Genomic DNA, 72,089 nt, shown 5'->3' with positions numbered 1-72,089 from the left:
ATTTAGACAAGAAAAGAAATAGTTGGACTAAAAGTAAAGACTAAAATGTGAGGACTTTTTATAGGCTAAAACTTGACTCAAATGTTTTTGAGTTTTTGTCAACTTAAACTAGACTAAAACTAAAAAGAGCAGAAATGCCTAAAAGACATTTCATCTTAAGACTAAGACAAAGACTAAAATTTAAAATAGCTGCCAAAATTAACACTGCTTGTTACCCAAGCACACCCCTGCTCTCCTTTAATGTATGGGTTGTTGTTTGCATCTGGCAAAAGAGTACAGAGCTGTACCAAACTGATCAGGATCGCTCGATGGAAACGACCCATATGTTCAAATATCAGAGGAAGTATTATTAATTCACAGGGTGGATCTACTGTATGTGCTTTAGTGCAGTCATTAAGAAGGGTTACAATGTCTCTCACAGTCACACAACTGTTTCTTCTATGGTTGAGAAATAGGTTACAAGGTTAATTTATTTTACAGACTAAATATAGAAAATTTCATTTAACAATAAAAGCAGATAAGATTAAGTCAAATGTATGTGAATGTTTAGCTACCTCCTGTGGTCGACCCACTTGTAATCACTTCATCAGCCATCAAAATCAGGAAAACACCTGCAATGGAAGAGACAATGGCTAGGTTTACATGCAGTCAATAACCTTTTCGTAACCGGAATATTAGCAATGAAAAACCGGAATATGCTCATATTCCGGTTTTTAAAAACCCGAATATGACCCCTGGGTTACTCCTTTTCTAACCCAAATTTTTGGTCATATATACACCTATCAGGATATCCCCATCGAAAGGAACATTAATTTGTGTTCTGCACATTTTCTATTCGCAAGAAATCTTGGTCTTTTGAGTACAGGAACGAGTGTTTCTGCTAGACTCTTTTGTCCCTGGTCAAAATGACGTGCAGTCCTCAAGAATTCCGGCCATTCAGAACAACTACCGGACATTTGCTTTACCTTATTTTGCTGCATTAACAGCAGTAAAATGCATAAATCTCTCTTATTTTTTTGTGTGTAAGTGGTTTAAAGTGCTTTTCCTTACACACACAGTCAGTTACACAATATACACCCACGTTGAACTCATAAAAAACAACAGTTAGCTTCACATCACTACATAAGCCTGTTAACATTGGCCACTATCATAACTTTGCAGCTTGCAACAGCCAAATACCATCCTCCACCGACAACAACAAAGCATCTAAACACATAACAGTGCTCTGTTAACTGGACACTGCGTTAGAACTCTACATTTCAAATGAAAAATGAGTCTTACTGTCAGCTGCTAATATCAGTCCTCATGATGACAGCTGTAACCTCTCTGACGATAGACAGAGCCTTCATTATCAGCTCCAAGCGGTCCATGCCATTCTGCACGATGTAATTCTGTGTTGACTACAATCCTACTTTATCTGAGGATTGTTAATAGGTAGATTATAAAAGTCCACTACTACCCTGCCCGGTGTAGGCCTCTCCTTCTGCTGCTGCATCTGTGTTTGCAACGCTCAGCTATATAGTTCCCTTTGTTTCAGCCTCTTAATTACTCGCAGCGATGACATAAAATCCCTCCATGATATTGATATGATATCCATGATATTAAGCCTTTGGTTAACCAGGAAAACCTCACTTAGATTAAAATTCTGCTTTCGAGAAAGCTCTGGTCAAACTTTCCTACTTTCCCTGCATAGTGCCCAGCAATGAAATGAGCACATGCAGAGAGACAGACTTGCTTTGAAGTCATTGTACATACATAATTAGCCATGTGTTTGCCATCTGAGAAGATAAACAACCCCAGCACCACAGGACAGTAGCTGTAGTAAGATTAGTCTACTTTTAGTTTATATTTAATGCATTCTTGCAACATATCTTCTAGGTTACACAAAATATAATATGCAAGTATTCAGTATTTACTTATCTGGTCATTTGCATGTTTTCTGCCGGACATTTTGACAAGTTATATTTTTATCTGCCAGACCGGCCAATGACCGTCAAATGTCAGCTAACGGAAACTCAGGTGTCAAGTACTGGTGGTGGGTCAGTACCAGCACCAAAGCACAAACAAAGGCAACTGCTACCGGACTGTTCATTATCTGCCATGCTGCTGCTGTTGTTGTTGTTGTTTTGGATACAGGATGGAAGAAGTGGAAATGATGCGCATTTGTGTCATGACTTTCTCCGTGCGTCCAGACGTTGTCCGTGCGTCATGGTTTTGATCGGGATATCCCAATTGATTACAATTACCATGTATACAGAGTAACCCTGTTTGCTCATGCATGTAAACAGGTTATTCTGAATGTTTCAGAAACCGGAATATTGACCTTAACCCGAAAATTGACTGCATAAAAACGTAGTCAGGGAAAGAAATGAACACCAAAGTAAAAATAAACTCAAACATCTTTTCATGCAGATTTTTTTTCTGTTCTAAGAGCTCATGACCCCAAAAATAAAAAAGTAGTTAATGTAAAGAAAGATGCAGCAATCTGCTACATGTGCAGATACACTATATAGACAAAAGTATTTGGCCACATCTGTTGATTATTGAATTCAGGTGCCTCAATCAGACCTGTCCCCACAGGTGTATAAAATCAAGCATCTAGCATGCAGTCTCTATTTACCAACATTTGTGATACACAGTGGGCCGTTCTGAAGAGTGTGGTACTGTTACAGCTGCCACCTTTACAATAGATAGTTGGTGAAATTTCATCCCTGCTGGATATTGCAGTCAGTTGTGATATTATTAGAAAGTGGAAGTCTTTAGGAATAACTCAGCCACGAATTGGAAAACCATGTAGAATCACAGAGCAGAGTCAATGGCTGCTAAGGCACACGGGGGGTAAAAGTTGCCAACGCTCTGCTGATTTCATTGCTGAAGAGTTCTGAACTTCCACTCACTTTAATGTAAGCACTAATGGAATGGGTTTCCATGGCTGAGCAGCTGCTTGCAAGCCACACATCACCAAGTCCAATGACAGGCGTCAGATGGAGTGGTGTAAAGCACTGGCTCCTAGCCTTTTATTCATACTGCCCCCCACTCATATCTAAGAAAAGCTAAGAACCCCCCATGTCCAACTTGTAAAAATTAAACATCAATTTTAATCATTTTCAATGACAAAATCCAAACATACTGGGCCTAAATACACGTGTTCTTGACTAAAGATCTATGATTAAACCATCCATTACTACGACAGTGTTTTAGGGCCACTCTAGAAAAACAAAGACCCACATGACCTCCTGAAAAAAGCTCCCTGATCCACTTTTGTGTCCAGAAATCAATTACAGTATGATTTTTTTAAGTGACATTTAACCCTTTTTTAACGCTCCCCTTTGCATATCTCTTTTAACTGGGGTAAAATTGTAACCAAGTGAGACAGAGCAATAATTCCTTTTGCATATAAAACCAGATGAGTGGTTGCGCAGATGGCCTAGTGGTCTATTGTGGACAAGATTTTTCCAAAAACAACAACTGTCGATATATAACTAAATGTGAGCAAAAGAAAAATACTGGAATTGACTGAAAATGTGACCATAAGGTGATGACCGCAGACCTGTGGCCAAATTGAACAATAAATTGACCATTGTGGAACAACTCAAAATCTGACCAAAAAGTCACGACCAGGGGGTGCAGATGGTCGAGTGGTTTAAGGCGCCATGAACGCAGGCAGCCGGGGTTCGAATCTGGCTTGTGGCCCTTTGCCCATTATCTCTCCCCACTCTCTCTGCCGTTTCCGATTCTATCCACTGTCCTCCCCATCAATTAAAGGCATAAAAGGCAAAAAAATAAATATTAGAAAATAAAAAAAGGGGGGGGGGGGGGGTAACAGTAATATATCACACATTCAGTGTGTTCCAGAGTACTGTTTCCTTCTAGAAATGTGCTCCTTCTGCAGAAATACAAGTACAAAGCGCACATGTGGCACTATGATATAGATGAATGCATGAAAATAGTTGCCCCCATTTTATTTTTATTCCTAAAGGTCACTTCTATTGGAAGAACTACTGTTAATGTCCAATTTTACTTGAATATACAGTAATATAGGTTTCGCCAGCAGAGGGCGCTCGGTACCTTACGCATCAGTAGCTGACGCACCGGTAGAAGAAGTCTAGTCAGTACGTGATGAAACAGTGTACACACCCTGCACCGAGCGTGCTCCTGTTGACCTGTATATTTTCCTGTTTTGCAGTTTCTGCAAAAATAAATATGTTGCACGGGAGATGAGTTGGCCCATCATTTTCTACAGTGTAACACACACATCAAAAAAAGAATGATATAATCTACAGTCACACTTGTTATTGTTTCAACATGGTCTTCTGTAAACACATGCATGCTCAAAAGTATCTGGCTCACTTAGAGATTTGATTGCACTACTGTAAATAGTTTATTTTTGATAAAGATGCTGTCGTTTAGGAAACTGAGCAAAATTTCTTTTTATTTTTTATTTTGCCACAGTTAATAAAGATGAGTGTATTTCAAAAATGAAGTTCTGAAATAATTATGAAATCACTTTTTGTGGTTTGAAATGATCTTGTACAACATTTTTACAACTTTTAGGGATACAGCTATGACACCTCTGTATTTCAGAAAATGTATTAAAAAAAAACACCTTTAGTTTTTCTTATGGTTTTTCTGCACTTTTGAGCAATTTAATTTGTCACTATGGACTTATCACATTCATATCATTAAAAATTGGGTCCTAAGGCTTGTATTGACACAAAGCCAATTAGAATACTGAAAAAAAATGGCACTAAAGCTTGTAAAAATGTAAAGATATACTCTGGCAGACTTGTTCAATGGTTGGTCATGAAGGGTTAAATTACATTAGTTTTACCTGTAAACACTGTGCCTCTAAAATCCATGGCTTTGTATATCTATGACAGAAAACACAAAAAAATATCAGTATTTGTTATCATTAAAAAAGAGTACACAGGAAAACTGAAAACTCCTCTTTTCTGTCTTACAGTTGAGTCATTTAAAAATCATATTTTGACAAATTAAAAAATGTACCTTGTCTGATGAGCTGTATTCTCCTTGACACCTCGCTCTAGGGCTGTAACATGTTTACCTTACATTGAGGATATATGAATAGTTCCTACTGGATGCAAAGCTAGGCTGTGCTGAGACTAAGCATCAATTTGATTGTATTTAAAAACCTTCCCTCAAGTCCTGCCAAGATTGGTAAAGAACACGACAAGGTCATCGGCACATACCTTTATTTTCAATTCGAACAGAATTTAATTCAGGATTGAGTGTCGTTTGTTTATGTCACTGCTGTTTGGTCAAAGGTATCCATACAGAAAACATTAATATCCTGTAAAATCATGTAAATTATGGAACCAGTAACAAGCATGGAGTAGATTAGATGGCTTTATTTCAAAAATGTTTTTTCTTTTTAAGAAAGCGTTCACTTTCTCATTTTTTCTTATGTTGCAGCCTGATGCTACAGTCAAAAAAAAACTTGATTCTCATTAATCTACACTCAGTAACCCCTAGGTGCTGTACCAAAGGTTCCTAGATGTACAGGGGCCTCCAGAGTTCTCAGATGGAAGAAGTTTGTTACAACCAGGACTCTTCAGAGAGCTGGTAGCCAGTCCAAACTGAGCAGTCGATGGAGAAGGCCTTCAATGATACAGAGCGGTGATAGCACTGATTGATTAGTATTAATTGTGACAAGGTGTGTAACAATCAGTCTAATTGCTGAGTAAGCATATAAATAGTGCTGTGACACTCGTGCGTAATGCTGCACAATGGATGCGCTGGCACTGCTGGAAGATCACGCAAATGGTAGGATCAGGATGGAGAGAGTCTTTAGGGACCACGAAGACTTCCTGGCCCATGATGATAACTGGCTGATGATCGCAGCCATCCCTCAGCACACTAATGCCAGCCGTTTTGGATGGCATTATAAACATGACCAGTCGATACATCAGGTTTCCTTACACTGTGGGTGAACAGGCCAACATTAAAAGGCAATTTGCAGCAGTGTCCGGTTTCCCAAATGTAATCAGCACAATTGACTGCACTCATGTTGCTACAAGGGCTCTGAGTGAAAATGAATTTGTCTATGTGAACCGACAAAAATGTGCATACAATCAATGTACAAATTATTTGTACCTCAAACATGGTTTTGACAAGTTTAGTGGCACGGTGGCTTGGGTCAACATGACTCATTCATCCTGACGCACAGCAGCGTAGGGGACAGACTGCAGGTCGCTCTGTGGCACTCATACCATTTACAGTGGTGCCGACATGCTGCCACTCACTTGTTTTTCTTTTATTAGTGATGCCACTACTGTGATCACCAAATACAATAATTTTTCTGGCCTCCACCTCACCCACAAGTACCTCTATTTTGGTCTGCATGAAATTCCTTTTCCCTGTCGTCTCTGCCATGCGTAAAATGCCGTCGATAAGCAGGTTTATTTATATGCATAAACATTCATGAGGTACTTTGCATTGACCGTTCATGGTAAAATGTGGGTGTCTAGAGGGCAGGAAGTGAGATGAATCCACCTGCGCAATCTTCCAGGTGGACTGTGATTTATAAAGGAAAAAGTGCTTGGAAGTGTGCGCACACACGGTTTTATGAATCAGATTATTTTTGGGCAAACGTACACTTTTAGTATGGATCCTACGCAGTGTTTTATAAATGAGGCCCCAGGATGGGAGAAATGCATAGCCTTTGTCTGGACTTTAATTGACTCCTTTTCATCGTACCTCAATACATTCGGTCCGTCCTCTAATTCCTACCTCTTATCCCGTTCCTACTTACACACAATTGCAAGAATCAATAAGGTGTTCATGACAAGGTTGAGTATGCAACGATTCATTTAACCAAACAAAACTCACACATAACATCATGCTTCATAGACTGTTTATTGACACTTCTAAATAAGACATGATTTATAAGCACAAACAAGATATTCTAAACACAATATATATTTATCAGCTCTTATAATGCAACAAACGAGAACACCTAAACTTTCACTCAGTTTAGCTAACTTCACGATTTACAGAATAGTCCAACTTGACCAGTTGTGTTGAGGTGAGAAAAGGTCTTTCTCCTCCACAGTTAGCATCCTGTAATAAGAAAAAGTAAACTTTACTTTAATGAGTATGCATAAACATTTTACGTAGTAACATTTTTAAACTAGAAAATCATTCAAAGAGTGCAAACCTCCGCCATTAGCCCTATCTCCCAATAGTGAAGAATCCTTTAAAAAAATTCCTGGATCCAGACAGTGATCCGGATCACTCCCAAAATCTAATTCGCCAATTACTCCCTCACCGGTGGGGTGGAGACACAATGAGGCAAAGCATTGGCTTCACTATGTTTGGACTGTCATGGCAGAAGCACCCATGGTCACAACGAACGACTGAAAGTCATGGCCAAGGGTGAATATTCCTCTAGTCCTCCCAGAATTGTAAGTATTCTCGCTACAATTCGCTGTCTTTCTGTCTGTCACTCTCCGACTGGACTCCTCGACCAGGCGTGTGTCTTTCAAACTCTATAAACGCCAAAACTTTGAATAAAAACACACCAAAAAATGCTGCTGAGATTGAAGTCACTCATGTATGCCATCTCCTGGTGTAAAGTGGTAACAGCACAGACCTCCGCCATTAGCCTTATCTCCCAATAGTACAAAATCCTTTAAAAAATTCCTGGATCAAGACAGTGATTTCCATTTCCGACATTTCCTGAAAATTTCATGAATATCCGTCTATGACTTTTTGAGTTATCTTGTTAACAAACAAACAAACCCACCCAATCACATAACCTCCTTAGCGGAAGTAATAATTCCCTAAGAAAATGTTTAAAACAAAGTTAAACAAAATGTAAAGGTGATATTTTATTTGCGTCACAATGTTCTTGATTTCAGTTAAAAAGCACATTATAACAAGAAGTTTTAGTTTATATGTCTGACTCTGAGATAAACATGAAGTCTGTACCTTAAATCTTCTATTAAGTACTGCATAAAGGCAGCAGGTGGTTCTATTCACTTAATGAAGCAAAAACTTCAAAATGAAATGTCTATCCTGCAACTATCAGACAGTAAAAGAAAATCCTTCAAAGTTTGCAAGGATCTGCAAATAACTATTTTGCTTTATATTCATGTTTTACATAAAATCCAAGCTTTCTGAGGTAATTGAGGTTTTAATGTCATGCAAGAAAGTGGAGCCACTGATTTGTTTTGTTAAAGTGCAGCCTTGACTTGAATTCAGAACTTGACCTTCCCCTTTCCTTGCTCTCTGGAACTTTGATTTTTGCATATACAAAACAACTGGGATTAAGGTGTGAGCTACAGAGGAGGGAGAAGCACCCTGACCTGATCACTTAAGTAAATGTAGTCACACCACAGAGTAGAAGTACAACAAACACAAGAGCAAACATGCCTCTGCTAAGCTAACAACTGGACGTTTCTGTTTCCAGCAGACGCGTTTCATGAACCAAAGCTCACCTGTCTCTACAACCTCCTTCAACTCCACATAACGTTGGAAGATGAGCCCAGTTTCATCTCTCCTCCAGCTTAGAGTGAAGTCAGACAGTGACTGAAGTTTCAGGCTTGAGTCCAGCTATAGGGAGAGAGCAGTGTTACTATTTAAAAGAGAATCAGCAGGCAGACTAGAAGGAGACTGATTTTAATCTGTGATCATTTCCATTGAGAAATAAAACGCGCTCTTTTTTACCATATTGAGGAGATCATCGCTGATCATGGAGTCACTGAGATCTACATCAGAGTGCACCGTCATCCTCACCACCATTTTCTTCTCTTTGAAATCTGCAGCATCAGAGCACAGTTATAACATCAGTGACTGGTTACTAGAAACCAAGAGACACATGCTTCATTTACTATGTATAACTTTGGTTCCAAAAAAGTTGGGACACTCTGCAAGAAGTAAATAGAACCGGAATGCAATGATTTGTATTTTCAGGAAAAATATTTGCTCATTTTAAATTTAACAGCAGCAACACATCTCCATAAAAGTAGGGAGAGGACCATGTTAGAGTTCTGGGAGAGGAATGTTGTCCCATTCTTGTCCGATGCAGGTTTCAAGCTGCCCAACAATCCTGAAATATACAAGGCCTTCCTTATGAACTGTAGATGGTTGAGATAATTTTTTTCTGAAATTTGGTGGGGTTTAGATGTGTTTTTTTCAGATTTGTGAACTTCTGCCCATTTTCACTTCTGAAAGACTCTGCCTCTCTAAAATGCTCCTTTTATACCCAGTCGTATTACTGACCTGTTGCGAGTGCTCCTCCAGATGTTTTCGTTAATGCCACTTACTTTTCCAGCCTCTTGTTGCCCTTACTTTTTCCTTTACCTTCTTTACTTTTTTGAGATGTTTTGCTGCAATCAAATTCAAACTAGCTATTCTTTCATGAATTGGTCAAATTTCTCAGTTCCAACATCAGATATGTTATTTGTGTTCTATTGTGAATATAATATGGGTTTACGAGATTTGCAAATCATTGCATTCTATTTGTATTTACATTTTACATGGCACCCCAACTTTTTTGGAATTCAGGTCTCATTTCCAACAGATTTCATAGCCAGTGAAATCTTTAAATTCTATAGCTATAACAAGATATGGCTTGTCATGGTGACAGAGTAAACTTATTGATCACTGCCATGGAAATGCTGGATGCTACTTCAAAAGGCCAAGAAACGCAGCGAAGAAGGTAAATACAAAATACCACTCTTAAGCCCAAAATTATCCTAAATAAATACAAAATGTTGGCTATATAAACACTTAAAATGGGGCAATCAAGAGATCGCTAATAAAGATGAACTAAGAATAGGACTGTCAATTCTTGAAATTTGAGTTACTTACCACCTTCACAGACAAACGTGGCCTGTTGTTTACACTGAGCGTCAACCCAGCGCCCCCCATATGGACCAGAAACCGAGGCGCAGTCCTCCCGGTACGCCTTGTCGTCAAGCCAGTACCTGAAGGAGGTTTGACTTCCATCCGACCACATCCATGAGTCGCTGAACAGACCGATGGCTGCTTTGTTCTCCAGAATTATAGAACCGTGCCATGTTTTGATCATATTGATGACATCAGAGTTGTCCTGATCGTTGTGGATGTAAGCCAAGTCCGTGTGTCTGCTTCTGCAATCCTCCTGACTTTGTACCCAGGTTTTCGCGTTGGTGTAATGTATGTAACTTTCTTCGCCATTGCTCTGACCTAGGGAGACACACATGGAGAGAACAGTAAGGTCAATTTAAAATATAAAAGGTACTGTCCATACGATCTGACACTGTATGCTGAGTAGAGTTCGACTAAAGTTAGCATCTAGCTCTGCCAGCCTTTGTTCCTCCATGTAGATTGATATCGCACTTAATGTGGTTACTTATCACTTCAGTTTATGTAGTTATACATGAGTATGGAGTTCAAAACCCTGCCATGCCATGCAGTTCCTGTGACATGCAATCCTGGAAGCAACATGCCCATTAAATCTGGAGGGGCCTCCAACAGAATGCATTGATCCCAGTACATGTAATGGACTGACTACCAGGCCATGATGTACCCTGCCCCTCTTCTGTGACCCAAACAGCATGGACAGATAGATTACTGATGGCTCACTATTAGGGCTGCATACTTTTTTTTGCCACAAATCATGTACGTTTATTGCAAATATACAACTGTCTTACAGTTCAGAGTTTTAGTATCTCAGAGATCTCCAGGCCTTCTTGCTATGGAATATGAAGTAATTTTGGGACTCTTTAGGGGGTCTCTGACCTTGCTTTTGTGGGGGGAAAAAAAAATCACCCCTAGGGACTTTATGGATAATTAATATCGAATTTGTTGCTTTTTATTCACTCTTGGCCCCTTCTTAATATTCAGATATGTCTCTTAATCATAAAAATAATTTTAGACCTATAGCTCATATTTCATTGACATCTAGAATGACTAATCTTGAGGTCTGTTGGAGCATGAGGCCCCAGGTAATTGTCAGATAACATCATGGTTGAACTCCCTTTGAACTCAAGGGGATTGGACTTTTGCTGCTTTGAGAGAGACAAAGCCACAGTCAGCTTCTTTTAACCATCCAGCACTCAAAACAAGAGAAATAAGGACTGAAACACACTTTCAGACGGTAAGATGTTAGTTCCTGCTGTATCTGGTTCAAGCGAAAAATAGACGAGCACTCCAGTCCTTAGCCTGCCCCCTGACTTTACCTTGAACTCTGGCCAGAAGCTGGGAATTGAATTTACTGTTTTCTAGCACAAATCTGTCTGTTAAGATTCTTTAATGACCCGTCGGCCACCCTTACTGATAGGTTTGGGACATTTTCCTTAAAATAAACAAAAACAGCATGTAGCTGGCTGTCAACTTTCCATTTTGGCAGTGACATCAGCTAACAACAGACAGTACTGAGATGAACTGCTCTGTAATTTCACATCGATATAGCATGGGGGGGGGGATTCCCCATGGGGACTGGTGATGAGGTGGGTCACTATATTTGCCCTGCCCAAATTAAATTAAGCCAGGAAAAGGGTGAACAGCTTTCTAACTGACTAATATGTTTACAGCAACTGTATTCCAAAATATCTAGTGTGTTCAGACACTAAATTTGGGTTTCACTTTACAGGGACTTTAAGGGTACAACAACAATAGCTTTTTGTTTAGTTTATGAATATCACAAAACTTGATAATATATATTTCTTAATCAAAATGTGTCATTTACTTACGTTCATAACACACGTAATCATTTGTATTGTGGCAGGGATAATCATTCCAGCCACCTCTCTCGGATAACTCCACACACCACTCATGGCCTGAAGGTTCGCCGTCGTTCCACCTGAAAAACGTCGCCACACCGCTGCCGTCGGACCACATCCACCTGTTGAATCCTCCTTTCTGAAGCCCGATCCAGCTGTAAGACCCATGACCTTCCAGCGCCTTCACCAGCTCGTTAACGTCGCCCATGTTGTTGACGGTGGCAAGGTCGTTGTACTTCACCCTGCAGAACGTCTGGGCTTCATACCAGCTCAGGTAGCTTTTGACGAGGTGGTACCGCTGAGACGCTGTTGGAAAAGGTTTACAATTTTGATTTTTTAAAACCAGAATCAATAATACTATGAAAACAAGGAACTAATTCAGCTTTTTGTACCTCCTGTAGCCTGTTCTGAGGTTCTCTGGAGTAGAAAGAGAATCCCTGGGAAATAAACAAATGCCTGCAGTTAATATAATCTATACTTACATTTTTATGAAAAATGACTTAAAAAGTGCAGTTTTAATTTAAAAATGGTGCTTACCAAAGAAAATAATGGCCCTCTGTAGCCATACCATTTCTCTGAATAGGAAGCATACAGTTTAGTTGTATACAGGGCTCAAAGTTTCCAACTCACAGGTCATCAGTATGTCAGCTTAATTTAGAATAAAACAAACGTATGTCCCACAGTCAGCAAAATAAGATTGCATTATTCAAATTCTCTCATAACTAAGCTGTAATACATTTCAAACGAGTAAACGTATAGTTTTTAGCATAGACTTACCTCTCTTGTTGTTGAAACCTTTTAGAACTAAACCTACTGAGAAGTACAGCCTGTACTTCTAGGTTTAGAAATTCATGGAAATTTTTTGCCACTTTTCATGTTGTTTTTATGCAAAACGGGGCAGGCAGTGAGGAGGAAACGAGCCGATTTGGTTACCAGTGGTCCTTCAGCAGCAGCTGGTCAAACAAACTTGTGTGGATTCTCACCTTTTGTGTTCCTTTGCAAATGTGAGCAAACCTTTTTCCTTGTTCCAAATTTTCACAATCAGTATATCCCTACTAACTGAGCTCTGCTAAAGCGTGTCAGGTTAGTAAATACATAAAGGAAGAAAGGGATTGGCCCCTAAACCTAACTGGAAGTTCCACCCTTGGTGGCAGAAACTGCAAACAAGCATTTACTATAACTGGCAATGAGTCTTTCACAACGCTGTGGGGGGATTTTAGTCCACTCGTCCTTGCAGGATTGTTTTATTTCAGCCACATTTGAGGGTTCCTGCACCTGTTTAGAGCCATGCAACCCCATATCAATCTTTAGGTTCAGACTGACTTGGCCACTCCCAAACCTTGGTTTACCTCACTGGTGTGTTTCAGATCACTGTCCTGCTCTGTAACCCAGTCAAGCTTGAGCTTGAGGTCAAGTGCAAGTAGTCCAGCAGTTTCGTCAGTCCACGGAATATTTTCCACAAAGTCTTGGGGGGTCACCAAGATGTTATTTGGTCAGCAGTGGTTTTGGTCTTGGAACTCTCCCATGGACGCCATTTTTGCCCAGTGCCTTTCTTACTGTCGAATCATGACCTTAATCGAGGCCTGCAGGTCTTTAAATGTTGTTCTGGGTTCTTCTGTGATCTCCTGGATGAGTCGTCAATGCGCTCTTGGAGTCATTTTAGTAGGCCAGCCACTCCTGGGAAGGTTCACCACTGTTGCAAGTTTTCTCCATTTGTGAATAATGGCTCTCACTGGGGTTCCCTTGAGTCTCAAAGCCTTGGAAATGGCTTTGTAACCTTTTACAGACTGACAGAGGTCTATTAGTTGACTTCATTTCATCAAACAGGTTCTGTTTATGGGATTTTTGGATTGAACAGGTCACGTAGTAATCACGTCTGGGTGTGGATGGTGAAATTTGAACTCAGCTTTCCAAAATATATGGTTAAGTACAGTTATTTCACAACAACATTTTTACTATTTAAGTCATCTTTTTATTACTCAAGAAGCACTTACAATGAAGATAAGTGATTGATACATCTACTGAATACTTTGAAAATTCTGTAATTTACAGTCGCTTTTATGAGGTAGATGCTTCAAACAAAAAGGCAACAAATTAAAAACACAATCACTTCACATCACATAGGAAAAAACTAAATGTTATTTTACTGCGTGAATCTTCCTTGTTGTTCCATTTGAGTATCAAATTTCTCAGTTGAGTTTTTTCTTCATTTCTTCTCCACATTCATCTGTTGGTAAAACACAAAGCAGGTTAAATAAAAAGAAGGTGGGATCACAGAGAAGGAACATTACCTAAATTCATCCATAAAAGTCATTAAACATGGGCAAATCTTTCAGAGGATAAACCTAACCAAGCAACAACTGTGCCACAAAAAAAAAAACTCTGTAATGATAACGCCCAAAGCGGAGTACCTCAGTCATCTTATTTTGAAGTTAAAAGTTCTGTTGTACTATGAAACTGACTGGATTTAGCCAACTACATGTTACAACATATTTCTTCATGGTAATACATAAGATAGCACAATACAGTATTTAAATTAAAGTTGCATATTTACCTCTTTCTGTTGTTTTCAGCTCTGCTTTTACAGACCGCAGCAGCAGCTTGGCATCAGTGAATCCATGCAAGTGAATAACTGCTTGCAACTTAAAGAAAAAGTAACAAACGGCGTTATTCTTAAAGGAAATAGACCGGTCAAATTAAAATATTCAAAGCATTTAAAAATGAACCCAGCTGCATCCTGTACCTGCTCTGACAGTTTATGTTGCACGACTGGATCTGTGAGGTCTAACTCAGTCAGCAACTTCATCTTTATCACAGTCCTTTTCCGAGATACTGTAAGGACAGTTGTACCATATTAGCAAGAACATTTATTTGATAGGATAATTATTTAACCACACTTTTATAGAGCCATCGTTAGCTGCATTTCCATTATTCTTAGAAATGTGAAAAATCTAAATAGCGCAATAAAAACTGGTTATGGAAACACCTGAATTTCGAAAAACTTCTCAAATATCGCTAAAAAGTTTTTTTTCACTCTCATGCAGAGGTTTTTCGGACGTTTCAATATAGAAGTGTATCGCAAAAGTGTAATAGCAACACCTTTTCTGCTTTTACAAGTGACAGGACGTGACGTACGGTGGACCAGTAACTTCGAGACAACATGGTGCAGTACGTGTGGACAAAGGAGGAGCTGAGACTTTTCTTAACATCATACTTATACCCTTATACGCGGTTTTTGCCATACATGCAGACTTTGCCTCTGAACTATCACCCGTTGCCTTCGCGTTTTGTTTAGAATTATTAAGGCAACCAATGTAGATGTAATCCTAACCGTACTAACACGCAACAGGTTTTGAGCGTCCAGCTCCCTTGCAGCAGATTCACGTGAGATGAGATTTTTTGAGAACTGCGAGGCTCATGCCCAAAACTCCCTTCAATGAAAACACATTCAAAGCGCAATTGTACTTAGTCGAAATATAAGAAATATCACTTTTATTTTACGAAAATCTGTAATGGAAACCCAGCCATTGATTAATCTGCTACTTCTCTTAAACCCAGTTGGCTCATAACCAACTTAGATATGCAGCTTCTCTTCAGCTAATCTTTTACCATAATAAACACATTCTTTTAGATTATAAGAAACATTTACCTCCTGTGTAGGTGGTAGGCTCAGTGACCGGAGCAGGAGTAAGTAGAGTCATTTCTAATGCAGCAAAAAAAGAGAAGATTGAAGGAAAGGAAAAAAGATATATTATCACCTAGCTATACAGTCTCCACTCCCAAACATTTGTGATACTAAATGGGTCACTCCGAAGAGTTCAGTGACTTCAAGTGTGGCACTGTGATGGATGAAACCTCTGTGATAAATAAATGTTTAATAAAAAAAGTGCCTAAACTACAGAGCCCAAGACATAACATGGTCAAAAAAAATTTAATTTTGGCCACAATATAGCCATAATATGTGCACGAAATACTAATTCATGGCCACAAAATACTAATTTGTGGGCAAAAAAATACCAATTTGTGGCCATAAATAAGTATAACATGCACACGAAATACTAATTTGTGGCCACAAAGTAGGTATAATGTGTGCTTGAAATACTAATTAATATTATCAATATAATTCCTGGACAGCTGGGTAAGCAAATTGAGCGCACCTTCCTATCCCGGCGTCCACCTATCCCGGCTTCCAAGTCGTACCTCCACCAGTAAAGCAACCCGGCTCTCAATATTCTGTTTAAATGCCTCTCTGTTATAATGGTTCCTTGCAATGCCAGGCTTTTCAGAATGTCTTTGTAGCTCATTCCCAGCCTAAAATCAGATTCAATCATACTATCCCTGTCCATCATGTAGCTTTGGCCCGTCTACTGCCTTTACTGCCTTGGAGATTTGCTTACCCAGCTGTCCAGGATTGATATTAATATTATCAATAGTCTTATACCTACTTAGTGGCCACAAATTAGTATTTCGTGCATATGTTAAACTTATTTCGTGGCCACGAATTAGTATTATGTGGCAATGAATTAGTATAATTTAAATTTTTTTTTTGATCATGTCATGTCTGGGGCTCCGTACCAAACAGATAAAAATGCAGTAAATATGATTTAAAATGTCTTTCTAAATCTATCATGTTTGGATGATAATATGGCTAAAATCAATCATGTTGCTCTCTCACGTCACCATAAGAGTGCTCTCTTCTTCCTGAATTTTGCTCTAAGCTAAGAACAAATCAGACAAAAAAAGAAACCCGAAAGGCTGAAACAGTTCAAACATGTCCGTTGTGTTCAGGCTTACTTTGGCAGAGAAAGTTGGATCTGATGCCACATTCCCAGTCATTCCATTCTTCGTTTTGCATGGCAGCACACACCATAGAACTGTTTACAGCATTGGACCATTCTCCCCTCCACCTCCTGAAAGGGGAGCTGCTGCCATCTGACCACATCCAGGAGTCTCTGTGGAGGCCGATCCAGGCCTCCTGCACACCGTGGGTCTCCAGCAGTTTGCTCTGCAGCATCAGGTTCTCAACCAGGCTCCTCACGGCGACCAGATTTGTGTGGTTCTCCTGGCAGTATTTTCGAGCCTCAAACCAAGTCTTGTTATTAATCACAACCACATACTGGTCTTCTTCACCCTCTATGAGTAGAAAGTTAGAGGAGTCATCTTTTCACCTGAACGAAATTGACCATAATCACAAAAGGGCTATTTTTTCCAGAATCACTCAGGTGAAAGGCTCAAATGCTTTTTAATGAGGTGCTGCTGTGTTTCAGGTTGTAAATCACAAAAAATTTGCATATCTTGTTTTAATTTCCCAGATCTTAACTGTTCAGCAACTTAAGAGACAACGGTGGAGAAATTGAAATCTATTCTCAACACAACAATCAACTTATGTACTAGAATAACCTGTTAGCAACCATGATGTTATGTTTCATTCAGCCACTTACTCACTAATATTACCAATAACTAGAAAGTGGCTGATAGCTTATTTCACTATTTGCTAAACATGTACGATAAAATTTGGACATCTTTGGGCCTAGGGTACTGTCCCGGTGGGTAGTAGGGTTGCAATGAGCCCCTGGTGGTGCTGTGGATGCCCTAAGGGCCCGAAACCCACTGGCAGTCTCTGGGTGAAAAGGCCCGGATTAAAAAGATAAAAAGATGCTGTAAAACTTCACCTTGGCTGCCGAGCAACATGCATGGATGCATGAAAACAAATGTATGGTACAGTATGTTAGGTTTAAAGTTGTCCAAATTTAGGGTATCCGAAAAATTGGTAACTTCTACAGGTTTCTGAATCAGTAAGCAACATAAAAACACTGAGGGGAATTACCATTCGCCAGGTGAATAAAGCCCTTTTTATAACAGTAAATGTTGAGCCACCCACACAAACTGCATTACTGTTGGCTAGTGAGCTTACAGCAGTGATTGATTGTGTTATGCATTATGTCAGAGGAAAAAAGGCCCCAGCTCACCTCTGAAACAAATGAAAGGCATTTTGCACTGGCAGCCGCTGTCTCTCCAGAAGCCGTCCTCCATTATGGAGACGCAGCGTTTGCCCAGGCCAGCGTTATCTGGATAATTTTCCTTCCAGTTCCTGTAGTCCTTCTGTAAATCTGTGTAGAAATGCTCACCCCGCAGAGACCACCTCCAGCTGTTCAAGTCATTATACAGACCAATCCAGAAGGCGTTAGTCCAGTTCATGGTCATGTCGATGATTGCGTTGAGTTCTTGTTCATTAGCGATGGTGGCCAGGTCGTTGTACTCAGCTCTGCAGAAGCTCTGGGCGTTAGCCCAGCTCAACTCCAAGTTTGTGACAAGGATGAACTCATGGATGTAATACAAGGAGCCTAGATTTAAATGAAAATGTTACTCTTAACTACAAACTCAGGCTTTTGTTTGTAAATGTAACCAAGGCAGAATATTGCTGAACATGCCTAAGTCAAGAGAGTGAAGAAAGAAATGGAGTTAATCTAACAAGAAGAAAGACATGAAAACTACCCACTTTAAGCATAATAATAGTGATCTTTGGTTTATTTGTCTCTACAGCTCTTGACCAGGCTCAAAAACTTCACAGAATGTGAGAGGAAGTATGAGGGAACATCCAGCAGATGAAGAGGAGTTCAGTACTTTGAGTATATATTTTACTTCGGTAGCTTCATAAAACACTTCTTTTATTTGTACTTGAGTCCATTATTGTTGTACTCTTTCCACCCCTGGTTTTACAGAAATTAAGTTGACTTTATAGAAGAATTATAGCTGTCAAAGTTAATCAAGTTAATGGTGATTAATCAAGGTCCACAATTGGTGCTCTATTTTTTTATCCTAATTAATCACATGCTTTATTGTCCCCTTCAACACATATTTGTTTATTTCTGCAGTCACAGCGATAAAAAATAAGTCCACCACTTCTCTTCTCTTTTGAAGGGAATCTGTTAGTTTCTGAGCAAACGGTCAGTATTTTTAGGGGGGAAAAAAATTCAGTTGTTGAGATTAAATGTTGTTTATCTACATGGAAACAAACTCAAACCTTCAGAGATTAAAAAGTCAGAAATTTACAAGAGAGACTTGCCATTTCTGAGATTATAAAGTCTTACATTTTGACAATGAAAAATCAAAAATTTCAAGTTTTAGAAATCTTACATGCACAACAGCGTTAAGCCAAAAATTTACAAGAAATCAAACTGAAAAAAGTGGTTGGATTTTTGACTTTTTACTGAGTAATCTTCATAAGTTTTGGTTGACTTATATTTACAACTTTCAGATTCAAAAAAGTCTTTTTTCTTCCTTGTAAATGATTTTTTTTAACTTGAGAATTTCAAGGCTTTTCTTAACATTAACAAAAGCCTCTTTATTATTATTAGTTTTAAGAGTGGCCCTGATACACCATCATTATAATGGATAGTTTATACATGAACTATCGTCAAGAACAAGCGTAAGTAGGCCTGGGGTCTTAGCTTTTCTGGGATACAAGTAAGGGGGCCCTAAGGAAAATGGTTGGGGTCCTACTTTACCTTCAAACACTCACAGAAAGCTCAGTAGTCTGAACCATATGTTATAAAACATTCACCTTTACTACTGTTCACTGTTCACCTTTTTCTGAGGTTAAGTCTTCAGAACCTATAAAAGCAGGTCATTATCTAACCTATAAGTCATTTACCACTAAAGACAGTCGAAAGATCCAAAATGACTCACGGTCTTAAAAGCAAAATAGTGGAATTTTTAATTGTGATTTTTTTAAAAAGGTGTGATTAATCCTGATTAACTACAGAAATCCTTAGATTAACCCTCGTGCACACACAAAAACTGCTGTTAAATCATCATACATGTACATGTAAATGATTTAATGTTTGAAACGTCTGAGCAAATTTAAAGTTGTTTGAGTGATTTATGATTAAAAGCAGAAAACTATATAGATGTCTGATGATTTAATAGCTGTTATTTTGGGGCATGTCCATTTTGTCTCAGAGGTGTCCCAAAGAGCCGAATTTTAAATCTGACACTACATAACAAACACAAATGCGATCAAATCAATTTTGTTGTCAATCTTTGACACATCCAAGACTCTAATCACCACCAAAGTCCCATCTCTCTACTATTTATTTTATGGAAAATAAACTTTTTTTGGGTTTTTTTTTTTTTTTTTTTTTTTAAGAAATCAATGAGTTTCTGATATAATTCAATGGGCATTTTAAACAGTTAAAATCCTGAAAATTATTTAATGTTCTGTACTTCTAGACAAATTTGAAGTTGTTGAAGTGATTTATAAAAAAAGAAAAAAAAACAGAAAACTATATTGATGTCTGATGATTTAATAGCTGTTTTTTTACATGTCCATTTTGTCTTGAAGGTGTCCAGAGGGGACCTAATTTTTAATGTCACTACGTAAAAACACAAATGTAATAAAATCAATTTTGTTGTCGATCTCTGACACATCCAAGACTCTATCATCACCAAAGTCCCATCTCTCTACTGTTTAGTATATGGAAAATAATTTTTTGTGGGGTTTTTTGTTTGTTTGTTTGTTTGTTTTTTGTTGTTGTAAAAAATAAATAATCTAAATAATCAAGCAGGCATTCACAGGGTTAAAATCCTGTTAGTGATTTCATGTTTGGTAGTTTTGAGCAAGTTTGAAGTTGTTTAAGTGATTTAGGAAGACAAAAGCAGAAAAAATATAAATGTATGACGATTTAATAGCATTTTTTGTAAGTGTCCATCAGTGTTAATTTGGTCGACTAAAACTATGACTAAAAATTTTTGTCGACAGCCTTTTTTCCATGACAAAAACTAGACAAAAACTAACAAAAGTAGATCTGTGATGACTAAAACTGTCAAAAAAACTAAGTTTAGTTTTTATCAAGATGACTAAAACAAGACTAAAATTTAATTTAGTTTTTGTCAGACATTCAAAACTAGTGATATTTCTCCACTGTGGGTAAATCTGTCATATGACACTACATCTATATCTGTTCTGCCTCTCAGCTGTAAAAAGCAGGGACCTCAGGTTTGGCAGAGTGCAGAGAACACACTACCATGATTTGGCACCAGATTTAGACAAGAAAATAAATTCTTGGACTAAAAGTAAAGACTAAAATGTGAGGACTTTTTATGGACTAAAACTAGACTAAAACTAAAAAGGATAGAAATGACTAAAATGTCACAAGAACTAAAATACATTTCATTTAAAGACTAAAATGAAAAATAGCTGCCAAAATTAACGCTGGTGTCCATTTTTGCCTTAAAGGTGTCCAGAGGGTGCAAAAAAGCACCAGCAGAGTATAAATGGCAACGAAGAGTAAAAGACATTGGATTTTAAAAATTTTAAGATAAAGAAAAGTTCCTGCAAAAATTCATGCCACATGCTAAAACACAGCCAAAAAAGTCACCAAAAAAAGAAGGTAAGAAAAATGCCTGAGAGGTTTTTTAGGGTTTATGGTGAGTAAAAATTGTAATCCCTTGACTGCCCTAATAAGAAAATGCATTTTTGTATTTATGAAGGACATTTGACTACATTTGACCATCTTTTAAAATGTTAGCATTTAGAAATAAAACCTCAATAGTATAAAGCTTAATTTTAGATGACAGCATTAAAAATTGTAACGTATCTTTTGTCTATTATTCCAAAATATACACTAAATATTTTCTGTGAACCAGAAAAAAAATCTCACCTGTCTTTGGAATGACCGCCACAATAATCAATAATGTCCCTGTGAAACAAGTCAGACTCACTGTTATAAATAAACACAAATTAAAAGTGTACCTTTAAAGGATTTTTACCCAAAGTTGATTAGAGATGAGTACAAACCAAAGAAATGCAGATTCTTCAGATGTCTCTTCATGTTCTGCAGTAGTCAGACAGAAGCAGAAACATTAAAAAATAAAAAACAAACACAAGCACATTCAAAGATCTCACGTCTCTGTTCATTTTTGTCTCACCTCCTCTCCTCAGGTCTTCCATCTGAAGAAACTCAACGTTTGCATCTTCTTCCCCGTCGTAAGTTTGGATACTAAATGGTCCGTGACCAGAAGACGATGCTTGTATGTTTTTGTTTGCAGTTTTTGGTGAGAGTGATTGTTGGGACAAAGACGGTGAGAGTTTGTTCAAAGTAAGCACAGATCTACGGTGGCCCTGAGAGCTCAACACACTAGCATCCTAAGATAACAGATGCAAATAGACAAAAACAAGCAAAATGAGAAAACATCTTCACCTATTTGACAAGAAAACGACAGAGAAGCTGCAAAACACAGAAATGCTCAGGCATCCAACAAATGTACACCTCAGAACACGACTATTCCAGTCTTATGCACGACATTTTTACATATTTGGCGAGCTATTCAAGACTTTTAGGTGTAAGTTTCTTTAGAAACTTATAATCCCATAACCTCATATCTACATTTAAATCGGTGAGAACCCGTTTCTTTGTTCCTCATTACAGCGTCTATAAAAAACATATTTACCCTTTGAATGTTCTATTTACCCTTTTATAGATTTTTATATATCAATTATGGTCAACATTTTACCTTACATTTTTTTTATTTAATTAAAATCACTTTGTAGAAATCTGTTTCCACTTTGACATTAAAGAGTTTTGTTTTTTTTTTTTTTTGTCAAAAAAGCCAAACTATAAAGTGACTGCATAAATATTCACCCTCTTTAAAATGACTGATGTACGCATTTCAGCAGTGATTAAACATCAATTTTAATTTTCATTGACAAAATCCCAACATAACAGGCCTAAATGCACTTGTTCTTGACAAAAGATCTGTGTATAAACTATTCTTTATCACAAAAATGTTATGGAGAAAAAATTGATCAATTAATTCTCAAGAAAAACTTGACTTCTAAAGTTGAGCTGTCCATTGTTGAGATAAAAAGATTCCTTTTTTTACTTTAAATGTTGGAAATACATGTGAGCTAAAACATAGACAAACAATTCTTGAGATTCTAAAGTGTAAAAGTCAAAATCTGACCGCAGTTTTTAGTTCAGGTTCTTGTTTTTTTTTGTACTTTTGTAAAAGTACAGTTTTAAAACTTGAGCATTTTCTACTGTCAATATTGAAGATTATTTAAACTTGGTATTTTCAAGTTTTTTCATTCAAAATTCCAACTTTTTAAACTCTGATATTCCCAGTCTGATTTTTTTATTTTTTTATTTTTTGTAAATATATTACTTTTAATCAAAAAAATATATTTTTAATTCCAGCCCCTCCCCCAAAAATTTGACCTATTTTTGCACCAAAACTGAACAGGTTCTCTTCTTTTTTTTCCTTTTTGGTTGCTCTTCACACGCTGTATTTTATTGTGGATAAAGTATTTTCTCAGACAGGGCCAGATAGGTTTGGATTTTTTTTCCCTTGATAAATGAAATCATCATTTAGAAACTGCATTTTGTATTTACTTGGGTTAAAATTGCTTTGATGATATATATATATATATATATAAATATATATATATATAAATATATATATATATATATATATATATATATATATATATATATATAATTTTGACAACCCCAGGGCAGACAGTAACAAAGTAATTTCAGTAAAGGAAATTAAAAAGGATCTATACAATTTTACTGGTGACTGTTAGCAGTAACACTCATAACTCTCCTGATTGTCACACTTCAGCCACATCAGTCTGGAAACTGGCTGACAGGATCAAGGTTCACATTCCCGGCCTCCAATGGCTGCTGAGCTGTTTCCTGAGGTTCCCTACTGGTCACCTAGCACATATATCCATCTACCAGCAGACGCAGGTTTGTTACAGACTAGCAAGTTGCATAGACTGCATAAGGAAGGGAATAATTGCTGAAAAATACACACTCAAGCACAAAACTGGGCATATAAGTAGCCCAGGTTAAATAGGCACACAGAAGTACTATGATCTCTTGTTTGTCTGAACGATGGCTGCAGAAGAACAGAAGTGATAACAAACCAGTCAGAGAGAAAACCAGAGCACCTAAAAACATAGCAGCTTCTAGAACGTCATAGAAAAGTAGGCAGAGGAGATCCACAGTGACGACAACAGGTAGGGTCCAGTACACATGGAGAAGTCTGGGTCCTATTTTTGACTTTTTCCTGCTCAGGATGAACTCCAGCACCGCCAACAGGTGGAGAATGACTCCACTTCGCCTGGATGCATACCACACAGCATAGATTTTATCGGAGCAGTGAAGCGATGCCATCAAAGCACATGATCATCACCAGTGAGGACAGCAGCTGAAGGACGCGGCTGACGGTCAGAGACACCTGGAACACTGTGAGGGATCTAAGGTTGAGGCTTCTGTTGTACCCAGATATCACAAAGGTGAAGAGATCTAGACAGCAGACGCACAAGCCAATCAGGAGAAGTCCAAGCAGTGCAGGGGTGCTGTTGTAGATTCTCTCCCCTACATGGATATCTGAGTCTCCTAGGTGAGGAAAGCCAGCAAGTGGGCTGGTCTGCATCCTCCAGGCTCCATCAAAGTCTAGGGACTCATTCATCTTTGATTTCCTTCCTGTTCTCCTGGAACAAAAAGAGCATCACATCACACAAATGCAGCTTTTACTCTCATCAGTTTGGACATTTTTTTTTTTTATTGCACACTAAAATAGTAGAGAAACATTCAAACGTAGGTCTAAGGTAGCCAATCTGTTTTCACTCTAACATTAAAGAGAGTTTTTTAAAGTCAAAAAAGCCAGATTAGAATGACCGTGACTGATTTGACGATAAAATGTGTAAGTTTTGAGAAATTTTGATTTTTAAAATAATTTTCATGAAGTGTTGGGGATTTTGAGACGACATTTTTGGGGGGAATCTGCTAAGACAGTTTTAGGTAGTTTCAGAGAAATCTGGGAAAATTACCTGTATTTTGGGGAAATTCAATTGGGAATTTGGATGGGGGTCTTCTTTGACATTTTTAACATTTTGATAAAAATTTCAGAGCATTAGTTTGAAATTTTAGGGGGAATTTGTTTGAAATCTTGAAGGAATTTTTATGTCAATGTGGGAAATGTATTTGTAATTTTTAGAAATTTCATTTGAATTTATGGAGGGTTTTTCCTTTCAGATTTTAAGGTATTTTCACATAAATTTGGGCAACTTACCTGTAACATTCTAGGAATTTGATTGGGAATTTTGGATGGGTGTTTTCTTTGGCATTTCAAATGGAAATTTTAGCTAATTTATTTGGGCATTTTCATGGAATTTTTTGGGAATGTTTTTGCAAATTTGGGGGAATTTGCACCAAATTTTCAGGGAATTTGTTCTGACATTTTTAAAGAATTTCAGGGGAATTTTGGGAAATGCATTAGCATTTTGTAAAATATTTTTTCCAAGTTTGGGGTATTTTGAGAATAAATTTTAGGGGGATTTTGCTTTAAAATTTCCAGAAATTTTCATGGAATTTTTTTGTGAAATAAGGCTTTATCATAAAGTTTCACTGATTGAAATTTGAAGGAATTTTTATTTAAGAATTAATATTGTGATATTTTTATAATTATTATTATAGAATTTAAGATGTTTCAGGTCATTTTTTATGGAATATGTAGATTCTGGAAAGGAAACTTACCAATAAATTCTGAACTTTTGTATTAAAAACTACTTCCTGTTCAAATACTAGGCTGAGATTTTAAACTTGTCAGGTCCTAAAAATCCCAAATAAGTGGGATAAACTGAAAATCATCCTAAACAAAAGCTCAGGTCTCAAGAAGATAATATTGGATCTTCAAAAACAGAACAACAAAGAGTCTAGACCTACTCTTTATAAATATTAGTCATGTAATAAATTGATATCATAAAAATAAAAGATTGATTTGTTGAGTTATTCCAGTAAATTGTAAGTTATTAATCCAGCCATTGTATCAAATGTGCGTGGATAACTAAATCATACATTCTGTTTGTAAAGAGTTTGTGAGAGAAAACGGAGAGATAAATCTTAGTGAGTCTCACCTTTGAATCCTGAATCCACAGAGGAGCGGAGCTGACAGTGACTGAGTCCGTCTCTTCTATGGATATATAGCTGCTGCTGATGTAACCTGGAGCTTACCCAAAATCTTTTGCTTTCACCACTTACGGGAAAGAGTTATTAGCTGATAACATGAAAGTAATAAAAAAAATCATTGTGTAACTCTGCTGCAGTTTTCATTAGAGACTAATCTCTTCATCTCTTCTTGTCATGCATTTTGAGTCTATCAGAGCTTATCAAGCTCTTTTTATTAGATGACGATTTTTAAACAGGACCGCCCCTGGTCCCAGTGCATCTTATCAACACACTTATTTAACAATACTCATAAAAACATTAAATTCACTAAAAGAAATAGTATTACAATAATTAATTTAATGTTGTTGCAACTTAGCCTGAGACTGATGCATATAAAAGACACTGGTCTTAGATGTAACGGAGTCATCAACAAGGATAACAAACCGAAAACTACCACAGACATTTTTTGTTTTCAGCAAAACTAATTTTTATCTGAAAAAGTCACAAAAATGATCACTGCTTTTAATGATCACATTCCTTGTTGTAATAATAAAAATAATGTTTTTAATTTGTCTTTTTTAAGGTTATCACTGTGGGGGTTTCTCATCCTAACATTAACCCCACTTGATCTGTTTTTTTGGGGTCTTCTCCTCAGAACTCAGCTAGCATAAACCAGATGATCTTGCCCCCTCACTCCCCCTCAAACACACCCCTGCACCCCTCCTCTTCCCTCTCACATGATCTTCAGGCCCTACACGCTACACCCTATGTGTAGTTTGCCTATAGTCAGGGGCAGGCCTGTTATCAAAATGATTTTATTTTATTTTGAAGGGGCAGGTATAAATGTCTGTATTTTCCAAATCAAGAAAAAAAAACTATGAAATAATTACACTAGAAATCAAACAAGATGGTAGCAGGTCACTGACGTCACAATAACCTTTGACCTGAGGTCATCAGCAGGTGCAGCTGGGACTCAGAGGGATGAGCGATACCTGAACATGGGGTGGAATTTCTGGGGCTGTTGGTAAATGTTTGCAGCAGATCTGGTCTCTACTGGAGCAACTTTAATGGAGGTAGCTGTTCTGCTTTACAGGGTTAAGCTTAGGCAGTGAATTCACAGCTGATAGTAGAGGGTTAGGCTGAGCAGGAGTTTTCACAATTAGATGTAAATAAATCTTTAATTATCATGATTAGAAACATAATGTACAACAGTGTTTAAGAGTAATTTAGATTTTATTTTTAAGTGAGAGGGAAAGTTTTGAGCAACAAAGTCAAAATTTTGGTAAAAAAAAAAAAGAAAAACATTTTTTGAGATTATAAAGTCGTATATTTTGCACAAAAACACACGTAGAATTTCAGTTTTGAAAGATGGAGATTTACACGAACAAAATAGTCATTTCTGAGTTTAAATCGTCTTATATTTTTGCATTAGAAACTCAATAATTTGAAGTTTCAGAAATAGTAGATTTACAACAATGTAAAGTCAAAAAGTAACAGAAAACAGAATTTCAGTTCTGGACATTTTGATCTCAAAATTTCCTAGAATCCCATTGACTTTTAGAGTCAAACATTTCTATTTTCTTTCCTGTAAATTACCTTTATAAACTTGAGAATTTTCAGTTGACCTTTTTCTTCGAGGGGGGCCTAAAAAAACAATGGTAAGATAAACAATGAAAATAAACACTTAATGATAAGAATATTTAAAAATCGAAAAATAACTTACAATATATATTTAATATTTTTAATCAATTTTTAATCAATTGACAGTATTAATATTTATTATATGAAGTATTAGACTAAATGTTCATGGAAGTCTTTATCACATACAGTATTTTTAGTCAGGTCTACAGTATACAGACAGGTTATAGTAGAGGATTATATAGAAGTATAGTATCGTAGTATATAGAGTATTTTACTGGTGACTGTTAGCAGTAACACATTTCTGTGCTGCTCATAACTCTTCTGATTGCCACACTTCAGCCACATCAGTCTGGATCTTGCTGACACGATTAAGGTTCACATTCCCGGCCTCCAATGGCTGCTGAGCTGTTTTCTGATGTTCTATACTGGTCACCCAGCACATATATCCATCTACTATCAGATGCAGGTTTGTTGCAGCCTGGCATCTTGCATAGACAGCACCAGGAAGGAAATAATCACTGAACCTTAGACACTCAATCATAAAACTGGGCAAGTAGGTAGCAAAGGTGAAATAGGCACACAGAAGTACTGTGATCACGTGTTGGTCCGAACGATGGCTACAGACGAAGTATAGAAGTGATAACAAACCAGTCAGAGAGAAAACCAGAGCACCGAAAAACATAGCAGCTTCTAGAACGTCATAGAAAAGTAGGCAGAGGAGATCCACAGTGATGACGACAGGTAGGGTCCAGTGCATGTGGAGAAGTCTGGGTCCTATTTTTAGCTTTTGCCTGCGCAGCATGAACTCTAGCGCCGCCAACAGGTGGAGAATGACTCCACTTCGCCTGGATGCATACCACACCAAATACAGTCTACAGCAATAGACATTGGAGCAGTGAGGGGTGCCATAATACCACATGATCATCACCAGTGAGGACAGCAGCTGAAGGATGCGGCTGACGGTCAGAGACACCTGGAACACTGTGAGGGATCTAATGCTGAGCCTTGTGTGATACAAACATACCATGAAGGCGAAGAGATCTAGACAGCCGCCGCACAAGCCAGTCAGGAGAAGTCCAAGCTCTGCAGGGTTGTTGTCATAGACTCTCTCCCCTACATGGATATCTGAGTCTCCTAGGTGAGAAAAGCCAGCAAGTGGGCTGGTCTGCATCCTCCAGGCTCCATCAAAGTCTAGGGACTCATTCATCTTTGATTTCCTTCCTGTTCTCCTGGAACAAAAAGAGCATTACATCACACAAATGCAGCTTTTACTCTCATCAGTTTGGACATTTTTTTTTTTTATTGCACACTAAAATAGTAGAGAAACATTCAAACGTAGGTCTAAGGTAGCCAATCTGTTTTCACTCTAACATTAAAGAGAGTTTTTTAAAGTCAGAAAAGTCAGATTAGAATGACCATGACTGATTTGACGATAAAAAGTGTACGTTTTGGGAAATTTTGATCTTGGTAATAATTCTCATGGAAATTTTGGGGACTTTTGGGGAATTTTTCAGGGAATTTGTTTGAAATCTTTAAGGAATTTTCATATTAATGTGGGAAATGTATTTGTAATTTTTAGAAATTTCATTTGAATTTATGGAGGGTTTTTCCTTTCAGATTTTACGGTATTTTCACATAAATTTGGGAAATTTACCTGTAACTTTTTAGGAATTTGATTGGGAATTTGTGATGGGGGTTTTCTCTGGCATTTCAAATGGAAATTTTAGCTAATTTATTTGGGCATTTGGGAAAATTTTCTGTCATTTTCACAGGATTTTGGGGGATGTATTTGCAAATTTGGGGGAATTTACATCAGAATTTCAGGGAATTTGTTTTGACATTTTAAAGAATTTTCAAGGGAATTTTGGGAATGCATTAGCGTTTTGTAAAATATTTTTTCCAAGTTTTGGGGAATTTAAGAATAGATTTTAGGGGGATTTTGCTTTTAAATTTCCAGAAATTTTCATGGAATTTTTTCTGAAATAGTTGATCAAATTCTAAGGCTTTATGATAACATTTCACTGAAACATTTGGAGAATAATTGAAATTTGGGTAAATTTTTATTCAAGAATTAATATTTTTATAATTATTATTATAGAATTTAAGATGTTTTAGGTCATTTTTAATGGAATATGTAGATTCTGGAAAGGAAAATTACCAATAAATTCTGAACTTTTGTTTGGAATTAGATTGAACAGAAAAGACTCGACCATAAACCTCTCAGTGACTGAAGACCTCCATAAACTGGCAGATGAGAGGTAAAAATTCTCTCTGAAACTGATTCAGGGCTGAGTTTTCTGCAGAAACATCATCAAGAAGTAGAAACTACTTCCTGTTCAAATACTAGGCTGAGATTTTAAACTTGTCAGGTCCTAAAAATCCCAAATAAGTGGGAGAAACTAAAAATCATCCTAAACAAAAGCTCAGGTCTCAGGAAGATAATACTGGATCTTCAAAAACAGAACAACAAAGAGTCTAGACCTCCTCTTTATAAATATTAGTCATGATAAATGATTTAAAAAATGGCCTCAAGTGGACAAGCAGTTACCAAGAACACCTAATGTATCAAATGAGATACAAAAACTATATATTTCAAATTTTATGGAAATTTAGATTTTGTGGATTTCAGTAGAAAGTGAAATAAATATTTCAGGTCCAAGAAATTAGAATTTTCTGGCTGTAATTTGTGTTTATAGGCCTTAAATGGTTAAACTTGTCAGGTCCTAAAAATCCCAAATAAGTGGGAGAAACTAAAAATCATCCTAAACAAAAGCTCAGGTCTCAGGAAGATAATACTGGATCTTCAAAAACAGAACAACAAAGAGTCTAGACCTACTCTTTATAAATATTAGTCATGTTGTAATGAATTGATATCCTAAAAATAAAGATTGATTTGTTGATTTATATCAGTAAATTGTAAGTTATTAATCCAGCCATTGTATCAAATGTGCGTGGATAACTAAATCATACATTCTGTTTGTAAAGAGTTTGTGAGAGAAAACGGAGAGATAAATCTTAGTGAGTCTCACCTTTGAATCCTGAATCCACAGAGGAGCGGAGCTGACAGTGACTGAGTCCGTCTCTTCTATGGATATATAGCTGCTGCTGATGTAACCTGGAGCTTACCCAAAATCTTTTGCTTTCACCACTTATGGGAAAGAGTTATTAGCTGATAACATGAAAGTAATAAAAAAAATCATTGTGTAACTCTGCTGCAGTTTTCATTAGAGACTAATCTCTTCATCTCTTCTTGTCATGCATTATGAGTCTATCAGAGCTTATCAAGCTCTTTTTATTAGATGACGATTTTTAAACAGGACCGCCCCTGGTCCCAGTGCATCTTATCAACACACTTATTTAACAATACTCGTTAAAAACATTAAAATCACTAAAAGAAATAGTATTACAATAATTAATTTAATGTTGTTGCAACTTAGCCTGAGATTGATGCATATAAAAGACACTGGTCTTAGATGTAACGGAGTCATCAACAAGGATAACAAACCAAAAACTACCACAGACCTTTTGTTTTCAGCAAAACTAACTTTTATCTGAAAAGTCACAAAAATGATCACTGCTTTTAATGATCACATTCCTTGTTGCAATATTAAACATAATGTTTTTTAATTTCAGCCTGTCTTTTTTAAGGTTATCACTGTGGGGGTTTCTCATCCTAACATTAACCCCACTTGATCTGTTTTATTGGGGTCTTCTCCTCAGAACTCAGCTAGCATAAACCAGATGATCTTGCCCCCTCACTCCCCCTCAAACACACCCCTGCACCCCTCCTCTTCCCTCTCACATGATCTTCAGGCCCTACACGCTACACCCTATGTGTAGTTTGCCTATAGTCAGGGGCAGGCCTGTTTTCAAAATATGATTTTATTTTATTTTGAAGGAGCAGGTATAAATGTCTGTATTTTCCCAATCAAGAAAAAATAACTATGAAATAATTACACTAGAAATCAAACAAGATGGTAGCAGGTCATTGACGTCATGATAACCTTTGACCTGAGGTCATCAGCAGGTGCAGCTGTGACTCAGAGGGATGAGCGATACCTGAACATGGGGTGGAATTTCTGGGGCTGTTGGTAAATGTTTGCAGCAGATCTGGTCTCTACTGGAGCAACTTTAATGGAGGTAGCTGTTCTGCTTTACAGGGTTAAGCTTAGGCAGTGAATTCACAGCTGATAGTAGAGGGTTAGCCTGAGCAGGAGTTTTCACAATTAGATGTAAATAAATCTTTAAATATCATGATTAGAAACATAATGTACAACAGTGTTTAAGAGTAATTTAGATTTTATTTTTAAGTGAGAGGGAAAGTTTTGAGCAACAAAGTCAACATTTTGGTAAAAAAAAAAACATTTTTTGAGATTATAAAGTCGTATATTTTGCACAAAAACACACGTAGAATTTCAGCTTTGAAAGATGGAGATTTACGTGAACAAAATAATCATTTCTGTGTCGAAAACGTCTTACATTTTTGCATTAGAAACTCAATAATTTGAAGTTTCAGAAATAGTAGATTTACAACAATGTAAAATCAAATATATATTTATAAAATATATATATGTACAGTATTTACACACACACACCATGTTCCACATTGTTATGCAAATGATATTTTTCCCTTGTTTTCCTAAATATTAATGCAAATGGCAGTCAGAATATTTTTCAAGTCATCAGCCGTTAGAACATAATTCAAATGTTTTTGAACAAACTTCATTATTATAACAATTTTTTTTTTTTTTTTTTTTAAATAAAAACCTCAAAATGCACTGTTACACATTATTAAGCAGGCCACAGGTTTCAGAAATATGGGAAAGAAAAAGGATCTCTGCTGCCAAGAAGTGTCAATAGTGTACTGCTTTGGACAAGGAATGAAAACATTAGATATTTCATGAAAAGTTAAGCGTGAGCTGGTAGACCCCTTTAGGGTCCCTGAAGGTGTGAAAATGACCTCAGCAAAGTATATGGAGTTTCTGACTGACCGCTGTCTTCCATGGTACAAAAAGAAGAACCGTGCCTTCTGTGGCAAAATGTGCAGGGTCACTGTCGTAGATTCTCTCCCCTACATGGATATCTGAGTCTCCTAGGTGGGAAAAGCCAGCAAGTGGGCTGGTTTGCATCCTCCAGGCTCCATCAAAGTCTAGGGACTCATTCATCTTTGATTTCCTTCCTGTTCTCCTGGAACAAAAAGAGCATCACATCACACAAATGCAGCTTTTACTCTCATCGGTTTGGACACGTTTTTTTTTTTTTTTTAATTGCAAACTCAAATAGAAAAGAAACACTGAAACTTAGGTCTAAGGTAGCCAATCTGTTTTCACTCTAACATTAAAGAGAGTTTTTTAAAGTCAGAAAAGCCAGATTAGAATGACCATGACTGATTTGATGATAAAACTTGTATGTTTTGGGAAATTTTGATTTTTTTAATCATTTGTTTGGAAATTTTGGAGACTTTGAGAAGACATTTTTGGGGGGAATGTGCTTAGTCAGTTTTAGGTAGTTTCAGAGAAAAAACTGTGGATTTTAAGGTATTTCCACATAAATTTGGGTAATTTACCTGTAAATTTTTGAGAATTTTTATTGGGGATTGGGGTTTTCTTTGGCATTTTCAAATCGAAACTTAAGCTAATTTTTTTTTGGGGGGGGGGGGTTCAGGGGAATTTTTATATGAATATTTTGGAAGAAGGAAATTTGCTTTGAATGCTTTTTTTTTGTGTATTTTCATTGAAATTTTAGGGGTTTTTATGTTTGGGGGACATTTGAAAGTTTAAGGCATTTCCATTTAAAATTTGCAAATGTTTTACATTTTAATTCACTTTAAAATTTTGAGGAATTTTGATGTTTTCCATCATTTTCATGGAATTTAGGGGAATGTATTCGCAAGTTTTGAGGAATTTACATCAAAATTTCAGGGAATTTGATTGAAAACTTTAATGTATTTTCAGGGGGATTTTTGGGGTGTGTTCAAATATTTTGGAAGTAGGAAATTTGCTTTGAATGTTTTGTTTGTGTACTTTCATGAAAATTTAAATTTAATTAAATTTTTTATGTTTGGGGGAAATTTGAAATTCTAAGGCATTTCCATTTAGAGTTTGCAAATGTATTTTGAATTTGAATTCAAATTAAAATGTTGGGGAATTTTAAAGTTTTAGGGAATTTTCCATCATTTTAATGGAATTTTGGGAAATGCATTAGCATTTCGTAAATTATTTTTCACAAGTTTTGTGGAATTTAAGAAGAAATTTTAGGGGGATTTTGCTTTAAAATTTTCAAAAAAATATTCATGGAATTTTTTGCGAAATAGTTGATAGATTTCTAAGGCTTTTTGATAAAGTTTCATTAAAACATTTGGGGAATAATTGAAATTTTGGGTTTTTTATGAGATACTTTAAATTTTTATTTAAGAATTAATATGATATTTTTCTAATTATTATTATAGAATTTAAGCTATTTTAGTTCATTTTTAATAGAATATGTAGATTCTGGAAAGGAAAATTACCAATAAATTCTGAACTTTTGTTTGGAATTAGGTTGAACAGAAAAGACTCGACCATAAACCTCTCAGTGACTAAGACCTCCATAAACCAGCCAATGAGAGGTAAAAATTCTCTCTGAAACTGATTCAGGGCTGAGTTTTCTGCAGAAACATCATCAAGAAGTAGAAACTACTTCCTGTTCAAATACTAGGCTGAGATTTTAACCCCTTAAAGCCTGTTTCATCATATTTGATACATACTTTTATAATACCTCTATCTAATCAATATGATCATTTACATCAATTACAAAAAAAAAAAAAAAAAAATACGTCTGAATGCAATCTGATAAATGATTTTTAAAAAATGGCCTCAAGTGGACAAGCAGTTACCAAAAACACCTAATGTATCAAATGAGATACAAAAACTATATATTTCAAATTTTATGGAAATTTAGTTTTTTGTGGATTTCAGTAGAAAGTGAAATAAATATTTCAGGTCCAAGAAATTAGAATTTTCTGGCTGTAATTTGTGTTTATAGGCCTTAAATGGTTAAACTTGTCAGGTCCTAAAAATCCCAAATAAGTGGGAGAAACTAAAAATCATCCTAAACAAAAGCTCAGGTCTCAGGAAGATAATACTGGATCTTCAAAAACAGAACAACAAAGAGTCTAGACCTACTCTTTATAAATATTAGTCATGCTGTAATGAATTGATATCCTAAAAATAAAGATTGATTTGTTGATTTATATCAGTAAATTGTAAGTTATTAATCCAGCCATTGTATCAAATGTGCATGGATAACTAAATCATACATTCTGTTTGTAAAGAGTTTGTGAGAGAAAACGGAGAGATAAATCTTAGTGAGTCTCACCTTTGAATCCTGAATCCACAGAGGAGCGGAGCTGACAGTGACTGAGTCCGTCTCTTCTATGGATATATAGCTGCTGCTGATGTAACCTGGAGTTTACCCATATCTTTTGCTTTCACCACTTATGGGAAAGAGTTATTAGCTGATAACCATGAAAGTAATAAAAAAAATCATTGTGTAACTCTGCTGCAGTTTTCATTAGAGACTAATCTCTTCATCTCTTCTTGTCATGCATTATGAGTCTATCAGAGCTTATCAAGCTCTTTAAGTTTGGTGACTGTTTTTAAACAGGACCGCCCCTGGTCAAAGTGCATTGCATCAACATACTCACTTAACAAAATTCATACAGAATTAAAATAACTAAAAAAAAAAATAGTATTACAATAATTAATTTAATGTCTTTGCAATTTAGCCTGAGTTTGATGCATATAAAAGACACTGGTCTTAGATGTAACAGAGTCATCAACAAGGATAACAAACCAAAATCTACCACAGACATTTTTATTTCAGCAAAACTAACTTTTATCTGAAAAGTCATAAAAATGATCACTGCTTTTAATGATCACATTCCTTGTTGCAATATTAAACATAATGTTTTTTAATTTCAGCCTGTCTTTTTTAAGGTTATCACTGTGGGTTTTTTCTCATCCTAACATTAACCCCACTTTATTAGCTATCTGTTTAATGGGGGCCTTCTCAAAATTCAGCTAGCATAAACCAGATGATCTTGCCCCCTCACTCCCCCTCAAACACACCCCTGCACCCCTCCTCTTCCCTCTCACATGATCTTCAGGCCCTACACGCTACACCCTATGTGTAGTTTGCCTATAGTCAGGGGCAGGCCTGTTTTCAAAATATGATTTTATTTTATTTTGAAGGGGCAGGTATAAATGCCTGTATTTTTCCAGTCAATTAAAACTAAATAACTATGAAGTAATTACACTAGAAATCAAACAAGATGGTAGCAAGTCACTGACGTCACGATAACCTTTGACCTGAGGTCATCAGCAGGTGCAGCTATGACTCAGAGGGATGAGCGATACCTGAACATGGGGTGGAATTTCTGGGGCTGTTGGTAAATGTTTGCAGCAGATCTGGTCTCTACTGGAGCAACTTTAATGGAGGTAGCTGTTCTGCTTTACAGGGTTAAGCTTAGGCAGTGAATTCACAGCTGATAGTAGAGGGTTAGGCTGAGCAGGAGTTTTCAAAATTAGATGTAAATAAATCTTTAAATATCATGATTAGAAACATAATGTACAACAGTGTTAAGGGCAATGTAGATTTTTTTTTCAAATGAGAGGGAAATTTTTGAGCAAAATAAATTTTTAGTTAAAAAAACTTTTTTTTTTTGAGATTATAAAGTCATATCTTTGCACAAAAACACACACAAAATTTAGTTTTAAAAGATGGAGATTTACAAGAAAAAAAATGTAATTTCTGAGTTTACAAAGTCTTACATTTTTGCATTAGAATCTCAATAATTTTAAGTGTCTGAAATAGTAGATTTACAACATTGTAAAGTAAAACATTTACAAGAACCAAACTGAAAACAGCAATTTGATTCTGGACATTTTGATTCCAAAATTTCATAGAAAACCATAGTTTTAGTTCATTTACATTGCTACTTTTACAGTCAAACGTTTCTATTTTCTTTCCCGAAAATTACCTTTTTAAACCTGAGAATTTTCAGGTGACTGTGTTTTTCTAGAGGGGCCTTAATACATCGTCTACATTGTCAAATACAGGGGGGCTTTCAGGGCAGATGGCAAGGCCACATATAAGCGGGGATGAAGGGGAGAGCTTTCTGGGGCCCATGGAGCTCAGCAAAAACCATGATCCACTGTAAAGATAAACTGTGAAAACCATATTTTTTAAAACCTAATAATAATCACTCTTTTTAAAGCAAATAAAGAATTTCATTTATTTATACTGTAGTACAATATAACTTTTTTTTCAAATGTAAACCTTTTCCTTAAGCAGAATTACTTTTTTATTGCTAAAGTTAACAATGGGGTTGGGCATATTGAGCTAAACTTTTTAGAAAGCAATGTTAGACTTCAAAGCTAAGCCATGATGTGCACAAATGCAAGGATGCCAGAACATAAAGCACAAAGTACCGAGACAACTTTAATGGAGAATATTAACATAGCTGTGAAACGAGGCAAAAAGTTGAGGTAAAAGTGAGTGAAAAAAGGGTTAAAACAAGTAAAAAACATTGTTAAAAGGGTGAAAAAGTGGCAAGAATTTATCTAAATTTGCAAAAAAAAGTGACAAAAATGGGTCAAAAGTAGTTAAATTTGGACAAAATGCAGCAAAAATGGGATAAAATTGGCAAAACAGTGTCAGGAACAAAAAATGGCAAAAGTGGGATAAAAGTGGCAAAAAGTAGTGGCAAAAGGGTGGGGGGCAGCAAAAAATGTGTTAAATGTGGCAATACAAATGCAGAAAAAGTAGATTAAAAGTGGTAAAAAAGAGCAAAAAGTATCAAAAATGGGTTAAAAGTGGCAAAACACTATTAGAAATGAGCAAGAAGTGGCAAAAATCTAATAAAAGTTGCCAAAGGAGTGGCATAAATGCACAAAGAGCAACAGAAGTGGGTTTAATGTTGCAAAAAAAGGCTTAAAAAAGCAGAACAGTGGCAAAAATAAGCAAAAGTGGCAAAAAGAAGTGGCAAAAATGTACATGAAGTGGCAAGAAGGCATAAAGCAGTGTTAAACAGCAAAAATTGGTTTAAAGTGGCTAAGATTGGCACAAGGTTGATAAAAAATGGGTGAAAATTGGCAAATAAAAGTTAAATAAGCCACAAAAGTGTCATTAAAGGGCAGCAAACAGCAAAATGGGTTAAAAAGTTCTACCAAAAAAGGGTGGAAACTGCAAAAATTGGTTTTAAGTTGTGAAAAGGTAGAAAACAGTGGCAAAAAAGTGTTAAACGAGGCAATAGCGGCATGAATGGTAGCAAACAGCAAAACAGGTTTGAAGTGGTAAAGAAAAGTCATAAAAATTGTCAGGAAATGTGTTGAAAAGGGGTTAAAAAGTTACATCACAAATGATTTTAAAATCAGAACCCAGTAATGGTTTGACCCACTCTTCAGCTCCATAATGAGAGAACTGTTAGCCAGGAAGCTAGCACTGATGCTACTGATCCATCATACATGTATTGTTATCTATGAATCATGAGTGGGGAGGGCCTATTGTCTGAGTCTATGTATCAAATCACTATGGAGAAAAAGCCCGGACAAAAGAGATGCTGTTGAGCTTGACCTTGGCTGCTGAAGGTCATACGTGTGTCGACGTGTATTAAGCTTGACTCTGGCCACCCCCTCTCCCCTCTCCAGTCCCAGGTTGCAGCATATGATAAAGTCTCAGCGCCCTTGCCTAAAAACTTTTGCACATGGCTGTTCATCGTAGCTAATCACTGCTACCAGCTTCCAGTACAACTAAACCCAGTCTGTGGCTACTGCCTCGTTCTCCTGCAACATGACTGGAGCTTTGCAAGACAGATGTGACGACAGACATGGACTTTGCAGCTGTTGTAATTATTGTCATTTTTTATTAATATTGACATTGAAGTGAAATATTTCAACATTTCAATGTAAACAAGATCATATTTTAAAAGCAAAATTCTGGACACATTTTTAAAACCAAATTCAATAACAGAAAAAACAATCAAGATGTGACGGTGCTTTATCTCAGTGGTTACTATAATCAGAACAAGAAGGATCTATGAAGCACATTCTGGTGCAGAAGAAGAGTCACATTTTGGATTTCCTGATTGGTAGTCTTCACAAATGTGAGTCAGGAACTCCCTGAAGGGATCAAGGTTCACCAGCCCAGCCTCCAACCGCTGCTGAGTAACTTCAGGATGGAGACTCCCCAGCTTCATTATGGAAGCTGACGTGGGTGGAGGGGTCGAGGTTCACCTGTCCATTCTCAAATTGCTCATGGGCTATTTCAGGAGAACCCCAGCAGATCGCCCAGCACAGATTCCCATCAGATACCAGTCGAATGTTTCCCAGACCCAGCACAATTAAAATCGCTAATGGAGAAACACTCTCACCATTAAAGATCAAGCACTCCACTACAAACAGGGGAAGGAAAGTTACTGCAAAGGCGGACAATCCTGACCAAATAACTTTCACCACACGTTTGTCCATGCTGCTACAGGAGGTGAAGGCTATGGCTACAATATTGCAAGTCAGAGCTGAAGTCACAGAACCCAAAAAAATGGTAGCACTGGCAAGCTCGTAGCAAAATATGCTGATGAGATACAATGCGAGGACGAAAGGCAGGGTCAAATACACTTTCAAAAGTTGTGAGACCACGTTAGACCTTTTCCAGACCAGGATGAACTCAAGAACGACCAGCAGGTGAAGGATGATTCCACATCGCACGGATACATACCACATAATCACCATTTTACCACAGATACTTGGGTTGCAGTAGGAATTAAACAGAAGTACGGCCATCGCACATGAGGACAGCAGGTGGAGGATGTAGGTGGAGGCAAGAGACACTTTAAACACTGTGAAGGGTTGAGGGTGGATTTTCTTGCGCCAAAGAAATATCACGAAGAAGATCAGATTAAGAAACCCAATACATGTGCCTGACAGAGTAAGAGCTAAAGGGAAGTGCTCAGTGTTGTAGACTCGGCCCACATCTTTGACATCTGCGCCCAAGAGTTGAGGGAAGCTGAGAAGGTGGTCGGCCTGCATCCTCCATGCACCACTGAGAGCTGCAGAATCATTCATCTTTTATGTCTGCCTTCCTTTCCTGTAACAATGAAAGCAAACAAAGATAAAAGATGGCAGGAATGATTTAAAATTTTAAACAAAAATTATAAACACACACCTGTCGTCAAAACTGAGGAAAAATTCACCATTGTGGGAATGACCAAATTGGGCAAAAAAGTCATGACTGTGGATCTGTCGCTAATTTGAGTTGAAGAAAAAAAATACTGGAAACAACTCAAAATTAGACCGTACAGTTATGACCTCAGATCTGTTTCTAAATTAAGCAATAAATAAACCATGGCAGAAACGACTCCAAATTTAACCAAAAACTCATGACCACAGACATGTTACAAGATTTTATCAAATATCGACTATGGTGGAAATGACTCAAAATTTGAAAAAAAAAAAAGTAATGATCATGGACCTGTTGCCAAATTTGAGAATAAATCAACCTTTGCAGTAAACAACTGAAAATTTGACCAAAAGCTATGACCCTGGACCTGTCGCAAAATTTGAGCAAAAAATGACCACTGAAGAAAACTGAAAAATTGGCTAAAAATCATGACCATGGGTAAAATACTGACAAATATCAAACGACTCAAAACTTATCTCAAGGTCATGACTACGGATCTGTCACCAAATCTGTGCAAAAAAATTAGCAACGGTGGAAACTACTCAAAATTTGACCAAAAAGTCATGTTTCGGACCAGTCACCAAATTTGAGTGAGAAACTGACGATCGCGGAAACATCTTCAAATTTGACTAGAAAGTCATAAACATGACTGCTTTTCATCTAAAAATGTATGACAACTGTTTGTACTTGGTCCCCCACCACATACACAAAGTACCCTTTTGATTGTCTCGCCTCTGCCCCATCCTGAGTCCACCGAACAACATAATACCATTTCATTAATAATGCTTTCTAAGTGAAACGTTAAGTATTTACTGATGACTAATTTTGAGTAGTTATGGCATAGTGATTCCAGACCAGGTATCCCTTTAGCTGGTTGAATTCAAAGCTAACTGAAAAGTGGAAAATGACTGGAAAAGTTCTGATTACAGAGACCTGCTCATGGTAGAGTTTTGCTAATCTAAATCTTTAAAGTTACTTTTAATTCAAACTATGAAATTAAATTAAGATACAAACCTTGAATTGAGTCTTGCCTGTTATCCTGAATCCTGAGCGCAGAAGAGCTGAAAATGTTCCAGTCTTTCCTTCCTGTGAGATTTATACCAGCTGCTGTGTGCTAGTCTTCACCCACACCTTGTCTTTCCTCAACAGAATAGAGCTTTTAGCGGTTTATTATAAAAGTGATTTTAAAAGTCATGTGCAACTATATTGCAGTGTTGTAGTGGTAGTGATTGTCTTTGACCCATATAAAAAGCTCAGTAAAACTTTATGAATGTCTGGCTATACAACTCCATCAGCTTTCATGAGTCCAGCCAAATGGCACCAGAAAGCTCTCCCCTAAAGAAACTCAAACTTTAGGAGAAAAAAAAAAAAAACAGAACAAAACATGGGTTAAAACTGGCATAAGTGGGTTAAGAGTGGAAAAATGGTGGAAAAGTGGGGAAAAGGGGTTAAATAGTGACAAAAATGTATAAAATGGGTGGAGGAAATTCTAAAAAGAAGGTTAAAAGCATTAATGGGTTAAAAGTGGCAAAAGTTGGTTAAAGGAGCAATGGTTTAAAAAGTGCCAAAAATTTGTAAAAATGTGCAAGAATGGGTTAAAAGTGTTGACAAGGGGTTAAAGAGTGGCAAAAAGGGTTGAAAGAGGCAATAATGGGATAAAAGTGACAGAAATGGTAATGAGAAAAGGGGCAAAATGGGTGGAAGTAATGGACAAAAATGGGTTAAAAGTGTTTTTAAAAAACGTGTGTTGAAAGAGGCAAAAAAAGGGGATAAAAGTGGCAGAATTTGGTTTTATAAAAGCAAAACAGGGGCAAAATGGGTGGAACAAATGATGAAAAGGGGTTTTAAGTGGTAAAAATTGGTTTAAAAGTTTCAAATATCAGTAGAAAATGTTTTTAAAATGGCTGACAGAGGCAATAAAGGGTTAAAAGCTTCAACCATGGTGTTAAAGATACAACAAGAGAATAAAAATGCAAAAAATGGATTATAGAAATGCAACAAAGCGGGAAAATCGGTGGCCGAAATGGTCAGAAGGGTTTAAAAGGGGCAAAAATGATCAAAAAGTGGCAAAGATTGGCCTAAAAAGGGGCAAAAATGGCTTCATGAGACAAAATGGGTTAAAAGTGGCAAAAAAAAGTCACAAAAATGGCCGGATAAATACGTGGAAATTTATTATAAAATATTATATAAAGATGAGCAGAAAAAGGGGTGAAAAGCAGTTTAAAAGTGGTAAAAAGATGTAGCCTAAACATCACACATTCCTGCAGACCATTTTTAACCAGGCTACTCTTTAGCTAACATGGAAGGCACTTTTGTTGTTGTTACTTTTATGCACTTTTAATTGAGTATGAATCTTATGTCTCACTTTGTTCTCATCTGACAGCAAGAAAGTAGGTAAAATGGAGTGAATAAGTGTCATGATATTTGTCTATTACTTCTCAGCTTTTAAAATAGTTTGGGTGAATAATGTCGTAGATCCATTACAGAGGATGTAGGAGTAGTGAAGTTGTGTCATGCATGTTCCACCAGAGTAACAGGTCAATTTGCACAAGAAATTTGAGGACTAGCATTTTCTTCAAGGTCCAGTGCTACAATTACCCATGCCATGTTTTACGAACAGAGCATGAACTAAAGCATGATATCCACAGGACTATGAATTGTTTATTTTTTTACAGATGATGTTTTTTTCTGTCTAAAGAATTTTCTGAACTCTTAATCAATTTAAAACTTTTTTATGTTTAATACGTAGGATTTTGAATTATTTCTTAAATGGCAGCGTGAAGTCCAAGACTCAGCTTTCTCTGTGTGACAAAAATGTAAATGTTGAATCTCTTGAATCTTTATGGCTGGATGGATGTTATCAATATTAGTGCACAGATACTACACAATATACATCTGAAAAGAACAAATGACACCAGTCAGTTAGCAGAAACCCAACAGATACCGCGGTCCTCAGGTATCACATGATATTGACTGACTGGCAGAAAGCAAAGCCTGATTTCCGGAGGCTGATTCTGCTTTGGATTTCAAATCTACCGTGTAAAGCACTGGAGTGATTGTACCTTTTCTGTGTCTACAATGGAGGAAAACTAAACTGGTTCAACATTCTTTTATTTTCATATGTTTTCCGTGAAGTGTTACAATGTAGATCCCTTTTTATAGCACTTGGAACCGTAGAGGATCATATGATGTTGGCCCATAAAAAACAAACTTGTTTACTGCTTTATTGAAGATGTTGACCATCCACTGATAAATCATAGGAGCAAACCAAGAGATTAACTTTAATCAAACTTTGCATGACGTCTATCCTCTTTATGGGCCTAAATCATGGTGTCTGTAAACTTTATCCCATCATGTTCAACATGAAAGCACAGCTTTCACATAATACAGAATGAAGTTTAACTATACAAAACAACTAGAAACAGTATTAAAAATATACCTGGAACAATGAAGTGAAAAATAGGGCTGCAAGCAGCACCAAGCAGGCCCTAGCATCTTCTTGCATGTCAGAGTTCCATAGTTGCATTATAATAGAGACTTCTTATGTTGAGGGTAATCCTATTGCTTTGTTGTTAGATGACATTTATTCAATATTCAGGAAAAAAATGATTATGATGTTTTTGTTAATACATAAGTAAAGTTTGAGACAGTTTGCACCCTGTACATTTGAATAGAAGCAACTTCTTGCTTTAAAGGTAAATTAGCCACCAAAGCCGGAGACTCTTAATGTTTAGATCAAGCCTATTGCTCTATTGTTAGATGTGAATAAAAATGCTGTTAAGTGAGGATGAATTTCAGCTTCTCCTCCACTTCTTCCTCGGTCCCACAGTCATCTTCTGTCAAGCTGTTTGTCATTATTTTACCCGTCGAATAACGCCGACCTTGATGGTTGAAGGAATCCCCTTTTCTATCAGAAGATCCCGAATCTGAAAAGATTTTTGATTTAGTTCAGGTGGTATTTTGTAACCTTTCCAGCTCAATATATGGTGATTTTTTAAAATCAATTGAGATAAAGTGTTTGAATCTTGCCTGGGTTGACACCAGCTCTTTGATGTTATCGTCGCTGAGTTGACTCTTTGAGGAAAGTTTAACTCCCAGGATAAATACATGATCTGCCATGAAGAAGCAAGAGGTTACAAGAGTAAAAATGTTGACTACTTTGGTGGAAGCTAAGCAAACTAGTTGTTAGTTTTATCCAGTGCAAAGGCATGGATGCATCCCCTCTTCTTAAAGCACATTGAGTCTAACTCACCAGTACTGGGTCTTGTTTGGTCCACAGGTGAGGTTGAATGCTGCTCAGGTGTGTCAGTAAGTGAGCTGTCTGGATTTTGTTTTTTTAATGTAGAAAATTTGACAACAAAAATCAATGAATCATCAGATCTGGGAGGAATTTGTTGGAATTATATCTTTCAAAAATATAATACATACCAGAGGTGATTCCTATCATAGTTGAGAGTCTCTCATTAGCAGTTATTTTATTTGGGATCTCAGTGGTTGCTGTAGTGGACAAACATTGTGAGTTTTATTCATAAAATGCATATACAATATCAGATAACAGTTACCTATAAAGATATCAGATTTTATAATAACTCACAGGACATATGAATTGTTTGTCTCATCCCAAGGGTTGAAGGCTGCTCAGATGAGATTGCCACTGTGCTGGGATGACCAGTGGTTGATTTGTTAACGTCAGTGGTGGTTCCCTTACTTTGAGTCATCATGGTGGTGGAATGAGTTGATTCCTGAGTCGTTTGGTCTGTAAATTAGACACATTAATTTTAACCTACTTAGATAATTTGACATGTAAATGCTGATTTCCTACACAAAAGGATGTGATAAAAGTCAACTATTACAGGGTTTAACTCTGAAAATGTCAAATCAGCTGAAAATTCATAATAGAGTGTGCACCCCATGGGTCACATTTAAGCCCCTTTATATTCTTTCGAACTTGCATCCCTTGAGCTATATCCTGCACCCAAGGCCACCCATAAGGGGAGATAAAGGGGAGAGCTTTCTAGGGCCCAGCTAAACCGGGGGCCCATGGAGGTCAGCAAAATCTTGGTCCATTGTAAAGTAAAGCTGTGATAATAATATTTTTTTAACCTGAAAAATATGCACCCTTATCAATCAAAAAAATATATATTTTTTATTTATGCTGTATCACATTATAGCTTTTTGTAAAATGTAAAGCCTTTTTCATAAAACACATTGCCATTCTATTAGTGATGTCAACAATGTGGATGGGAAAATTGAACTACATGATCAGGAAAGTAATGTTAGACTTCATAGCTAGACAATAATGTGCACAAATTGGATTAAAGAAATTAAAGTTGAAGAAACTGAGACAAATGTTTTGGAAAAGAATTTAATAATTGTGGAAAGAAACAAAAAAAATGGATGAAAAGCAGCAAAAATGGATTAAAATGGTTAAAATGGCATAAATGGGGTAAATTTGGCAGGAAGTGTAAAAAGGCAGTTGTCGAAATGGGCAAAAATGGGCAAAAAGTTGCAATGTAAAATGGTTGATAAGTGGCAAAAATCGCAGTAATGTGCCAAAAGGTACCACAAAGTGGCATTAATGGGTAAAAACGGGTACAAAGTGACAAAAGTGGCAAAAAATACAAAAAGTTGCAAAATTTGCCAATAAAAATTGGGCAAAAAGTTCCATAAATGGGCAAAAATGGCAAAAGATGGCTAAATAGGCAAATGTTGCAAAGAGATGTAACAGAAATAGGCAAAAAAAAATGAGCAAAAAGGGGCTAAAAAGTGGCTAAAGTAGGCAAAAAAATTGCAAAAAGCAGCAAAAATGGGTTTAACGTGGCAAAAAGTCGTGGCAATAATGGATGGAAAAAGCAGTTTAAAAGTACCACAAAAAGAATTTCAATATCAGAATTCAATAATCACTAACACACTTTTCAGCTCGGACCTGATGTTTCTGTTGGCCAAGATGCTATCACCAATGTTACTGATCCAACACACATGCATTGACATCATAAAGCACAACTGGGGAGGGCCCATTCTATGGGCTTGTCAAGGGCCGAGTCAACTCTGTTGGCAGGCCTATCTGCACTTCAGCTTTCAACTATATCGATATTAAAAGAGCGCTGGTACTGTTTGGATTAACATAACTCTGTCCAACTAAATTGTCTCCCATGTAAGGAATTTCCCAAAAATGTAGATTAGATAAAATCATATATGGTGGTGTTCCCCATGGGTCATTCTTGAGACCCTTTTCAATGACACCCACAGCACTTCCTCAGAGAGAAATATTACTCTAAAACATGAAATCACACTGAGTCAAAGCCAGGGGTAGTTCTTTGGTTTGTATCTTGTAAAAAGAGCTCAAGAAATGAGTTGAACGCCCACGTGGGGAATTATCTTTCATACTGAACTGTGAGTTAGCGGATTAGCTGAAAATATACAAAATATGGTGTTCCCCAGGAGTCATTTCTGAGATGCTTTACCTTTTTCACCTAGCATGCTTATTAAATTTTTTCTAAATCAAAACTGGCTCTCTGATTTGATTCGATAAAAGATGGGGATTATACATAAGACTCAAAAAAGGAGTTTAACACACAAGTGGGGAATTGTCCTTAGCGGTAACACCTCTAAAATGGACTGTGAATGAATGTGATTTAAATTGTGACTGTTCTTAGGTTATATTATGTGAGAGTAATACAAATGCAGGGTGCCTTACCAGAAAGACTTTTTGTTTGGATCACTTCTGTGGTTGAAGGCTCCCTTAGAGGTGTGATCTCTTTACCCTGGACACCAGTGGTTGATGCAGTTCCAGAGGTGGCTCTTATATCAGGGGTCGCTGTGGAGATGTCAGGGGAAAATTGGTGTTTTATTTATAACGAGGAACCACAGAAATGATCCATTTACAATCCAATCTGCTTGATGGATGGTCCAACATTCCCATGTTGCATTGATCAAAACTAATAAACTCACTTGCAGTTGTGGCTTGGTCCAACTTCATGGTGAAAGGCTTGTTAGATGAGGGGATCTCTGTAGTGGCAAAACCAGATGTTGATGTACTAGTCTCAGTTGTAGTCCTTCTGTTTTGAGCCCCTGTGGTTGTAGGGGTGGATGAAAATGGTTGATTTTGAGTTCCACCTAAGAAACAAAGAAATAATGTCAAGAGGGGTCCGGTGTCATTGCACAAATGTGGAGAAAAGGTAAACTAACTCACTGGTCATGGCTCTTGCTTTGTCCACATGTGTGATTGATGTCTGCGTGAACTGGGTAGTCTCTTCGCTGATATAACCAGTGGTTGATTTAGTTGCCATAGTGGTTGTTGGATCTGGTGTTACTGTTGAGATGGTGGTCACTGGCTTGTCTGGAGTTTCATCTGCACAATTAAACAGTTGTTTTCATTGGTTGTTATGCTACCAACAACAGGAAGACTAGGGATAAATCATAACTTACTGGTAGTAGGTCTTCTGAAGTGAACCCCTGTGGTGGATGGTTGTTCAGATGATTTTATTTCTGTACTGACATGGCCTGTAGTTGCTTCAAAGTCTTTGGTGGTTCTCTCATTTGGTGTTGCAATGGTGCTGACAGTATAAGTGGATAAAAATGGCTGGCTTGCTAACTCTGCTAAGAAATTTATACAGAGGTAAAAACAGGGGTTTGACAACAAATTGGAGGCATGGTATTCAAAGGAGTCAAGAAACTTACTAGTAGTTATAGTCAGGTCCCTATTTGTGGTTGAAGAATGCATCAGAGATGGAATCTCTGTAGTAACCACACCAGTAGTGGACAAAGTCTCAGTTGTGATTCTTCTATTTTGGGTCCCAGTGGTTGTGCTTGTGGGTAAAAATGGGGGGTTTGGAGTTCCACCTGTAAAACAGAGACTTGATACTTACAGGGTCTCATTCTTACAACAGAGGTATAACCTGAAAAACTCTTACTGGTTATGGTTCTTGTTTGATCCACATGTGTGGTTGAAGGCTGTCTGTATTGGGTAGTCTCTTCTCTGACAAAACCAGTGGTTGATGTAGCTTCTGTGGTGGTCATATTTGGACTCACTTATAGAGATGGGAGGATGGTTGAGAGTGGTTTGCTTAGAGCTTCATCAGCAACATGGAAACTACACAAGGTGCAATGTCACTACAAATAGAGAGACTATAAAATAACTACCACGCACTGGTAACAGGTCTTTTTTGGTGAGCCTCTGTGGTCGATGGCTGGTCAGATGATGCCATCTCTGTACTGGCAAGGCCAGTAGCTGAACCAATGTCATTACTGGTTATCTTTTCTGAGGTCACAATGGTGTTGGTGGTATAAGTAGACAAAGCTAGCCAATTCCCATCTGCAAAAGATTTAAATTAAAAGTGAAGTTCTTGCCAAAATAAATCCAGGGTATTCAAAGTGGTCTTGAGTTTTCACCATTTATTAGACAAAGACTCAAAATTTAACCCACCAGTTGCTGTGGTCTGGTCCACCTTTTTGGCTAAGGAATGTGTCAATGAGGTGACCTCTGTAGTGACAAGACCAGTTGTTGATGTCCCACTTGTGGTTTGTGTATTTTGAGTCCCTGTGGTTGTGGTGGAAGAAAATGCAAGGTTTCGGGTTCCACCTGCTTATTGGAGACAAAATACTCAGGTGGGTCCATTGTGACTATGACGTTTTAACTGAATGCAAACCTTACTGGTGATGGTGCTCTCTTGGTCTACATGTGTGGTTGAAGGTTGGTCAAACTGGGTAGTCTCTTTGCTGGCATAACCCGTGGTTGATATAGTTGTCAAAGTGGTAGTTGGATCTGGTGTCACAGTTGAAGTTGTGATCATTATGTAGACCTTCTTGTCTGGAGTTTCATCTGCACGGTAGAAGCGTGAATCATTGGATGTTATGTTATAAAACAACAAGATGACCAGGAAAGAGTTGTAGCTTACTGGTAGTTGGTCTTCTTAAGTGAACCCCTGTGGTGGATGGTGGTTTAGATGACTTTGAGTCTGTACTGAATTGGCCAGCAGTTCTCTGATTTTGAGTCACAGTGGTAGTTGCAGTATAAGTGGACAAAGGTGAATGGCTTGTAATTCCACCTGCTTAATCGAAAGATTTACACCAAGGTAAAAACAGGGTTTGTCAACAAAGTAAAGACAAGGTATCTAAAGGGGTAAAATAACCTACTCGTACTTGTGGTCTGGCCCCCAATTTTAGATGAAGTATACCTCAATGTGGAGATCTCTGTAATAACAAGACCAGTTGATTTAGTCTCAGTTGTGGTTCCTCTGTTTTGGGACCCTGTGGTTGTGCTGGTGGATGTAAAAGGAAGTCTTGGAGTTCCACCTGTAAAATGAAGACTAAATACTTACAGGGTCTTTTCTTTCAACAGTGGGTTTCCTTGCAAACAAACCTTCTTACTTGTTATGGTTCTTGTTTGATCCACATGTGTGGTTGAAGGCTGTCTGTTTCGGATATTCTCTTCATTGACCAATCTTGTGGTTGATGTAGCTTCTGTGGTGGTCACAACTGGTGACACTGTTGAGATGAGGGTGATGGCTGAGAGAGACACTTCAGCAAAATGTTATGCATAGGGTGAAATGCTAATACCAACAGAGAGACTATAAAATAATTACAACACACTGGTAACAGGTCTTGTTTGTTGAGCTCCTGTGGTGGATGGTGGTTTAGATGATGCCATCTCTGGTAGGCCAGTAATTGCATCAATGTCGTTGGTGGTTCTCCTTTTTGGGGTCACAATGGTGGTGGTGGTGGTATAGGTGGATAAAGATAGCTGATTTCCATCTGCAAAACGACAAACATTAACAGGGTTCTTCAATAAAATAAAATCTGGTGTTCAAGAGACCTAGTGTTTCATCAGTCATTAACAAAAAACAGTGGTCTACCCGTCTCTGTGGTTTGGTCCACCATTGTTGTTGAAGGCTGGCTTAATGAGGGGATCTCTGTAGTGGCAATGCCAGAAGCTGATAAACTCTTCGGGGCTGTGGTTCTTTTATATTGGGTCTCTGTGGTTGTGGCGGGGGATGAAAATGGCTGATTCATTGATGCTCCTGCAAAACAGACATGACATCTATAAGACCCTGGTGTCACTACAAAGTTATGAACAAAACCAAAACTAACTCACTGGTCATGGCTCTGGCTTTGTCCACATGTGTGGTTGATGTCTGATTAAACTGGGTAGTCTCTTTGCTGGCATAAACAGTTGCTGGTTTAGTTGTCAAAGTGGTTGTTGGATCTGGTGTCATAGTTGAGGTGGTGGTCACTCTGTTGACTGGCTTGTCTGGAGTTTCATCTACACAATGGAAACATGAAATTCATTATTGGTAATGTTATCAACAACAGGAAGACTATGGATAAATCTTCACTTACTTGTAGAGGGTCTTTTAAAGGGAATGTATGTGGTGGATGAGTGTTCAGAAGAAGTTACTTCCATACTGACTTGGCCTGTAGTTACTCGAAAGTCATTGGTGGTTCTCTGATCTGGTGTTATAGTGGTAGGTGAAGTGTAAGTGGATGAAGGCAGTTTGTTTGGAATTCCATCTACCAAATCAGGATACACCAAGGTATAAAAAGGGTTTGTCAACAAAGTGGAGGAATAGAAATCGAAGGGCTCAAAAAACCTACTAGTGGTTGGGATCAGGTCCACATTTGTGGTTGAAGAATGCCTCAAAGATGGGATCTCTGTAGTAACCAGACCAGTAGTGGATAAAGTCTCAGTTGTGATTCTTCTATTTTGGGTTCCTGTGGTTGTGCTGGTGGGTGAAAATGGAAGGTTTGGCATTCCACCTGTAAATGGAGAATGATACTTAAAGGGTGTCTTCCTTACACAACACTTAAATGAACTGAAAGCACGCCTTCTTACTGGTGATGGCTCTTGTTTGGTCCACATGTGTGGTTGAGGGCTGGTCAAACTGGGTAGTTTCTTTGCTGGCATAACCCGTGGTTGATTTAGATGTCATAGTGGTAGTTGGATCTGGTGTCACAGTTGAGGTGTTGATCATTGTGTAGAGTGGCCTTTCTGGGGTTTCATCTACACAACGGAAGCATAAATCATTGGATGTTATGTTACAAAACAACAAGACGACAAGGAAAGAGTTGTAGCTTACTGGCAGTGGGTCTTTTTAATTGAACCTCAGTGGTGGACGGCTGTTCAGATGATTTTATTTCTGTACTGATGTGGTCTGTAGTTGCTTGAAAGTTATTGGTGGTCCTCTGATTTGGTGTCACAGTGGTACTTGAAGTAAAAGGTGGATGGTTTGAAATTCTATCTCCTAAATCGAGAGTTTTACACAGAGGTATTTACATGGTTTGTCAACAAAATGAAGATATATTACACGAGAAGACAGAAAAATGACACTTACTTGTTGTTGTCTGGTCTCGCTTTATGGTTGAAGTATGCCTTAATAAGGGGATTTCTGTAGTGACAGGACTAGTGATTGATTTAGTCTCCATTGTTGTTCTTTTGTTTTGGGTCGCTGTGCTTGATGTGGTTGATGGAAATGGACGACTTGAAGTTCCACCTGCAAAAGGGGGACTTACTACTTAAAGGGTCTCATTCTCATAATGTTGCTGTTGCTGTATGATCTGAAAACAAATCTTCTTACCAGATATGGCACTTGTTTGGTCCACATGTGTAGTTGAGCGCTGTCTGGATTGGGTAGTCTCTTTTGGGACATAACCAATGGTTGAGTCAGTTCCTGTGGTGGTCATTATTTCTGGTGACACTGTCGAGATGGAGGTGGTGGTAAAGATTGGTTTGTTTGAAGTTTCTTTACCAAAATAGAAACATATCCTGCACAAGGTTCAATTTCAAAACAAACGAAGGCTAAAAATACTTCTCACTCACTGGTAACTGGTCTTGTTTGGTGAACCCCTGTGGTTGTGGTTAATGAAAATGGCTGATTTGGGGTTTCACCTGCAAAAAAAAGACAGGCTATTAAAGAGAGTCCAGTGTCACTGTAGATATAGAACATAACTACAACTTACTCACTGGTTATGGCACTTGAGTGGTCAACATGTCTGGTTGATGTCCGTGTGAACTGAGTAGTCTCTTTACTGATAAAGCCAGTGGTTGATTTAGTTGTCAAAGTGGTAGTTGGATCTGGCGTCATTGTTGAGGCGGTGGTCATTGTGTAGACTGGCTTGTCTGGAGTTTCATCTGCACAATGGAAGCATGGAATTCATTGGTTGTTAGCTGACTACAAACAGGAAGATTGAGGATAAATCTATACTTACTGGTAGTAGGTATCTTTAAGTAACCCTTAGTGATGGATGGTAGTTCAGATGAAGTTATTTCAGCACTGACAGGGTCATTTGTTGCTTGAAAATCATTGGTGGTTTTCTTATTTGCAGTCACAATGGTTGATGAAGTATAGGTGAACGAAATCGGTTGGTTTTGATCTCCACCTGCTTTAAGAAGAGAGTTAAATTTAAGTATTAACAGCATTTAAACTCAAAAACACTTAAAGTTGATCCACTTACTGGTGGTAAAAGATGCTATTTGGGCCAGTGTTGGAAATAAATGCTGCCTGGATGAGGCCATCTCTGTACTGACATGTTGGGCGGCAGTAATTTCAGCATCTGAGGTAATTCTTTTATTCTGGATCTTATTGGTGGTCGCAGTTGACAAATGCGGTTTATCTTAAGTTTGACCCGCAAAGTTGGATTTGGTATTCCCACGGGTACAAAATTACCACCATTAATGAGACAAAAAGGGCATACTTACTGGTTATTGCTTCAGTTTGGTACACCTCTGTGGTTGAAGGCTTCCCAAAGGAGGTCATCTCTGTATTGAAATTACCAGTGGTGGATTTTATGTTTTTGTCTGGTGTTACCACTATATGATCACTGATTGATGTGGTGGATGAATGTGGCTTGTTTGAAGTTCCTCCTGCTGAAAAGGAAAGACAAGTAACAAAGGGTGCAATGCACATGTCTGCTATTAAAAGCCACGTTTTTTTAACTGTGATACCAGGTCTTGTTGTGGTCAGATGTGGTGCTGAATGCTGCTCAGATAAGAAGGTATAAGGCAGGCATTATTTTGATTACTCTGCAATTTGTAATTTGTTATGTCATTAAGGAAGTTATGAAAAAGGGTTAATGGGTAACTCAAACTTCCACATATTCCATTATATCATACATCATGTAACATCTTTTATTGCCTAATTAATTTAACTCTCAGACAAAATAAACTGCCAGGTGTAAAACTTGTCTTTGTTTTCTCACACTGTATGTGTATACATGCAGTGTATAAGCTCATGTCATCCTGTAAAAAAATTGAAGAGAATTGTGAAAACATGCACTCGTGTGTTGGTCGTCTTCTCTTCCCTCTGAATCAGAGATGTAGACAGGACCTACATGATCCGGATATTCAGATATAGGCTTGGCCTTTCTCTAATAATTATCTAGCTAGTTATAGCAGAAGAAACCACTGGAGGTGGAAGAGATTATTTTAAACCCAAATCATGTGTCAAGAGTTAGTTATTCCAACATGATATCCTGCTACTGCATTCTAGGGGCTGAGAAATTTGTCCTGGAACTGTATTCATATATGGCATTCCCCAGGGATCATTGTTAAGACCCTTCCTATTTTCAGCCAGCATTACTGAGTGGAATCTTTGTCAGGAATCAAGACTTATGAAACTCACCTGGAGTGGATGATGCTGGACCTTGTTTTGGGATTGGAGGTCCCACAGATGTTGAGGTAATCTTTGTTGTAGTTGAGTCTTTCTCAGTGGTAGTTAACTTGTTGGGGATCACTGTAGAAGCGGTTGACAAAACTGGTTTGTCTGGCGTTTCTTCTGCAATGTAGATATTGTAGAACATTCAATACCAACACAACTGTCCCAACTTTTTAGTGCAGTTTGTTAAGGTTTTAAAAAAAAAATTCTTAAAACTTGTAGTGGTGGCCACCAGTGCTCTTACCAAATCACAGAAAGAAGTCACTCACTTTTTTCCCCATAACAGATGAAAGCAAGCTTTCTGCTGCACTCTTCATCCGACCACAGGCCTGTGTTGCCCAGATCTGCTGCCGTGCAGTTCTGCTTCCCTCCGAAGTTATCAGGCTGTCCGTGCTTCCAGTAGCGATAGGTGGAGTCACTTTTATCGGACCATTCCAGGGTCCTTTACCAAAAACAAGACCTATCACTGAATATTTTATAGTGGTTTTAAATTGGTTTCCTTATGAAATTGAAATAGACCATCAGGTTTCTACACAAACATCTTAAAAATTAGGGCTGAGTGTGATTCAAAGTAAGGTGGCATTGAAAAGAATTTGTAGAGAGACGTCATTTCATTGTGAGACAGCCCAATATCAGGGAGAAGACATGATACTTTAGCGTGATGGAAGTCTCTATTAACTCTTTTTAAATCAAAGTATCAGACAAGTTAAGTTGATTTATTATAAGGGCTATTTACCAAAGTTTCCTGAGGTTAGCTTTTTGTTTATTTTCAAGCCCTTATTCCTCACTTCATTTTTTTTTGTTTGACATGCAAAAATAGGACAGTTAAGTGTTTTATGTGAGTACAAAGTTAAGAGGTCAGTAATACTCAATAAAAAAATGAAAATGCACACTTTACAGACCTATACAGGCCAATCCAGACGCTCCTGTTATCAGCCAGCTGTTGTATTTCCTGGTTCTCTTCCTCATCTCTGACACTGGCCAGGTCTGTGTAGTGCTTCCTGCAGTAACCCTGAGCTTCAGACCAGCTCAACATCTGCCCGACAAAAATGAAATGCTGATTTGAGCCAGATGTCCCTGATTGAGAAAAACATCAATTAGTTTTCATTTCAGCTGTGTATCCATTCATGAATTTGTTAAAATGTTAACGCAGACCATCGTAGCAGATGAAGGGACTTCTCATGAAGCACTGCGAGTCTTCCCAAAACCCTTCACTCCACATCCTCACGCACATCTGGTTCCCACGGAAGTTGTCTGGCTGAAAATAATCCCACCTCCTGTAGGCACCCCTGTTGCCTTTATAGGAGGTGATGTCTGAAAGCGACCACCTCCAGCTGTTCAGGTTATCATGCAGTCCGATCCAGGCCTTCCCTGTGAAGCCTCCAGTCGTGTCCTGAGCTGTGTTCACTAGCCGGTTCATCTCTTCTATATCAGAGACCGTAGCCAGGTCTGTGAAGTGTTCTCTGCAGTACGTCTGAGCCTCCAACCAGGGCAGGGGCTCACCAATGAAGTGGTACTGTCGAGGAGGGCAGTGGTTCAGAGGACACAGCCCTGTGGATGGAGAACCCAGGCATCTATCATTAAGGAGTTACTCATTATCTCTGTAAGAATGTTCAGACCCAAGGATTCAGGAGTCCTTAACTAACACAGTGAAAAAAATTGGAAAAATACTGGTTTTTGGCCTTATAGTTCCACAAGATATACAACTGTGGAACAATGAAAGTACAGTGGTGGATCAGAAGTGGGGGCTGACCTTAGACCCTAACCGCTGCCCTCGAGAAGCTAAAATCTAATGACTTTATTGCTGATTCAGAGTGGATATTTTTTTGCAAAGTTTGAAGAAAATCCCTCAAAGCTTTCTTGAGATAACATATTTCCCCATGCATTGATCCGATGTGGGGTTCCCCAGGGTTCACAGTTTGGCGCTCTTTAAATTTTCAGAAAGTAATAAAAAAATTCCAGCTGTTGTCATGGTAATTTAGGACGTTGTCTGACAGTTAACAAAGGAAAAAATCCCCCAAAGTTGTTTATTCTGCTCGTGTTTCTGCTCTCACTGTGAAGTGTCTGGAGTATTTTTATCAAACATGCCAGAAATCCATCTGACCAATCAGGAGCAGGTTGTCGGGTCATAGTTGGGCCATGGTCGGCTGTCATATGACCCTGTAGACAGCACGACAAAGGACATCTGATCCAACTGAAATTCAGCCCGACTTCAAAGTGAGTCAAGCAACTCAAAATTTGTGGCTGAATCAGACAAAAACCGCACAGTATTTTGCCATAAATTTGCCATACATATAAATATGAATGATGCCCAGTGCTGAGCTCTATAAAAACCATGCTACATAAACATCAATCTAGAGTTAATGAGGAGTCACAAATTCCTTTTCACTCACCAGTAAAGGGTGCTGTTTCAGTAGGTTCTAGGGTAGGGGGCCCTTCAGACAGAATCATATTTGTACTTGTTGACTCTTCTGCAGGAGTGGCTGTTTTGATTGGGATCACTGTATTTATGGTAGTGTCAGTGGAAAAACTGGGCTCCTCTGGGGTTTCCTCTAAAATGATAGAATGGAAAGCAAGACCTTCTAGTACACTGAACAGTTCTTATTGGAGGTACCTCTTTAAAAACATACATTAATTCTACGTGGTGTTCCCCAGGGTTCACGTTTTGGGTCTTAGATTTTCAATCAACATTATCTATTTGTGTTGCTCCCCATGGATCATTGCTTAGGACCTTCGCATTTTCAAGTCAACATGCATCAGCAACCAAGAACTGTGTTATACTTACCAGGACTGGACGCTGTTTGATCCAGTTCTTTGGTTGGATATTGCACAGATGTTGAGGGCATCTTTGTAGATTTCGGGTCTTCATCAGAGGTAGTTGTTTTGTTTGGGATCATTGTAGTAGTGGCTGACAACACTGGGATGCCTGGGGTGTCTTCTGTAATGTAGATTTTAAATTTTCAAAGATAGGAGACAAAGATACAATAGTTCCTTGTTATTGATAGTTTAATGAAAAACATAAAGCATTTGCAGGGGCAGCCACTAGCACTCTTACCAACTCAAAGAATGATCCAACTCACTTTTTTCCCCATAGCAGATGAAAGCAAGCTTCCTGCGGCACTCTTCATCTGACCACAGGCCTGCGTTGCCCAGATCAGCTGCCGTGCAGTTCTGCCTTCCTCCGAAGTTATCAGGCTGTCCATGCCTCCAGTAGCGATAGGTGGAGTCACTTTTATCAGACCATTCCCGGGTCCTTTATCAAAAACAAGATTGTTCAGTGAATATTTTATATAGCTTTCCACTATAAGACATAGATTGTTAGATACCTACCCTTCCATGAATTGTTGGTTTGGGAACAGTAAAGTGAGACTCAATCTAATTTTTAGAGAAACGGGAAAAGCGAAATGTTTGGCACTTAAATTTGGCGACAGGTCCGCAGTCATGAGTTTTTGGTCATTTTTGAGTCGTTCCTACCAGGGTCAATTTTTTGCCAAAATTTGGCAACAGGTGTTGGGTTGTTTCCTCCTTGGTTGATTTTTTTGTTCAAATCTGGCAACAGGTCAGCGGTCATAACCTTTTCAATGAATTTTGAGTTGTTTCTGTTGAGGTCAATTTTTTACTCAAATTTGGTGACAGGTATGCAAAAATTGAACCAGGTGGAAATGACTCAAAATTTGACCAGAAAGTCATCGACACACACCTGTTGCCAAATTCAGGGGTCATGAGTTTATGGTCAAATTTTTAATCATTTTTACTCAGGGTTGATTTTTTACTCAAATTTGGCAACACATTGTGTTTATGACCTTCTGGTCAAATTGTGAGTCATTTCCATCATGGTCAATCTGTCACTCAAATTTGGGAACAAATCCGCGATCATGAGTTTTTGGTCAAATTTTGAGTCGTTCTTGCCGGGGTTCATCTTTTGCTCAAATTTGGCAACAGGTCCAGGGTCCTGACTTATTGGTCACATTTTGAGTTGTTTCCTACTTGGACAATTTTTTGCTCACATTTGTCATCAAGGTTGCAGTCATAACTTTCTGGTCAACTTTAGAGCAGTTTTTGCCATTGTTTTTATCGCTTAACTTAGGCAACAGGTCGGTGGTCAAAGTTGACCCTGACAAGTATGTTTTGAAAGTCATCAGTCTGTTGGACTGACCTACAAGGTCCTAACCTCTTTTTAAGGTGACATAAGCAAATTTTACAGACCTAAACAGGCCAATCCAGACACTCCTGTTATCAGCCAGCCGTTGTATTTCCTGGTTCTCCTCCTTGTTTCTAACACTGGCCAGGTCGGTGTAGTGCTTCCTGCAGTAACCCTGAGCCTCAGACCAGCTCAATATCTTCCCAACAAAAATGAAATGTTGATTTGAGCCAGTTGTTCCTAATTAAGAAATACACATCAATCACTTTAAATGAAATATACAGCAAATCAAGCATCCATTTATGAATGTATCAATAAAATGTGAACTCATACCATCATAACAGATGAAGGGACTTCTTATGAAGCACTGCAAGTCATCCCAAAATCCTCCACTCAACATCCTCACACACATCTGGTTCCCATGAAAGTTATCCGGTTGGAAAAAATACCAGTTCCTGTAGGCACCACCTTTGTCTCTAGAGTGACTACTGTCTGAAAGTGACCACCTCCATCTGGTCAGGTTATCATGCAGTCCAATCCAGGCCTTCCCTGTGAAGCCTCCAGTTGTGTCCTGAGCTGTGTTCACTAGCCGGTTCATCTCTTCTATATCAGAGACCGTAGCCAGGTCTGTGAAGTGTTCTCTGCAGTATGTCTGAGCCTCCAACCAGGGCAGGGGCTCACCAATGAAGTGGTACTGACGAGGAAGGGCAGAGGTGAGAGGAAACAGCCCTGTGGATGGAGAACCCAGGCATCTATCATTAGGGAGTCACTCATAATTTTGCAAGTACCTGAGGGCTGAGGAGTCCAAAAAATAGTCAAGCAAGCAAGTGATTAACATCAACCCAATGACTTTGACCCTTAAACTATCTATCTAATCAGGTCATCTTTGAATCATAGTGGACATCTGTGCAAAGTTTCAAAACAATCCCTCAATCATTCTTGAGATATTGTGTTCACAGACAAGAAGCCATCGGTCCTTATAAGATTTTTTCTAAAAGTATAGATGAAAGAGGGAGTTCACATTAAACATCTCTCAGCGTAGACTTGTAACATGGTGGTTTACTTCTTAAGAGAAGGCAGAGATGTCCTTTCTATTTATTGTATGTAGTGTTCCCCCGGGTTCACTGAGTGGGTGTTGCTTCCTTTTGACAACACACCCAACATTTTAAAATGACTACCATAAATGTCAATACGGAGTCAATGGGGAAAAATTGCCTGTAACTCACCAGGAATTTGCTCTTTTTCACTTGGGTCTTGGGTTACAATTTGCCCTGATATGTTACTTTCCATACTTGTTGATTCTTCTGTGGGGCTGGTTATTTTGTCTGGAGTCACTGTAGTTCTGCTGGTGAAAGTGGGGGGCAAAATGGTCTCTGGTTCTGGTGTTTCCTCTAATACATATAAAAAGGAAAGAGAGACCTTATTGTGAACACTTCTTGTCTGAGATACCACTTAAAGAACAAAAACATTTATGATGTACTCAAAATCATGAGAGAAGGCACTCCTAAATCATAGCATGGGATTAAAAGATTGTGGATTACTTTTTCAGGGTTGGACAATTATTTTCCATCAGATCCAATCGATATCCAATGTATTTCAAAAACAATGAAATTAGTTCAGAAGTAATTAATCTGTAGTAACATGAATCGGAATATGATAGTGCAACAAGCTTTATGCTATATAGGAGGCTGGGGTGGAGGACATGAAGCTTTATGCTATAAAGGAGGAGGTGAAGCTTTATGCTATAAAAGTGGAGGCTGGGGTGGAGGAGGTGAAGCTTTGCCAGCAGCAGCCTGGTTCATCGGCATTAACGCAAGCAGGGATTAGTGAGAAGTACGTCATATTTAAATTGACCACTGTGTTGAGAGAAAGAGCTGTGATTCACTGTGGGAGCTGGGAGGCTATAATTGGTATCAGCTGGCTATCAGCTGATTGTGGTTGGGGGTATGGCTTCTGTGAACTAACGCTAAGCTTCATCAATATTAGATGGAATAAACTAGGGCAGACCAATGAAAAAAAAAATAATTGCAATTGTTTTTGCTCATATTAAAAATTTGTCATTAGTTGCTTTATTGTAGGGGATGATCATTTTTATGTTACTTCTTTTAATTATGAAAAATATACATAAAACAAGAAAAGGAGGATTTTTTAAAACTATCCTAAAAAAATGCCACTTGAATGTTTGCATAATGTGAATAAAATCTCTGCTGCTGCAAGAAGTGAATGTCTTGAACTGGTATTTTTTTAATCAAATTTCAAGTTAGAGAAATATTGCAGCTGCTGTGGTTTGTAAATTGCAGCAGGCCATATTGAGATTCAATTTAATTTGTGGTTAATTGCCCAGCCCTATTTTTAACCGTCATGCTTTTTTTTTTTGGCAGCAAACTCCAATATTATACCATAAGCTCCCTGTGCACATGAATTTGAATGATGCGTGGGATTATGTTTAACCAATATCATGCAACATAATCAATCTAGAGCCATAAGGAATCAAAAAACAATTTTTAACTCACCAAGAATGGACGATGTTTCACTGGGTCCTGTGGTTAAAGCTGGCTCAGGTAAGGTCATCTCTGAACTTATTAAGTCATTTGTTGTGCGTATTTTGTTTGGGGTCGATGTAGTTTTAATAGTAGAAGTGGTCGACAAATTTGGCTCTTCCTGGGTTTTCTCTAACATGTTTAGATTGAGAAGAAAGACCTTACTGTAAACACTTCTCGTTGGAGATACCTCTTACACAAACAAAAAAATACATTTCTCTATACAAAAGTGTTGAGACTTGGTGCCTCTTTCTCAAAGTTTAGGACTTATAACATGGTGGTTTGCCTCTTAAGAGAAGGCCAAAGATTTCCCACCTATTGATTCTACATGGTGAGCTACAGGGTTCACTTAATTTTCTAAAAAGATGGTTCCTTTTGAGGATGTACTCATATTTCAAACTTCTGTAAACACCAGGTGAGGGTTAATGGGAGAAAAATGCTTGTAACTCACTAGGAATGTATGCTTTGTCAATATGGTCTGGTGTTATAGCGTTCTCTGAAAGTTAATGTCTTTACCTGCTGAGTCATCTGTAGTTCTGGTTATTACAGATGAAGTCACTGTGATTGTGGCAGCGGTGGTGGTGGGGGACAAATGTGGCTCTCCTGGCGTTTCCTCTAAAACATATAAATAGGAAAAGGGACCTTATGTTGAGCACTTTTTGGGGGATACCTCCTAAAGAGCAAAAACATTACTCAAGGCTTTGGATAATAAAATGCTGGATTACTTCATCAGGGATGTAGAGTTCCCATCCATTAATGCTACGTGGAGTTCCCCGGGGTTCACTGCACTTTAATATTCAACCAACATGGTTCTTATGAAGCCATACTTCACTATATAATGTTAACTTCCCTGAGCACATGAATGTGAACGACACCTAGCATTGTGTCAGACCAAAATACTATAAATAGTGCATACTTTAATTTTAGCATGGTTCTTCCTGACAACTTTATTCAAAGCTTTGCAATAACGTCCCTGTCCACATGAACATGAATGATGACCAGGGTCATATTCCATCAAACAAATGCAACAAAAATGTCAATCTAGAGTTAATTAGTAATCAGAAACTGCTAATAATCACCAGTAATAGATGACATTTCACTAGGTTCAGGGGTTAGGGGCCTCTCAGATAAGTTAATCTCTCTACTTGTTAAGTCTTTGGCAGTGATGGTTGTTTTGTTTGAAGGTTCTGTATCTGATGTAGTCATCATAGAAAGAAATGTTTTTCTGAGGTTTCCTCGAAAACCCATTAAAGAAAAAAGTCCTTTCTTTAAACACTGACACTTTGAGGTATTTGTTATGGATTAGACAAAGTAAATACACCTATTTTCTCTCAAAAATGATGAGGTTTGGCACTTCTTATCCAAGGATTAGGACTAAGATAATGGGGAACTTTATTGGGGTTGGGTGGAGATTCCCTATCCATTAACCTCTATGTACAAACCATTGTGACTGAAACCCAGTGCCATTCTGTCGTAAATGTTGGAAAATTGCCTTTAACTCACCTGAAATGTGTGCTGGGGTTAAAGTTTGCTCAGGTAAGTTCCTCTGTGTACTTGTTGACTTGTCTGAAGTGGGAGCTATTTTGTTTGGAGTCACTGTCATTCTTCTGCTGGTGGTGGGGGACAAATGTGGCTCTTCTGGCGTTTCTTCTAAAACAGCTAAAAAGGAAAGACCTTACATTGAACACTTCTTGTTGGAGATACCTCTTAAAGAACTAAAACATGTTTGATCTACAAAAAAATGATGAGCGATGGCTCTTCTGACTCAATGCCTGGAGCTATAAAATTGTGGGTTACTTCTTAAGGGTTGGTCGAAGATGTACCATCCATTAATTCAACGTGGTGTTCCCCAGGGTTCACTGTTGGGGCACTTTACTTTTCAACCAACACGGTTCTTTTTGACAACTGACTTCAATATTGATCACATGAATGATGCCCGGCATCTTGTTGGACCAAAATCATGCTTCATAAATGTCAATCTAGATTTAATAAGGAATCAAAAATGACCTACAACTCACCAGGAATAGATGATGTTTCACTTGGGACAGGGGTTAAAAGCCTTTCTGATGAGTTTAGCCCTGCATTTGTTGAGTCTTCTCTATGTGTGGTTGTATTGTTTGAAGGTTCTGTTGCTGACGTTGTCATTTTAGACAAATTTGGTTCTTCTGAGGTTTCCCCTAAAACCCATAAAAATGAAAAAAGACCTAAGATTACATACTGACAGATAGAGGTATTACATCTAGATGAAGAGTACCTTCAACAATAAATGCTGTAAGTTGGGATTTCTTAAGTCCGGCTTTGACTACACGACTTTTTTGGTTGTTCATGATGGCGCCATGCCAGACTACGTAACTAGCATCTTGTCCCATCTTGGCCAACAGACAGGCCACTCTGCAAGTGTGATCCTGATTGCTCATCGTATGATGACATCACCACTGTCACTGGGGGGGACTCAACGAGAGTCAGTTACTCTATAACAGGAGTGCTCTGTGTGAGTGTAGCCGTCTTTTGCTTTTGATTATGGATTATGGCTATGTACAAAGTGAGACTGACTCTCTTTTAAACTGAACTTAGGGTATGTGAGAGATAATGTAAATAAATACACATTAGCTCCCAGAGGGGAACAAAGGTAGGGGTTTTTGTAAATGATGATGCAAAGATAAGGACCAAATGCACTCCTGTTGGTAGGCATCAGGATTCACATTGTCGACTTCAGGTCAGGGTGTCAAACTAGATGACGATTTAAGTCTTGCTGAGTCATGGTTGTGGGACACCTTGGTTGCATCGTTAATTATGTCACATTATAAGACCGTCTGTAGTCCCCGATGCTCAAAATCCTGAGGGCCTGAGGTTTCGCTATGAGCTGCAATGTTGTAGTCAGGCCAAAATCTGGCTGAATTTGTGTAGTCTGAGCTGGCCTTTAGTTAGGGATCAAGGCTATTAAAGTAGTTCACTTCATCAGGGTTGGATGCAAAGTTCCCATCCATTAATGCTTTTCGGTGTCCCTCAGGGTTCACTGTTTGGGCACTTTTAATTTTTTAACCAGCATTTCTCAGAATTTCTCTTTAACTTTACTGCTCACGAATGTGAATTATTGCCAAAATTTTGTAATCTACCAAAGTAATGCTATAAAAATTTCAATCCAGAGTTAATGATGAATCAATAACTGTATTCATCTTACCGGGAGTTGATGCTGTTCGAGTCAGTTCTGGAGTTGTAGGGGGTGTTGAAGTGATAATCATGTGAGTTGTTGAGTCTTCATCAGTGGTGGTTATTGTGTTTGGGGTCACAGTGGTTGACAAAACTGGCAAGTATTTTTTTACTTCTGAAAAATAGATGTAGAAAATCCAAATTTAAAAAAACATTGAAATTTACAGGGAAGAGTTTTCCCTGGAACTACCGTATTTTCCGGACTATAAGTCGCACATATAATTTAACATGTTTTTTAATGTTAATTCATACTGACTGACATGCACAAGGAGTAAACATTACCGTCTACAGCCGCGAGAGGGCGCTCTAGGCTTGTGACACCCATGGTGACAAATATATGCTATATGCTATATGCTCCTGTACCACTGAAAAAAATGAACGAAAACGGTAATCGAGCAGCAGAAAGAAAGTTTAGAGTGAGTGAGAAACTTGTGAGGGACTAGCAAAAAGCAGTGGTTATTCTCCTTCTTCCAAGGAGAGGAATATAAATGACCTTGCAGGCGGGCCTTCTTGGTGTTACCGCTTCACACAAAGCAACCGCCTCTCTATCAGAGCACGGACAACGGTGTGTCAGTTTCTAAATAAATGCAACTTATAGTCCAGTGCGACTTATGTACGTTTTTTTCCTCTTCATGACGCATTTTTTGACTGATGCGACTTTATACTCCGGAGCGACTTATAGTCCGGAAAATACGGTACTTCTTATGTGAGCTGTATCTCTTTAAGAACAGCTGGAATTGTGATCTGGTGATGATCCAAAACAACAAGATGTAGCTCTTCACTCCTGACTTGCTCCATGTAGAACTATCCAATGATCTTAGACACACTTCATGTGCTTTGTAGAGAATCAAATAAGGATCTTAATGGGGCCAAAAGTGGAAGCCACCAGTGCTTTTCTAGTACTGACATTAATCTACTTACTCCTTTCTCCATAGCAGATAAATTTCAGCGTCCTGCTGCACTGTTTGTCCATCCACAGGCCTGCGTTTCCTAGATCAGTTGCTGTGCAGTTCTGCCTCCCTCCGGCATTGTTAGGCTGTCCGTGCTTCCAGTAGCGGTAGGTGGAATCGCCACCATCTGACCACTCCCGGGTCCTTTACAAAGAAACTTTAGCTTGTCACTTAATCTTGTAATTTAATTATTTCAACAATAATTCAGTTTTATGATGAAATTATGGATATTGCTGGAGTTAAATCTGCATACACATCACAATTCAGCTGAAAAGCGAGTAATCATAAGGTTGCATTGAAACAAATTTGCCTAAATTTCCTGAAGGACGTTTTAGAGCTTTTCTGGGATACATAAATTACCTAAAAAAGGAATTTTTGGTTTCTTCGCTCAGTCAGGAATCATTCTATATACTGGGCCTCTACAGACAAATGGGTACCCTCAGCATGAGAGGAAAGGTAGCAAGCAACATCGCCCAAAAGCTTGCACTCCCTGGTCTATCACGCAAAGAGAGGTACATATAATCACAAAGCATCTGGGGGTTTAACATGATAACGTGTGATCTAGGGAACCCTCCACTGAACAAAACAAGGTCAAAAGTCCTTTAGGATACCCTTTCAGTGGACTTAACGTGATAAAGTGCAATCTAGGGTGCCCTTCCACTGGACAAAACATGGCAAAGTGCCCTCTAGGAAACACTCCTCTGTATAAGACATGGTCAGTTGTCCTTTTGGGTATCCTTCCAGTGTTCTAAACATGATAAAGTGCCCTCTAGGGGGCCCTTCCAATGGACCAAACATGGTAAAGTGTCCTCTAGGGTGCCCTTCCAGTGGACTAAACATAATAAAGTGCCCTCTAGGGTGCCCTTCCAATGGACTAAAAATGATAAAGTGCCCTTCCAATAGGTTTAACATGGTAAACTGCGTTAATGTTTTCAAACAAATGGCCAAAGAAGAATCATACTCTGATCCCAACTCCCAGTCTTATCGACTAAGCTCCTTAGTTTAAAGTTAATTTTCACTGACATCCTCACATCTTAGTTACATAGCTCCAGATCCTTCAACGGTTTTTATAAAAGAGATGTATAGATGTGATCGCATAAGTTTAAAAAATCAAATCTGAGTGTATCAAAAAATTTCACCTTAAATTGGTGCTTTTGGGCCCCACCACATACAGGTACCTTTTCATTAATTTAACCCCTGACCCAAAGCAACTGGAGACCACTACTGTCCTGTCCTATTGTCTTGCATATTGGCATACTGCTTTGTATTTCATCATAATGCTTTTAACCTTACAAAAAAGAAAATTCAAGTTATAATGTAACATGGCCTTAGCTTTTAGGAGGGTTTTAGCAGTTAGATATACTGTACATACAGAAAATTTGATTTTTGTGCATTTGTGCAAACAAACAAAACTGCATAAGCAACTTTTTCAGACCTATACAGGCCAATCCAGACACTCCTGTTTTTGGCCAAATGTTGTATTTCCTGGTTCTCAATCTCATTTTGAACCCTGGCCAGGTCTGTGTGGTGCCTCCTGCAGTAACGCTGAGCCTCAGACCAGCTCAACATCTGACTGACAAAAATGAAACGCTGATTCAAGCCGACTGTCCCTGAAACAGAAACAGAAATCTAATCAAGCAAATCAAGCTTTTGTGTGCAAATTTCTGAATGTAAGAATAAAATGAGGACTCAAACCATCATAGCAGATAGAGTAGCTTCTGGTGGAGCACTCCAAGTCATCCCAAAACCCTCCACGCCACATCCTCACGCACATCTGGTTCCCACGGAAGTTATCCGGCTGAGACACATCCCATTTCCTGAAGTTTTTTTCTCCATAGTATCTGCTGTCTGGAAGCGACCACCTCCAGCTGGTCAGGTTATCATGCAGTCCGATCCAGGCCTTTCCTGTGAAGCCTCCGGTCGTGTCCTGTGCTGTGTTCACCAAGCGGTTCATGTCTTCTATGTCAGAGACTGTGGCCAGGTCTGTGAAGCGTTCTCTGCAGTATGCCTGCGCCTTCAACCAGGGCAGGGGCTCAACGATGAAGTGGTACTGACAAGAAAGAGCGGCGGTCAGAGGACACAGCCCTGTGGATGGATGACACCACTCTTTAACAGAAGGAATACACTCATTGGATTTAAAAGTGAGGCCTGTTTGGAAAAACTGATTATAAATGAAAACAGACCACGCAGACATCTCACCACCATAGACAGCTATTCAAGCTGTTTTTTACTGAATACATGGGCTTAAAAATGTCCACTGAAGGACTTTAACCTTTGACAAGTAGAAACTATTTTGATCTGATGCTTGTCAGCTCTAAATGGTGGTTAATGACAGGTGCTAATCCTCCTCTACCTGAGGCCTAAACACTCAACAGCAGGTGTTGTCCTACAAGTTCTCCGACTGAAATGATGCCGTTGATTTTGGAGATATCCAGCAAGTATGATCATAATTTAAGCAAGAAATTCTATAAAAATACCCTGAAAGGACACAATAATTTCAAGTGTTTCGTTTAAATGCAATACAGACTAAGAGGCAGAGAACAGTCTTGTTCCCTCTGACTGGTTTTAAATGTTAGCGTTCCCATCACAAGCTGTGTTTGAAAGAGTTAAGACGGTTTTGAAGGAATTCAGTAAAACTTACCCATGAAGATCAGGAGAGACAGTCTCCACTTCATGTTTGACCTCCTTTCTTTGCACTTTTGTGTTTTCCTGCAACTCAAGAAGCAATCGAATTTTAACCCCCATGTCACATTATGTAAATGCAGAGAAGCATACATTTCTAAAACTCTGATTCCAAAAAAGTTGGGGCGCTGTGTAAAATGTAAATAAAAACAGAATCGATGATTATCAAATCTCATAAACCCATATGTTTTCACAAAAGAGCATAAACAACATATCAGATGTTGACCACAGAACAGTTCTCCATTTTGCCTTACTTCATTTTAAATGAGCCACACATCTTGAAAAAGTAGCAGCAACACATCTCAAAAAAGTAGGGACAGGGCCATTGTGTGTCATCTCTTCTTTTAACTTTTTTGATTAATCTGACCACAGAACAGTTTTCCATTTTTCCTCAGTCCATTTTAAATAAGTATTAAATGAGAAACACATCTCCAAAAAGTACAGACGGGGCAACTAAAGGCTGGAAAGAAAGTGGTACAAATGAAAAAGCTGGAGGAGCTAATTAGTTCAATAGACAACAGGTCAGTAACATGACTAGGTATAAAAGGACCATATTAGAGAGGCAGAGGTTCTAAGAACTTAAGACGGGCAAAGTTCGCCAATCTGCAAAAAACTGCATCTACAACTTTTGAGCAATTTTCAGAAAAATGTGCCTTTATATAAAATACTTTAAATATTCCACCATTTACTGTTCATAATATCATCATGAGATTCAGACGATCTGGAGACATCCCAAAGGATCTGTTTTGGATGCTTATAAACAGGGATGATTCTGTACAGGAAATCACTGCATAGACTCAGGAAACTTCCAGAAATTACTGCCCATCAACACAGTTCACCATCCTATCTAAAAATGTAGTTTTATAAACTTGGTTCTGGAACAAAAACCACGCCTCTACCTAATTCAAGTTCTGCGAATCCAAAGTATATAATCGCACCTCACTCATACAAATGCCTCTGACTCTGCTTTCACATCCCTCCCAACTAAAACCCCTTTATTTCTAACTTCTCCCTTTCTTAATACGAGAACCACTTGGGGTCCTTACTGAGAGTGACAAGGCGATGTCCTCCCTCTCAGAGTCTCTACCCCTCTGGTTCCCAGATGTGTTACAGGAGCGGACACCAGCAAGTCATCAGACCCCTCCATCCAGGTTTCAAGTTCTTCAGCTTCCTTTGGCTGCACCATCACCAGCTAAAGCCAGTCAGACATCTGTCTTCAATCAACCAACACCACCAACTTGGATTGGACCAGCTCAAGAAAGCCCAACATCATCTCTGTACCAATCTGCTCAGTTCCTCATGAAGTAATCCTGTCATCCCCTCATCCCTCCATTTACAGTAATTATCTCAATATCAAACTATTTAAACCCATTTCTGAGTAGCGTGGTATTTTATGTGAAATGCAAGTTAAAGCTGTATCATGCAATGAAGGAGCCATATTTGAGCACGATCCAGAAATGCAGCTGTCCTTCATTTAAAATCAACTGAGAAAAAAATGGAAAACCGTCCTGTGGTCAGACAAATCAAAATACTATAAGAAGACGGGACGCCACACAATGGTAAACATAGACCTGAGATGTATTGCTGCCATCAAATTTAAAATGAGGTAATATTTTTCATGAAAAAGGAAAATGTCTCAGTTTCCATACCTGATATGTTGGGTAAGGGTTAGCCTTTTGTTGCCCTATCCCCACTTTTTGGAGATGTAATGCTCATTTAAACAGGACTGAGGCAAAATGTAAATCTGTCATACTGTTAAAAGAAGAGGTTATTCTACAAAATGGTAAACATGGCCCTGTCCCTACTTTTTAGAGACGTGTTGCTGCTACTTTTTGAAGATGTATGGCTCCTTTAAAACTCATTTAAATGAACTAAGGCAAAATGGAAAACTTTTCTGTGGTCGGACGAATCAAAATATCAAAAAGAAGAAGGGATGCTACACATTGGTAAACATGGCCCTGTCCCTACTTTTTTGAGATTTGCTGCCATTAAATTCCAAATGAGGAAATAGTTTTCATGAAATGGGAACATGGCTCAGTTTCAAAATCATATATTTTGGGTAAGGGTTAGCCTTTTGTTGCCAAAGCCATACTTTTTGTAGATGTACTGCTCATTAAAATGAACTAAGGTTATATGGAAAACTGTTCTGTGGGCAAAAAGTTAGAAGAAGGGATGCTACACAATGGTAAACATGGCCCTGTCCCTACTTTTTTGAGATGTGTTGCTGCCATCAAATTCAAAATGAGCTAATATTCACCATGAAATGGTAAAATGTTATGCTTTATTGTGAATAAAATATGTGTTAGTAAGATTTGACAATCATTTCAATCTGTTTTTATTTACATTTCACACAACATGCAAACTTTTTTGGAATTAGAATTGTATATGAAAAAAGGAAATAAAATCATTCTATAATTTTTTGCTCATTTTTTCTCCACCATGAACAAGAAAATCCCTTTGTGTTTCAAATCTGAGTTTTCTATTTTTAACGAAAACAAAATAAACTTTTTTCCTTTCCCAAAAATCCAACGACCTGAAAACACAACAACCATGAAGACAGGTGTGTATAGTCTGTTGTAAATATGCTGTTTTTAAGGATGAGAGATGGTGGATATTTAAAATCCTTTTAGCTGATACTAATATGTAGAGACAGTTAGGATCTAAAACTTGCTAATGTAGGTCTACTGTCTCTGCCTTTAACTACACAAACTTATTTGGCTGTTTCTTATAGATGACATCAAAACCTGCGTTAGCTGATGTGTGAATTCAAATGTAAATAAATGGAAACAATTCAGTTGAGGAGACATTAAGGGAATAATGAGTCAGTTTCACATACCTGGAGCTGCGTTTTGTAGTTTCCTCTGATGATAAACACTCAGTTAATAAAAGTGTGCTGCTTTTTGTTAAAGTGGGATGGAAACAGCGTGAGCAGACAGATGTCTCTCTCCAGCTCTCTTTAAATACTTTGCACAGACTGACAGGTCACTATGGCCCAAAGACGAACAGGTTCTGTGTGTAAAACAAAGGAAGCCTGGAGGGGTCATTAACACACAATAGAGATTAGGTACAACTTCAAATAAAGAGCAGCTTCTTCTGCAGAAATATTTGGTGTCAGAGAGTTCGAAGTTCTTTGTGTTGCAGCTGCAGCATAAAAGAAACATTTCAAAGAACAAAATCAAAGATGTTTATATTTTAAACACTCTTTGTAGTGAGGGATTTGTTGTTTAAGAGGGGGGCTGAGATTATTAAGAATTCTGACTGATTTACTTTTGTAAAGACTTTTTTCAAATTCTTGGAAAAGTCAGTGATTTCAGTAATTCTGACTTTATTTTCAGAAATGAGAGATGATTTTAAAATGAGGCAGAATTGAGATGAAAAAAATTCTGAGACTTCCAATTCTTGGAAAAGATCGGCAGTAGAGAACGTCATAATTCTGACAGATGTTTTTATATTTTTGTGATGCAAGATGTTTTTTATCCAAATTCTTGAAAAGAGTCTATTCTAGCTTCAGAGTCACACCTGAAAAACATCAGAATTTGGAGAAAAAAATGATGTTTTTAAGACATTTTTTTTTATTCTTAGGGAAAAAAGGCAAAATCTGGAGATTTTCAATTTTGTGAAAAATGTGTTAAATTGTTAAAAGTATTTTCAGTTATTCTGACTTTATATTTAGAATTGAGAGAAACTTCATTATTTTGAGATTACAGTCACAATTTGGAAAAAAATTTAAGACAATTTTTCAGATTCTTGAGAAAATAAAAACCCAACAGAATTTTCCCTTTACTCTTGGAATTCTGTAAATAATGCCAGAATTCTGAATGATTTTCTAGTGATACAACTTCTCCCCCAAATTCTTGGAAAAAGTCCATTCTGACTTTCGGTCAGAATTGAAAAACATCAGAATTCAGACTGAGGATGTTTAAGATATTTTCTTTTTAAATTCTTCAAAAAATTCAAAATTTTGACATTGAAGTCATTCGGACTGATTTTATTTTGTGAAAACTTTGTTCTCAAATTCTTGGAAAAAGTCAATGATTTTAGTAATTCGGACTGAAAAGTGATGATTTCGAGATTACAGACAGAATCGAAAAACATTCTGAGAGATTTCAAATTCTTGGAAAAGGCCAGCAAAATAAGAATGTCAGAAATCTGACAGACATTTTTATCAAATCAATCAAATTCTTGGAATGAAATTAAATTCCGGCTTCACAGTCAGAATTTAAAAAATGTCAGAATTTGGAGAAAAAAGAATTCTGACTGATAATAACAGAATTTTCACTTTACTCTTGGAATTCTAGGAAAAAAACATCAGAATAACCCGATTCTTAGTGATACAACTTTTCACCAAAATTCTTGGAAAAGATTCATTCTGACTTTATAGACAGAATTGAAGAATATCAGAATTCAGAGTGAGAATCTAAGATATATTTATTTATTTGTTCAAAATTCTGAGGTTGAAGTAAGAATTCGGACTGATTTTACTTTGTGACAACTTTGTTTAAAAATTCTTGGATGCTTTCTTTCAGTAATTTTGACTTCATAATCAGAATTGAGAGAAAAGTTGTAATTTTGGGATTACAGTCAGGATTATTTACTTCACAGTCTTAGGGGAAAAAATAATGTTGACTTTATACCTAGTATTTTGAGAATAACATAAGATTCGGACTGATGTTTTTTTCTGATACCACCATTTTTTTTTAAATTCTTGAAAAATTTCGCTCTGACTTTATAGTCAGAATTGAAAAACGTCAAAATTTGGAGGTCAAAATTCTGACTGAATGTTTGTAAGACAACTTTTTAAAATCAAAATTGAAAAAAAGTTTAAAAATTGAGATAAAAGTCACAACTCTGACTGACGTTATTCTTCAACATCTTTGTCTTTAATTGGTGGAAAAAAGTCAATTCTGACTTCACAGTAAGAATTTAAAAACGTCAGAATACAGAGAAAAACAGCCAGAGTTCTGACTGACAAAGTTTTAAAAACATGTTTTTTATTCAAAATTACAGGGGAAAAATGTTAAAATTTTAGACTGAAGGCACGGCTCTGCTTTCCTTTTGTGATAATTTTATCATTTAAATTCTTGAAAAAAGTCAGTAATTCTGACTTTGTATTCAGAATTGTGAAAAGACTTAAACTGAGATTGAGAAAAATGGTCAGAATTCTGACTGTTGTCAAGACACTTCAAAATTATTGAAAAAAGTCAAATTTTTGAGATTAAAGAAAGAGTTCTGACTTTTATTTTGAAGTTTCCAGTTAATTTGAAGTTTGATTTCACTTTATTCTCACAATTTTGAGGTTGTCAGAATTCTGACTGAAAAAATTTACATTTTCTTTTGAATTCTTAGAAAAAGAATTCTGCCTTTAATGTTAGA

At 37.7% G+C, this 72,089-nt stretch overlaps 3 protein-coding genes across 3 annotated transcripts; all 3 read right to left on the bottom strand.

The window, feature by feature from the left end:
* Positions 1–38,364: 38,364 nt before the first annotated feature.
* On the bottom strand, positions 38,365–40,681 carry LOC121504997. The gene is made up of 2 exons (XM_041780111.1): positions 40,559–40,681; positions 38,365–39,451 (listed from the first exon to the last, which is right to left on the bottom strand). Exon 2 carries the CDS (start codon positions 39,427–39,429, stop codon positions 38,539–38,541), a length of 891 nt encoding a protein of 296 aa, XP_041636045.1. The 5' UTR covers positions 39,430–39,451; positions 40,559–40,681; the 3' UTR covers positions 38,365–38,538.
* A 2,717-nt stretch (positions 40,682–43,398) lies between these two features.
* Positions 43,399–47,880, bottom strand: LOC121504311 (cell wall protein DAN4-like). The gene is made up of 12 exons (XM_041779024.1): positions 47,694–47,880; positions 47,458–47,574; positions 47,225–47,386; positions 46,973–47,143; positions 46,737–46,895; positions 46,496–46,660; positions 46,242–46,361; positions 44,139–44,300; positions 43,973–44,041; positions 43,797–43,865; positions 43,574–43,656; positions 43,399–43,470 (listed from the first exon to the last, which is right to left on the bottom strand). Exons 1-12 carry the CDS (start codon positions 47,749–47,751, stop codon positions 43,399–43,401), a joined length of 1,407 nt encoding a protein of 468 aa, XP_041634958.1. The 5' UTR covers positions 47,752–47,880.
* On the bottom strand, positions 47,772–54,428 carry LOC121504843 (mucin-2-like). Its single transcript, XM_041779916.1, has 22 exons — positions 54,349–54,428; positions 54,096–54,270; positions 53,463–53,635; positions 53,161–53,313; positions 52,239–52,406; positions 51,749–51,922; positions 51,504–51,671; positions 51,360–51,428; positions 51,118–51,237; positions 50,875–51,033; positions 50,620–50,784; positions 50,376–50,543; positions 50,138–50,299; positions 49,883–50,053; positions 49,638–49,805; positions 49,399–49,563; positions 49,136–49,297; positions 48,914–49,030; positions 48,680–48,838; positions 48,442–48,594; positions 47,970–48,365; positions 47,772–47,858 (listed from the first exon to the last, which is right to left on the bottom strand). Exons 1-21 carry the CDS (start codon positions 54,425–54,427, stop codon positions 48,148–48,150), a joined length of 3,246 nt encoding a protein of 1,081 aa, XP_041635850.1. The 5' UTR covers position 54,428; the 3' UTR covers positions 47,772–47,858; positions 47,970–48,147.
* Between the last annotated feature and the right edge of the window lie 17,661 nt (positions 54,429–72,089).

The sequence above is a fragment of the Cheilinus undulatus genome, linkage group 22, assembly GCF_018320785.1.
Source record: "Cheilinus undulatus linkage group 22, ASM1832078v1, whole genome shotgun sequence".
In the NCBI taxonomy this organism is placed as follows: domain Eukaryota; kingdom Metazoa; phylum Chordata; class Actinopteri; order Labriformes; family Labridae; genus Cheilinus; species Cheilinus undulatus.
Note: the sequence above shows the minus strand (reverse complement) of the source record. Positions and strands in the feature narration are given on the sequence as shown.

Excerpts from the sequence above, each read along its gene's own strand:
- LOC121504311 (XM_041779024.1), bottom strand. The coding sequence starts at position 47,751 with ATGGCATCATCTGACCAGCCATCGACCACAGAGGCTCACCAAAAAAGA. Across the intron at positions 47,387-47,457 it reads TCAAACAAGAACCATAACCA|GTGGAACTCCAAACCCCCCA; the intron begins GTAAGAGTTTTT and ends TCTGTTTTACAG. Across the intron at positions 47,144-47,224 it reads GGACCTGACTATAACTACTA|CAGAGTTAGCAAGCCAGCCA; the intron begins GTAAGTTTCTTG and ends TAAATTTCTTAG.
- LOC121504843 (XM_041779916.1), bottom strand. The coding sequence starts at position 54,427 with ATGTGCGTGAGGATGTGGAGTGAAGGGTTTTGGGAAGACTCGCAGTGC. Across the intron at positions 51,429-51,503 it reads CCACTCAAGTGCCATAACCA|GTGAAACCCCAAATCAGCCA; the intron begins GTGAGTAAGTTG and ends TTTTTTTTGCAG. Across the intron at positions 50,300-50,375 it reads CCAAACAAGAGCCATCACCA|GTGGAATGCCAAACCTTCCA; the intron begins GTAAGAAGGCGT and ends CTCCATTTACAG.
- LOC121504997 (XM_041780111.1), bottom strand. The coding sequence starts at position 39,429 with ATGAATGATTCTGCAGCTCTCAGTGGTGCATGGAGGATGCAGGCCGAC.